Source organism: Genypterus blacodes, unplaced genomic scaffold, assembly GCF_046128005.1.
Source record: "Genypterus blacodes isolate CSIRO-AG114 ecotype Tasmania unplaced genomic scaffold, CSIRO-AGI_Gbla_v1 ptg000044l_1, whole genome shotgun sequence".
NCBI classification, from domain to species: domain Eukaryota; kingdom Metazoa; phylum Chordata; class Actinopteri; order Ophidiiformes; family Ophidiidae; genus Genypterus; species Genypterus blacodes.
In genome coordinates, this window is record NW_027466857.1 from 4,684,317 (window position 1) to 4,756,066 (window position 71,750).

The following is a 71,750-nucleotide window of genomic DNA, read 5'->3' on the forward strand; positions in this document are numbered from 1 at the left end:
TGATTCCAAAATAGGATAAACTCAAGGAACTGAAAATAGATCCAGGTTTGATATAAAGCATTAGGAAGTTGAGAATACTCCCAGTTCATCCTCCCTCGGTCTCCATGGCAATTACATTGAAATGTTTGACCCGTCCTGACTTGACTGTCTGCTATTATCGTTTCCATTCGCTCTTTTCTAGGCTCGTCTCTCTGTAGTATTTTCTCAGGTCTTCAGTGGAGGGAGAGCAAACAGTAGCATGGGAGACTCATATCTCTCTTTAAATAAGTTGCATTTTCTGATGATGTTTTAATGGGCAAACCTCAATCCCATGAGCTGTGACCCCTTCCAGTGTTTCAGCTAAATGTTTTGTACAGGGCGACTCGACCAAACTGCTCTCTGGTTTCTGCACTGCAAGAAATGTCCAACTGAGAAAGACAACGCTCCTCATTTTTAACATGTAATACAGCAGAAAGTGTGAGCTGTACATTGATCCAAAACAAACCACCACACTTTTGTATTCAGTGCAATATTTAACGACCTTAAGGCAGATATTTCTTTGCAGTGGATGTCGACCTCCGTTGTTGATCTTTATTCCCAGATCGGGGTCCACTTCCAGTCCAAACAGAGAGTCTGTCCTCAAAGGGGCCAACACAGTTTAGTTTTTTTTCAATGTTTTTGTCCTGGGAAGAACCTGGTGGAAAAGCAAGTCCAGAAAGAGGATGGGAAACTTTTGGAAAAAAAAGAGAGAAAAAAACAGAGGATGTCATCAGACAGAAGGAATGAGCAGGAGGAAAAGAATGAGACTAAGTAACTCAACTCAATATGTGTTCAACTCCCCCGTTTTCATTTGGTGGCTGAAACTAATGAATTTTGTGCGGGGAGAGGAAATGCTTTAGGAATAGGTATATTTTCATCAAACACCGGATGTGTGCTCTTGATTAGTAATTCAGACCAAAGCTAACTGCGGTAAGACAATATTACAAGAGGGCTCAAGGAAATGGCTAATGAGCAGCTAAGCTAAATTTATCTTCTTCCAGTGCATACAGTCATCTGATTCTCAAGGCATCCAAACCTAATTGGATGGTGCCGAAGTAAAGAGGACAAAGATCATTTATCTTACGCAATTATCAGGAATTCATAACTTCGGCAAATTTGCTAACTTGCATTACCATTTGATTGAATTAACTATTGATGAGCAGTAGAAACCAATATCATTTCAATCTCCCGACCCTGATAGATGATTCTGATTATGGATATTCGAAAGCTTTAAAGCCTTTTTGTGATTTTGGAGCGTCATCTCTTTTTCATCTTCCAGTCCCATCTTTCATTCCTCAGTCTGATTCTTGTCTTTTCCCCGTCTCCACACCTGTCTTCCATTAGGGTTCGGTGACCAGCTCTTGACTCAAAGTGCACGGGAAGCAAAGATGTGCGCGACAGGCTCGAGACGCCGAGGGTGCGGCCCCGACAGAGATGTAAAGTAATATCCCAGAGGGGCATGAGGTCAGTCAGAACATTTTTACAGACTCACATGAAATGAAGTTCGAGAGTCGGTCACGAGACAGGGTTGGGTCCCTAATATGCCCTAATGTGTGATGTAATGAGATCATACTGCACGCATTCACACTGGGTGGTGAAAAGGTTTCATAAGGCCATGAAGTGAAAGAGTTTGACTGTAAAGGAGAGATCTGTGATTGAAATGTAAACCACAGGCTGTATCAACAAATGGAAGATTACTGTCATTCTCAAATTGGTTGAAACTAACAGTCGACAACAACTAAATCATTATGACTCAATGGTAAACAAGACATGGTGACGTTTCATTGTTGAGACATGGAATGAAGTGAAAACATTAAATATTGAGAGTTTAAAATGTGAAAAACCACAGAGGCAAGTTTTCCACCGGTTTGTATGTAAAGCTTCCAGTAAAGAACACTTTGGACACTGTGCAGATGTTTTGTCTGTCTCAGAGTAGCAGGTTTGAGCCGACTCTCGTCCGTTTACGTGCGCAGGTTTGGGTGCCAATCATCCCCAGATGGGTGGAATCACACGCACGAGAGGTGACGTGAGGTGATTAGCCATCGGTTTGTCATTATATCCCACAATGCAAGCCGACGGTGAGGATTTCAGGAGCGAGGGTGGGGACGGGGGTGGGGGCCTTGGGAGTTGGTGTTCAGGCCTCTTCTCTGAATCACACAGGCCTAGCGTGCGATCGGCACACTGCCCTCCTCTTGACTCCCTCCTAAGCTCTGTTACAATAACACACTTGCCTTTCGCTCCGGCCCCCCCCCCCCACCCCAACCCCTCAAACACTCCCTGTGCCGCTCCCCCTGCCTCCACTAACACTCCACTTCTCTGAAAAACAGAAGATGGGAAAAAAAAAAAAAAAAAAGCAGCAAAACAGTCCCGGATCTCCAGTTTTCTGTAAGATAAAAGCTGGAGGGTTATTTATTTTGCCCCGCCGGCATCCTTCAATGCTCCAATACTGTTAGCATAACTGTGATGACAAAGATAATCTCTGTTATTATTTTTATTATCATCCCCAACTTTAATTAGTTTCTCCCAGAGGGGCTCAGCACGCTAACGAGGAGCAGACATCCACTGTTTCTTCCCAACTCTGCAGAGTCCCCGGGCCAAGTTCAAGTCAAGGTTAACAGTGCCATCTACAGTAGAGAGGAAACTAGTCCATCACGTCCTCCGCTGACATGATCGGACAGACGTGGACCAGTCTGATTTACTGTTATAACCATAGATATTTACTGTGTCAAGGAATTACAACTCAATACCTCGTTCCATAACTGATACTGCCATTTGTAGGAACAGCAACTTGATATTTCATATTTTATTGCATAGCTGTGTCAGATGAAGAATTCCATTGACATATGGTATGTGGCCTTCATGTGTACACGTCTCATAGGACAATACCTGACTGTCCTTCGTCTGATATCCTAATTCATTCTTTCTTAATTCATAATATTGACACAAAAATCATTTTTTTCATACTTCATATTATCAAGTCATTTTTGTGTTATTGAACATGTGTGTGTGTGTGTGTGTGTGTGTGTGTGTGTGTGTGTGTGTGTGTGTGTGTGTGTGTGTGTGTGTGTGTGTGTGTGTGTGTGTGACATTACGCCTCAGAAGTGTTTCCACCTTTGGGACTCAATAACCAGTCTAATTGATTGTTTATCCATTTATCATTTAAGCAAGTACTAATCTAGTGAGGGACAGGAGCTAATTCACATCTGACTAATTTAGCACATGTGTGTCATAGACTTACATACAGGGGATTCAGTGATTTAACCATTCAGCCTTGACAAGGGATGAAAAAAAAGCTAAAGACAGAGCATTACTGTTTATCCTCTGCCTTATCACTTCTGGCGATTGGCTTGTAAATATTATCCCATTCTCCTTAATCCACTGCACAACGCCGCGCTCACCCACTTACCGGAAACTCCGACATTTACCTCAGGATTTGCCAGGCTTGGGCTAGAGTGGCTGCGAGTGGGAAAGTGCTAATCTACAAGGCACATTCAGGATTAGTGCGGTGAGCCAGGTGACCTCAGGGCCTGAGATCTTATTGGCTGGAGGAGGGAGGAGCAGGCTTGTGGTCAGCGGCGTGGGTGGACTGACAAAAGGAAGCCAGGAGGGCATGAGAGTCCTTCTCCCCGTCTCGCCTTTCTCCTTTTTTTTCCTCCTTCCTTTTCTTTCAGTTTTTTCCTCCCCTTTCTCTCTCCTGCTCTCTCTCTCCCTCTCGCTCTCTCTCAAGGAGCCCTGATGAGAATTCCACTAATCAGCTGAGGATTAACAGGGACTCAGACAACACTACATCTAATTCCCCCTTCACCGCCACTGGGGCAACAAGAGGCCCCACACAGCACAACAGCACCAGCACAGAACAGATTATTATGCATGTAAACAACACTATTCCTATCAGGCTCAGATATGAGAGAAATACTGAATCATTAATCAAAGTGATCAGTATCACCCGAATATGCGTCTTATGTCACACCGGCATGTATAATAATTGTTGAGTTATGTGTGACACCTGTTTCTTTTAAGTCTTGCTTGTGATTATAGTAGTGTATTAACTCATTGTTTTCTTTTTTTTTTCTGTGTTTACCATGCAGCCATGTCACGTTTCCTGCTGTCAGAAGGCAGAGCTCACTAGAATTTACAGTAAACAAAGTCATCTGGTGCTGAGGACTGTGTGATTCAGGTAATAGACTAGGGAAATGTTTACAAAAAGAAGGAAAGAAATTGTGATTTGAATGAAATAAATATAGAGTATACTGTATAAATACACACCAGCCAAAGGGGTTTTCAATTGTATATTATTATTCTTATTGATAATAAATCATGAATGACGTACTAACCATAAAGAAAGCAACAAATTACAACATTGAAGCATTTTCTTAATTAAGCCTTTATCAGTGCCACAATGGACTTCTTCCCCAAAATGATTTTGAATGCCATGTCATGTTACTGAATGAACAATGGAGCTGCAGCGTTTGCATGTTTTCCTTTTTCGTGTCTCTGAGATGAGTCCGTCCCAGTAAAGGGCAGTTTGGATGACATCAGGATGATCAGGTTGATGGTGGCATCAGGAACTCATTCATTTTAATCTGGAGGCTCATTCACTTAATCCATGCTGGGCCACCCACAGAGCAAAACTACTTCTAAAATAGTTGTAGCTACCTTAATTCAGAGTGTAGTTTCACTTCATCTGCTTGATAATAATGCTTGGAGCCGTACGTTAAACCCAATGCACCATTCATGATAATATATTAGAGGCACAGAGGGTAAGTGGGTTGCATTTTCAGCCTGGTTAAGTATGTTTTGGCAGGAGTCCCGGGCTATTTAGGAGACAGGTTGGTTTCCCAGCCTCCCACAGTTTTGCAGTAATGAAGGAGCTGCCTTACCCAAACAAACAGGCTCTCAGGAGATGTACCTCCACTACCTCCTTAATCCAGGAAGTCTCTCTTATCTCCCCACAAATGGCCCCGTAGCGAGGCGCAGCACACTACAGTGTCATTCATCAGTGAAGCCCCCAGTGCGATGATCAGGTACCATTGCTTTATGTGCAGAAAGTGAAAAGTGTCAGCACACATCGCCACTCTGAGCTCCGCCCATTTGAAAAAAGAATCTTCACAAGTTTTGTCAAACTGACGTCAATCGATGCGTCTCAGTTCTCAATCCAAATGGAATGATGTGCCTTTGTTTTGTATTGGCTGAGCAGAAATGATTGTATTGCTCCAGTCCCCTCAGTGTGGTGGTCAGCTGGGATTTAAAGCTTATTCTACTGTGGCATTTTGTCATAAATCACTCCAGACAAGAGAATCTCTGAAACGATTAAGATCTTATTGTAACATGCTGTTGTCTAAGACACTCATAATAAGACTTTTCTACAGCCAAAAGTCACGTTTGGGTAATGTAATTTCATGTTGCTAGTTTGAACAGGTGGAATTCATATTCTGTTGTGTTGTTATTGTCTTCACCTTATTTGTATTTGTAGTTTTCTATGAGATTACTTAATGATATAAGCAATTACATAAAACACAAAGACAATGAGAATTCACATCTAACATCTTTTCAGTCTAACTGATCTTTGTCAGACAAATGAATCAAACGCAGCGTCATAGCAATTCGTCTTTGCTTTGATCCCTGCCCCTTTTATTGATGAAGCTATAATATTTTATCTCTGAGCTGTTTGGTTCTTTCCCCACAGAGTGCTTTTGTCTAACATCATCCAACTTTGCCTTAAAGAAAAAGCCCTCGCCGTCAAAATTCTCCATCGTGCCGTAATGACAGTTTACAAAATGGAAAGTGTTCAATGTCCGATAAAGATGTACGCAGTGGTGCAAAAGATCGACAAGGAGAAAATAAGGGCAGGATGGTGTGTGTGTGTGTGTGTGTGTGTGTGTGGGGGGGTGAGGGGCTGGCAGCTGAGAAAAGTAATTTGTGGAGGAGTGGTGACGCTTGGCGCCACTCATTAGACAACTTCACAGAGAGCTAAAAGCTTTGGTTCTCCCACTGAGCTCTCCCACACAAACCTGACAGGGCCGTCAGCCGCAGAGCCGTCACACAGGGAACGCCGATCTGGAGGAGAAAACCTGCCAGAACTGGGAAAAAAGAATGTTTATGCTTTGTGCATGTGGAGCACGTTTGACATTATGCAATAAGGTTTTCTTATTTTAATCCCTAACCCTAAGAACCATGAGACAAAGTTAGAAGAACACAGTTGTGCGGCACACACACACACACACACACACACACACACACACACACACAAACACACGTTATCGGATGTTATCTCTCTTTTGCTCAAATCCACACTGTATTACACAATTCTAAATAATTGATTTTGCTTTTAATGATCTAATTGTACTAATTGTGTAATTTTTCATTCAAATATTGAATGTCAGTATCTAATGTGTCACTTTTTTGGATTACTCATAAATTAATACATTTTTCTCTTTACATTTGGCATTATAGAATAAGAATTACCCAGACCTGAAATATTATAGAAATATTACATTTATCCTATTATATAGAACACTATCATAATTTTAAAATATATCATGCAAAATTTATTTGGGCACTTCCAATTACATAACTTATTGAATATGCAGAGTGAAACACAAAATATATTTTTATCACATTTTTCATTAACAAGTCTCTCTAATTTTTCACTTCATCATTTTTAATTGGAAGATTCTGACGTTTGCACATCTGCTTATCACTTTGTAATGATTGTGGAAATTTAAACTTCCTTTAATGCTGCACACGGTAACATTGACCACATCTTTTGTGTTTGTGTGTTGTTTATAATGATGGAATACATATAACCATATTACCTTAGACATGAAAGCAATTAATGTGCATTTATAAATGAATGCCAAACTAACATTATCATTAATTGAATTTCATATTCAACATGAATTACTCAACATGCATGTTTGAGTTTGCAATTTATTTCTGTAGTTAAAATCTATAGTACAAAGAAAAGTATAAATTCAATAAAATAATGAAATAGCCGTTTTCAGGTGGTCCAGCTTTATTCCAGAGTTATTTTATCCTTTCATGTGTTAGTAGGTGTGTGTGTGTTAAAAATCCAAGCAGTTTCCCATTGCTATCAGTTACCCTGAAACAGGTTTGGGGCCAGTTGCTGAGCGCTTTCATCCAGCCGTGTTGATCGTTAATAGTGACCTGAACATTTTTTCCACCTAAAGGCTGTTATAAAGAGCTAAGACTATAAGACTGTGTTTGCGAGTTTAGCGACTACGCCAACAAGGCAACAAGGAGCTGGAGAAAATTGGAATCCGAGTGCGCAGCCGGTTCAGAAAGCTGAAAACAGCTGTGTTTTTACAACCGCTGAAACACAACGCGAGAAAGGCCTTTTTTTTTTTCTTCCCCACCAGCTACCCATACTGCACCTGCCATTTCCATCACAGCCATGTGGTCACAAAGGGAGCAGTATATCTGTCAACGGGATCAAGTCCTCAATAGACCTTGCAAGCTACTCAATCCGTCAAGACACTCCCTCCACTGCCTCTAACAAAGCCCTCAAAACCCTTCAACCTGGCCATATCAGCCATATTCCTTCAGGATATCCTCCTGTTTCTGTAAGGAAGATACAACCTGTCACCTGTCCAGGAGCTGCACTATGTCGACGAAGAGGACAAATCACCACCTGTCATGCTTAAATTGATGTACAGATCTGATTTGGACCTGAACATCTTCTTTATTGTACAGCTTTAAAGATGAATGTCGCTCTACATGTGCCAGATTGTCACCACATATAATAACAACACTGAGACGTATCATCTCAAGGACATGGGATATGAAAAAAAACGCAGTGACCCTCGTAAAAAACAACAACTTGTAATCGCGGCTCAGCTCTGAACTCAGTGTCGGCATTAAATAGTCAAGGCTTTGTGGTGATCCCCGAGTCAAACATGGGTGTCAGTATGGGGTAGGAACCCTCCCAGGTTAAAAAACCCAAAAGAAGAGGTAAGGAAACAGAGAGACTGGGTCGACCCGCTGGGGATTAAGGAGGGGTCACAGTGGATCAGCTGGGTCTTCCTCTCCCACTGAGGAGGGAAAACAAATATTAATCACCTCTAGCACTTCACACACAAAGGGCCCGGAGACTGGAGGGCAGGAGAGCCGGCAGAGAAGATGACACAGGCCTTCAACCACTAATGAAAAGCCCCCTGCAGGGACTGTGGTGGGGCCGACGCTCTCAGGATATGTCAGTGTGTGAATATGTTTGGAAACAAGTGCCTTTTCATTTGCACTTATACATGCAGTTGTTGGTGAGTGGATATGAGGGCTTTCATCTGATTAAGTTAAGTAATTATTCTACGTCAAGCCCGTGTTTACCTTCATGAATTGTACCAGTGAAGTGTTTGTGTTCACACTTTGTTTACGCCTTGTGACGATCAAATTTATATGAAAATATTAACACTGTATCGGGAAAAAATTTAATAACAAGACTAAACTTATATAAAAAAAATAGAACAAGAAACTTGAATAAAAATAAAAAATTAAGAATAGTGGGATAAAATTATAAAAATCCTCAGAATAACAAAATTGGCGATACAATGCTGTGAGTTAAATGAAAAGAAAACTTTTATTACCAGATTTTGGGGATTTTTGTGTGTGCAAGATATTAGATGGGATACGCTCTGCTCACGAGTAAAATCTGGAAAATAACTTGTAATCACATACATTTAGTAGATTTAAAAAGTACTAATATGACACCCCTTATAATGTGTTTGAGTCAATATAAAGTATTAAAAAATGGAGATACCAAGTAAAGTACAAGAACCTGAACACACTTGTAAACGTTTACTTCCCACGTCTGATGAGAGAAAGAGCGAATGTGTGTTTATTTACTCTCTGTGTACGCTCTGTCCACACTCGTCTTGCTTGGACTCCCCGCTCTGCTCCTCACCCACAGCATCATCCACCCATGAGGCAGCCCACGAGTGGCAACAACCAACCCCACCTGGCGTACTGGTGACAGCGCCATCTGGTCCCGGCCAAGGCTCACCATCGGGCCCGCAGTCGGTGCCCAGAGTGCCAGTGTGGCGTTGTTTAATGAGCGCATATGAGCAAACATTCAACTGCCAGGTGGTGTTGCCGCCAGACCATGCCGACCAGGCGGGGTTCTGCCACTGCCGTTCAAAACCGGGGGCATCAAAGGGGGGCCTTGGATTTCTAAAGTAACCAAGCCGTAATCCACCCCCTTATTGGTCCCATTCATATTGAAATACATGATCAGAGGAGCTGCAGAGGCCCTAATCTTGCCAATGAGCGGTCCGGCACAGCTGCAGGGATCAAGTCAGAGTATGAGACCACCAATATATTAGAAAAACTCAGGCCTTGCTGATTGGATTAGGGGAAATGAGGGAGGGGGGGCCACGGGGGTGAGGAAATGCCATCTTCTTGCGTTGTGTGTGGCTTGGTGAATCTCAGTGTTGGCGACCAAGGAACAGGAGGTGGGGCAGACACACTTTGTCCCGGGTTTCGATGACTCACAAAAGGGAAATTGGAGGGGGCGAGATGAAGAATGGTGACAACAAAATGGAAAGCAAAGGCAAAGAGCGAGTGTGTGGAGTCGGGCCTCGATAGCACCTCCCAGCCTCCCAGCCTCCCAGCGTGAGCTCGTCTGGTATTAAGTTGTAGTTTTAAGGCAAAAAGAAAGAGGGAGAGAGAGGGGAATAAAACGGGCATTAGCTGTCGACTTAAAGGTTTTTGCTGGTTCCTCTGGTAGGAAGAGCCGCCTCGTTTAAGTGTGATTGAACGTGGCTTAGATGGGGATCAATGGTTATCCTCTCAAATGTTTTGTTTTGAAGTTTCTTTTCAGTATTTACTGTGAGGAGAAAGAGAAGCCATTTTGTTTCACAAAGCAGGCGCCAAATATTCCCATAGTTGTGTGACTGCCTGGCACTGTCAACACAACATATCCGTTTCTCCCTCTTGCACCCTTAATTCCTCTGTTTTCATATTTAAGAATTGTTAGTTATGTGCCTTTTAATTCAATTGTCCTATTTTGTGTGTGTATGTCGTATGTTGTTGGTGTGTCTTTTGAAATTCCGGGTTTAAAAAGGATATATTTTGCATATTTCCATGTTTGTATTTCATTTAGAGCTCTTTCTGAAACCTATTGATCCATTTCTTCTCTCCCTTTGCTACAGCACCGCCATTCATACTGAGTGAGGACATTTTCGGCACTGAAACTCTCTATCTAGCCTCATTGCTGTGTCAATCGGATGTGTAGATGTAATGGAATTCAAATGTTCTGTGTTGACATTAACATGTTGCTTGAGTTAGGTTAAGTAAAAGACTTATCAAAAGCTTTCAGGGCAGCTCAGGACTTGATAGACCAAGTCTTGCAACATAACCAACACATACTACAGACTATGTTACTCTATAGAAATGAGCCAAAACCAAACAGCACAAAGTGGGATGTGGAGGATGGCTTACTTTGTATGCAATTGCATATTTAACAAAATTCTTCATTCTTTTAGGTTATTTTGGAATATCTGTTGGGCTGATGATGGATTCTTGGCTCTTAGTCCACCTATCCAAGCTGTTTACTTTAGACTGACATTAAACCTGCAGATGAGAAGAGATTTAACATTCCTTTACCATTATCTTTCTGCACTGTATTTGAACATGTCAAATAATGAGACATTTTCAATGATAATTTGTCCAAGATATAACTATAATTCAAATCATTAATCATCAGTGTTATGATTAAAATTTCAAACTATACACACTCAAACTGCTTTCTACTATAAATGATGGTCATTTCGTTTTACAGGCTGTAACAAATTATTTAAAATGTACATGTATGGACCCACGTACATGCCTGTACACACACACACATAACGAAACACACACACGCGCCTCACAGGTGGAAAGCCTCATCTCAAGCATTCTGAGTTTGTAGAGAGCAGACTTTCATGGAATCCCTCTGCAAACGGATCCAGCCGTGCTGGAAAAACATCATCACTTCTGAGTTTGACTGTGGAGATGGTTTGTTTAGCACATTTCTCAGTTATGTGGTAAAAGATCAAATTTGGATCCTGGAAAACAACATCTTAACAGACCTAAATAGAAGTTTTTGTTTCAGAGGAATCAAGGTACTTTGTATCATTAGACCTGGTTTGAGAGCATCTTTTGATTTGGCAGGTCTTAGCTTTTAACTCCCTCTACCCCAATTACCCACAATGCCCCAACTCCAAGTCCCGAACTGATCAAAAGAGGCTGTTTGGGACTCTCTGTGACCTCTGACCTCCCCATGGACAACCTTATACACACATGCCACAGCCATGTAATATACTGTACATTAATTCTAACTATGTGCAGTATGTGTCATGGAGGAAATGAAGTATACTACAAAGCATATTAGTAATCTAAATGTTATTGTGTTGTTAATGGATATCATTATGTGAATGAGAAACAACTGAAATGAATCAGCCACTCACAGTTGCAAAGTCATGTTGCAGTTCTAGCTGATTCTAATTCTGTTATTTCAGCTTAAGAGCTTGCTACCAGTATGCATATGATAATGAGCGTGTGGCAAATTAAGTCTTAAATCTCTAATTTAACTAGTTGTTTGTCATGTCCGTATATACAATTTCCAGTAGTATATATAGTTCCATTTGATTGCCTTCTGATGTAACACCACTTGTATCTTACTGGTGGGACAAAATTGTAAAGTCTTGTATAGTAACTACCAAATTAGTGCAACTGTCTACATCTGAATTCTTCTGAAAGGTTCATACAATTGAAACCAATTCCAGATATTTTAAATTTATTCTTCCTTTTAATGTAACATAGAACCATTAATTATCCTGCTAGACCTGAACTGACCTCTTTCATAAACTTTTCCACCTTACCAAAAACTATAACCTATTAAAAGCTCCAAAACATCCATCTGTCCATCTGTGTTGCCGTATGGGCCTTCAAAAGCATAAGTCAAAGCCTTGTAATGACCTGCAGTATCCATCATGTCATGTTGTGCTATGGGGGGGTCACATAAAAGCCACACTAAACGTCTACACGGGTCCCAGTGGGTACAGTGGCAGCTCAGCAATGCTATTGTTCCTCTGAGGGATCTACGGTTGATTAAGTGCCTTGCTGAGAGACGGGAGCAGTTGTTGAACACTAAAGCGTCCCGAGCAATAAAGGTCGGTCACGTGCCAAAGCTCGTTATCGATTCGCCCAGGAATATTACGTTTACAATATGAACGTTAACATTTACGGCGATCGTTTTGCATGACATGCATCAGTTGAGTCCGCTCGAAATTCCACATCATCAATTTTACAATCAAAGATGGAGCTGTGTGGTCCGGAGAGTAGCTGTAATAAACTCACTGTAACGTGCCGAAGGAAATGGAAGGATCGATGTTCATGGGCGGTATCATTAACATGTTTTAGAGAATTATGTTCACTGATCGTATTTATGTGAATATGAAGACAGTATAGACAGAAGAGAAACAGTTTGGTGTCTTTTTGCATGTCACTGTTTGATGACAGATAGTGATGCAGACAGCTTATGGTGTCAAGAGCACTGTCATTAACCCCCATTATTGTTGACTTAATAATAGCCAGATGTACAGTACCTCCCCTCTGTGACCTCCCTCTGCCATTTGATCTAACAGGATGTCTGTGCCAATACGGTAAACTTGCAAATCTCCAGCCCCTGTGCACCCTGGGAGTTGGGTGACAGTAAGCATCAGCTGTGTCTTTTACCTGTCGTCAAGGAGCGGCAGCCATCCTTCTTCCTCTGTCCTCGTCTCCTCAGGGGTCCTCTTCGCCCCCCGGCCAGTTATAGAAAGCTGCTGGCTGGGCGTCACGTCTCCGTAACGCTGAAGAGGCTCACGGCTATTTATCTCAATCTCTGCACCAATTGGAATTAGCAACGTCCCATTACGCTGGCGATCCTTCAGTCAGCAGCTGAGTATATCACGGTGCTATAGCTGTGACCGATGTGTATTCTTACATTCTGAAATAGCAGCAGGTGTGAGTGAGTGAGTGTTGAAGTTTTCAGTGTGTCACCATGTTTTAGCTGTGAGGCCCACGCGAGTAAACAGCTCATCTTCTGCTTCTTTCTACCACAAATGTCACTAATCTTTATAGGCTCTCCAGGCCTGGGGATGATTTGGAAAATTCTGAATCGTTTTGAAGTCTTGCTATCACTGATTTTGATCATTCTGATTAACTTATACATCTAGGTGGCAGCTATTCACTGGAGTCATCATCTCTCTGCCAGGCAAAGGCATTTTTAAATACGCCTGGATAAAGCTCGTCAATTACACATCATACACCACCATATTGCCCAATCCCTATTATTTGAAGTGTGTGTTTTAAAAAGCTTTGGATGAGTAAGAAATTACATTGTGTAAATTTTGTTTGATTGTTTGTTGACTCAGTAGCTGCCACCATATCACAGGGAAAAGACTGAAAAGGATCATTCTAACTGTTACCCTCCAGATTAGCCTAATTATACACAGTAATAGGTGGAATCCTTTGAGGGTTAATCCTCGCAGGTCTTCATGAAACCACACGCTGCAGCACAAGGGCGGCGGAAAGTCCCTGAAACTGTGTGAACATGTACAATTTATACTGTGTTCGGGTGGTGTTGGAAATTGGGGAATACCAGTCTTGATTGATTGCTTTACTACCAATGTGCGTAAAAAATCAAAACAAGAATATAAAGTAACAAAAGCAGTATCCACCTCCATGTTTCAGTCCATACTGTCTGCATGTTGTGGTTGATTCTTCAGAGAATGGGCTGAAGTTGTATGTGCCTTTTGACCATTTGACCACCTTCTGATGAGCACCTGAACGCACCAATACTCATTGCATACAGCCTGTGTGATATACAGTATGCTTTATGTGCAAGTGTCTCTCAGTGATTTCCCCATTTACACTCAGTTTAATGAATAAAGGAATATATAGATTCCGTAGATATTTTTGTAAATATGAATATATTGTTGATGTATAAAGTTTCCTGATTGAGACATTGTATGTGATATTGTGCTTTACAAATAAAATTGACATGACTTGACTTGATAAAGGCAATGTGATGTTAAACTGTGTAAGGATGCGGTTGGAAATCAGCTTTTGTAGAGTATTTCTGATATGTTTGTGCAATTATAAATCAATATGTCCAGTGGGTATGGATTTTGATGCAAGATGTAAAAAATATGTGTGTCTTCCTTTTAGATCAACATCAATTTAGTGTTGCTTTGCACTACATTGAACAACTGCAGTCCAACAAGTTCATAAGACGTTGTATTGTAAGACTTTTTATCTCAGTCTTGTTTACTTTAATGATGTGACGTTTGACATCACGAACAGGGTTTTTAGTACGAAGGTGGTGAAGTTCCTTAACTTAAGCCTTGTAAACATCCAGTTGATCTGAAAGCATAAATATCCAAAGAGGAAACACAGGGCCAGATTTTATTAAGGGTTTTGCAGGGCTTTTACAGAAGGTAACCAGACAAATATCATCCACATTTACTAACGTGAGTGTTTTCTTTTGTCCATCTAGCAATATCACGATCAGATTTCTTCTCTCAGTTTCATATTGTATATGAATAGTCATTTGAACAGCGTTGGAAAGGTTAATCATCCCTTACAAGTACTCATGACTCATCTACTTGAAAAAGGCAAGATGGGGTGAAACTCGAAGTCAGTCCAATGATCTTTGGCATTAGTCAACATGGCATCACCCATGGCATCACATTTTTAAAAAAAGTTCGATCAAAATGAACACTTATTGCCTGATATTCATTTAAAACACATAATTATAGATGTTATTGTGATGTACACTGATGTAAGATAAAAAAAGATCAATCAATTTCGACGAGAGAGAGAGAGAGAGAGAGAGAGAGAGAGAGAGAGAGAGAGAGAGAGAGAGAGAGAGAGAGAGAAAGAGATTCGAATGAAATTGAATCCACATCTAAATTTTGAATGTTATTTTTTTCAATATTAAAAGTTTAATGATTAGTATCTTGTATCTCCAACAATTGGCGATACAAGTGTATGGAGTTATAGTTTTGATACTGGAGTAAATGTAATTTTTTTTCACGATTATATCACTTTTACTTTTTTTCCTATTGTGATATTAGGACTTGGTTGACTGAATAATTCGAGTGCTTCTTTCCTTGCTGAATACAAAGTTTAGTGCTTTTTACTACAGTATTGTTGAGCCTCTCTTGTAAATGAGAAAGAGTGCAATAATTGTCTCACATGCACACACGCACACTTTGACCAGTGGTGTGAAATACTTTCAAATCTTTGCTTTCAAAGATCACTTTCTCTGAATGTTAACCCCTGAAGTTCCTCTGTGATGGCCTTTATTAACGACTCATATCCGCTGAACCCTCTTCGTCCGCATGGGGGAACCCAACAGCTGAATTCTTCTCTTTAGAGTTTATTGTAGATAAACATTTAGTATTTAGAGTGAACGAGCACACCTGCTGAGAGGTCAGACATCTTTATTGAGGCCTCCTCGACCTGACAGAAGGATCATAGGGTCCACCAATGGCTTCTGAAAAGGAGATCAAAGATTTATTGTTCATTCCTTGCACCCACACTGTGATGTCATAAAATTTTATGATGCGTTTTCCACTGAATACTTTTTATTAAGCACATCTTTACCAGACAGCCAGACATAATTCACCTGCGGTCGTAACTTAATCATGACAGCCTCTATAGGATTAATATGAACCTGCTTCAGCTGGGTGCTGTTACACACATGCAAAGGCAGATCTGCAGTTATTATCATAACTGTGGCGCACTCTAGTTCCCTATAGGTACTGCACAAAACTGTGACTTGCTGCTGGTCACGGGCCTGTATCATCAGGCTGTTATTGGGTTTTTGTAAATATTATATCACAAAGTGCTTTTATATCATACTTTTGCTCATCAGTGCAATCAGTGATGGTAATTAACTTAAGCTACATTTAGCTATAAACTTTACAAACGTGCATGTTGATATCACCCATATTGTCTAAACCACTCTGGAATAGAACACAAAGGTAAACAATGAAATATGTATATGTGAGGGCTGATTATGCTTTATTTAGATTGAGCTTTAACCAATAGTTTTTCCATAGTTGTGCATATACAATTTTAGAATTCAGTGAGCTGTTAAAATGTCTGTTTGCCTTATTGTATATCAGCGATAATACAAATAAAAATATCTGTGGATTCCTAATATGTAAAAAAAAAAGTAATCTTCAATTATGTCACATTGAAATAATAACTTTATTCAATAGAATACAGAATAGACATATACACATAAATGATGATGATGATGATGATTTAAAGAATGTTTATTTGTTAAGGTTAAATTGAATATTATGGATGAAAAGGAATCTTAGGAAATTATTGTTTTTAACTCAGTGAGTAGTTGTACGTGATTTCAGGGGTTCAAATGAAAACAAAATGTTCAAGCAGGCTAAAACGCCTGTTACATGCATGATAATGGCAAAAATGCACATGTGTACTCATGTGAACGCACAAAGACACACAGTCTTGTCATGAATAAAGCATTACGTAGGAGCCCACAATTTCTTCAAGTTAATCAAGATAAATGGCGTCTACTGTAGCAAACTGAACAGACTGAGTTTAATGCTGCTCTAATTTCCATTTCTTATCTAAAGCATAAACATGCTATTAAAACAAATTGTGAACATAAAAGTTTGGATACCAGTTAAAGGCTTGAATGTGGCTACATGATTAATGTGGTTACAGTTGGCAGATAAGAGAGAGAGACTAACCGCTCTAAAAGGCTCCTATTTTACAGCATCCTGACAGGCTGCCGTCTCTCAGCAGTGTCGAAATCTGCTCGACAGACAAACACATACATTATCTAAAAAAATATTTCATTACATTTCATTCTAAAAATGACATGTTCAACCTCAAACAAATGTGATTCTTTCTGATAAAATACATATAAAGTATTAAAATGTCATAAATGCATTGATAGTCGTCAAAATCTGATTTGAAATAACAGTTTGTCATAAAAAAATTTATTCATTTTTAAAATAGGGACTTACTAAGAACTCACATTTGATGGAATTTACTTTATTTTATTTATTTCCCCATGAAAAGCCAACAATCATGCTGATTTTATTTATCATATTTCATGTTGTATTGTAATATGGGAGAAGCCCACCAAGCTACAACTCTGCTGTATCTATTTCATTATTCCATACAAGTCGAGCTAAATAATAATTCACATTGCTCATTCTAATAATGTTTAAGCTACAAAATTAAAATTACATGAAGATAACGCTTATAAGAGATTTAATTGCCTCATAAATCTCAAATAATCCATTTATATTTTATTTTTTTTAATCTGATCTTGACTGGTGGGGCAGCAGTTTATGAAATTTATTCCAAAGAAGTTTTTTTTTAGTGTGGTAATACCTTTATATTTATTGCTCTTCTCAGTATAAGTCATCAAAGTGCCTCATATGATTGCAGTTTACATCATCTTTGCCTCAGACATTCTTTGTCTCTGACATTCACGCCATGATTTAGTTGATTTTGTGCGACACTGCGCCCCCTGGTGGAGCTATGTCTATACTGCGTCAAGAAGAAAACAAGAACTTGATACTGCTTCTTCTGAAACGCATTTATGCAACACTTCACTTAATGATGCTTTAAACACACTGGCAGGCTTTGACTCGATTCATCAGATCAGGTAAACCTCTGTCACAATTCAAAGAGCAATGCTGCAACTGATCATGAAGCAACATTTTCCACTTCATGCTTACCTTCAAACAGACCAATTAGTGGTTAGAGTGCTGATCCCTCTGTGCTCTTTAGCTACTAAACCTGCTGTCTTAATGAGCCGAGAGATGAGACCTCGTCTGTGCACCAACACGAACAAACAGAGGCAATCAAATCAGGAAGCTTCCCCAACCTTTATACATACAGTATGTTTCTCTTTTACGCTGACAATTGATGCTATCACCCACATCTGCTCTACTTGTATCACATTCAGAGCTACTTTGTATGATCATTAATTCCAGGACTCATTAACCCATGTTTACTGGGATCTTTCCTGTCACTGACAAACCTTGCATCATCATTACTCATTAACTTTTTCTTTAGTGGGACTTTGAATGCAGGACTTGTAAAACTAATGGAGTATTTTTCCATTATTACTCAATCGTCTTGAGTGCTTCTTCCACTCCTGGCATGGAAGCTTATGCTGCTGTTGTGGTCTCTGTGCGTCACTTTGAAGAGGCTAAATGCCTAAAACGCATGCAGAATTGGAGGCTGTGTGTGTTCCAGGGCCCCCGCAGTACACTAACCTGTCAGGGCAGGACAGAGCTCTGGGGTGGGTAAAGCTGCCTCCAGTGCCCTGGGGATGAGGGATTACTCTGGGCTATTTGGCTGGGTCCAAACAGGTGAGGAGCCAGGTTAGACATGACAGACGTTGTTGGGGTGTCCAAGGCTTAGAGGATATTACTTTAAAAGCAGCTCAGTGGGTGTTCCCCCTCATCTGTCTCCGTCTTTCCTTGGTTGTTTGTTTGTCAGTCATTAAAGATGAAGCATTTTGTGTGGGTAGGACTTCTTAATCCCAACGGCAGTGATTACAGGGCAGAGTTGCAGGTTAATAGGTGCTAATGTTAGAACTGCAGAGTTAAGCACACACACGTATCGTCAACACACCACATAAAAACAACATAAAATATTTTTTGATGCAAATAAAATCACTTGTGACCACTCTGGGTAGTAGGACTGCTTTGCTTCAACAAGCATTGTTATTAGGGGCACTCCTCAAACATAAACCCTATCTAGCCTGGGGACTCAGTGTGCCTAATAAAGTCCTAATCACTGGCAAGCATTGTTTATTTTCTGTTTTCTGTTTGAGTTTGTGTGGCCCCGGGGCCACACAAACTCAAACCCTCTGGCACACGGGCTCTCCCTCAAAGCCTCACATATCCGCTAAATACCATCAGAGACTTGCCCTCCATGCATCTCTCTCTTCAATATCGGCGCTGACCTGATGCAGCCTTTCTGACACCAGTTTAATTTATATAGACTGTCAGCTGTGGTTCATATATGATGCTGGTCATTGTGTAGGGAAGAGGATGTGCCTCACCTGTGATGAAGATGCTCTGGACCCCAGTATTAGTCGCTTTACAATGTCAGAATTCCATCTTGTCTTACTCACTATACTTTTACTGTTTTACTGCTTAAAGAACTTTGGTTTAATCCTGGAAAAATCCAAATGCATATCTGGAGAGTGTAAATTTAAAGGTAGAATTCTGTCAAAATGGGAAATACATAAGTAAATGAATGGCAGACAAAGTATAGTTTTGAACAGCAAACTTAATTCAAGTCAACACTGCAATCTGCTCTCTATTGTTGAACTAACTCTTTAAAAACACTTTGCAGTGGCAAACAAATGCTTTAAAAAGATTTGATGTGAGTATTCAGCATTTACCATGGGGATGTGTGGATCTAGATTGTTGTGGATATAATATCACCACCTAGTGGATAATATTGATCATGCAGCCACACTGCCACATCGCTGCCTGGGTAAGGGACAGACAACAAAGGTCAATATAGAATAATTTCAAAATAACATCAATAATATCAGGCCGGTATTTCATTTTATGTGGTGTCTGCAAGCTGGACATCTTAATAAGAAGCAAAAACATCCCGTCCCAATTATCATTGACTGTCACTGGCATTCATATCAGGGACAGATTTCCCCCATGTTTGCTCAGGGAACATCCCATTCAAGCAAATGTGTTTGCTCATACTCTCAAGACATGTGGGCTGAAGACTGAAATATCAAACAGGACAACTGTTAAATGGGATGCACACACACACACACACACACACACACACACACACACACACACACACACACACACACACACACACACACACAGACAAATGCACAGAGTTATGCATGTAGTCAAGGACACATACACACACACACATGCTGCATTTCTCAAACCAAAACAAGTTGATCTGTGAGCATACACACGCACACGGACACACACTGCGACACTCTATACCTCAATTACCTAAAGTCATAATTAATCCTGCATCACGCCTGAAGAACGATGAATGGCAGCTGTAGTTTTAAATTAATAATTTGAAAAGGAGAGCGATACAGAGTGAGAGAAGAGGGAGATGTGTCCTGTTTTGTTATGGGACAGGGGAAGGCAAGATTACCCATGTGCCAAGGGAATCTAATGCAATTACGAGTGTTTGCTTACACCATGTGTCCCCTTCCGTCTGCGCAGCAGCATTGGGACTGCACCCGTCACCATCCTCCCATTCAGCACTCTTGTTTGTTTTCAGTATTTACACCCCCCCCCTCCCCTCCTCTCCCCCCGCCACCACCACCACCACCCATCCTCATTTGCCCCTGCCTTCAATATCACTAATTAAAGTAAACCAATAAGGTTCGGGGGGTTGGGGAGGGGGAATACGATGTGTTTGAAGACCAGATTGAACTCTAGCGGCAACTCAGAAGTCAAAAGAGACATTGGAGGGTTTTGTGTGTGTGTGTGTGTGTGTGTGTGTGTGTGTGTGTGTGTGTGTGTGTGTGTGTGTGTGTGTGTTTGTTGGGGTGGGGTTGGGGGGGTAACTGGCAAAATATACATTATTTATAATGCAAGAAAGAAAGCCACATTGGGAGCGAGGAGGTTTGTTTAAGAGCTTAGCGATGGCCTGCTTATTAGCTTTAGCTGTCATTCCCAGTCATTTGTCTATTCTTCAACACTCCCAATGCTGTGGACAAAGATTATTGATTAGAATCCATTTTTAATCTTATTATGGCTCAAAGTGAATGCATCTGTCAGTACGACACAGAGTGGAAATCATAATTAGAAGAAGAAACAGATAGATAGATAGATAGATAGATAGATAGATAGATAGATAGATAGATAGATAGATGGCAGCTCTGGTTTGACTTTCTTATTTGGACGCTACCCTGGGACATGAATGACATTTCATTTTGTGTATTTAGTGCCATGGATGATATTAAACTAATCTGTCCATGCTCCTGTTTGCTCTTAGGGATTTGGGAAGTAAAGGCAAACACAGAGCACACCGAGACTTCTGCTAAGTTGAGGGGTGACGGAGGCTTTTGGTAAAGCAATGTAGCTGAGGCGGCAGCAGCGAGCTGTTGGCTCTCTCAGTGTGTGGTTGTGAGAATATTGTCATGTCCAAACCTCCTCGGTTAGGATTACATATTTGATGTTAAATCCATTTGTAAAGTTGAAATGTGTGTGTTTAACTGGTAGTTATGTTGACCTTTGAAAAACCTTAAAAACTAACTTCCCAAAGGCCTTCAGGATTTCTGCTCCTCTGCAAATCTTGAACATTAAGTCTGAACATCTTGCTTGTAATGAAACTGTCTATCACAACATGACAAATAATACTTTCTTGGTTTTGGTACATGTGTCATAGAAGAATGCAACAAAAGTTAATAACAGCAGACGTGCAGGGTGGCCGTGTGATAAAAAAGGATCCTGTTCTCATGTATTATGATTAACATCTCACCATTGATCCATTCGTTTCTATTTTCTGAGAAATATGAAGACAGTTCGTGCTGGCGGGCTGATTTTCATTGCTTTCATTCTCTGTTCACTATAATCTCATTAAAAGAGAACACTTTTTTGCTTTATTAAAAATACACTGTGTATAGACACACCTGTTCCATACAATGCAATGTAACACCTCTACCTGTGTGAAGGTGTTTCAGGCCTTTAAATACAGTGCAGTGTGGTGAAACAGCACCACCAAATAACCACTGACCACCATCTCTGCCTTTCTGTCAACCAAAACCCAACACTATCATTATAAAGGGTTGGATTTAATCATACAGGCGTCCCTAATAAAGTGGCCACTGAGCATATGTGTGTATTTTATAGAAGAGCTTACATTTAAAACCATTTGTATGATATACAATTAAACATTTCTTAAGCCATAGGTCAGATTTCTATAACAAATCAGAAAACAATAAATCCCTTTATTTGTTGCTTTAGTTGTCATTAAATTTGGTATTGATAGAAGGTTTGAATCCTGCGTTTAGCTTTAAGGCAACGGGGCAACGCTGATAGTTTACTTTCGGATTACAGATTCTACCTCTAAGATCACAAATGCTGCCTATTTACGTTCATCCTTGGGGTCAATGGGGTCAATAATTGAAATGAATTGAAATTCAATCAGCCTATGTGTTACTGTGTAGCTATACTACACACCAAACAATGACACTTAATGAATATTTGATTTACTGGATCACTCAAGAGGTTTTTATTCTTTATTTTTCAAATATACAAAAATGTAAATTCAGCATTACTCACTCCTGTCCTGCTGGCCAGAGTATAATTGAATGTTTGGGACTGAGTAATGACACCAGGAGCCTATAATGGATCGTTTCTTTTCTTTTACCAGCCAAAGAAAAATAACATTTCTACTGTAATTCAGTTAGGAGTGTATTTTTTGGGATGTGACCAATGCTTTCGTGGCCTGGCACAGAGCCACGGTGCATTGAATCTGGAACCTCATCCTTGGATAACAGCGGGTTATTGGGAGAAGAAGGAGAAAAGAGAATGATGTGCGTCACTGCGAATGTACAACAAGGTAGAAATGACTCACTGCACACTCAGTTTGATTTGTCGCGTCCCACCGCAACCTTGAGACTCATCTGTGGTAAAGCAGAGCGATGGATCATGCAAGACAGAAATATAACCAACCAAAACAGAAGGAATCATCGGAGCCAGAATCTGAATCACCCTGATCACCAAACAAAACAAGTGCAACACCGAAGGCAGAAAAATTAAAGATTATTTTTACATCGTACAAGTTATTTTACATTTTATACAAAGAGCATAACAGATCTTCGTGTCATGCTGATGTAAAACTGCAGTATTAACAAAGAGTGAGTGACGTGTCTTTGCCTCTGGTGTCACCTCCAACCTGGAAACGAAAACAATTAGAAGCAAATGTGAATTTGTTTTTTGTCTGTTCTTTTGCACAAAATTACACAAAATACAGGTCAATGTAAATCCCTCGATTAATTTTGTAGATTGCTTTCCAGGTATTTATAAAGTATCAGCACCATATTTCATCATATCTTCATTTCCTCTTTGCTGAGCTTTAGTTTATCTCAGTTTCTGTAATCGTCGTGTCTTATCTTACAGCGAGGCTTCTTCTACCACGTGACCCCTTATCTTGTCTCATTTCAGGCTTGTTTGGTTGGGTTGAGCTTATCTTATCTTGTTCTATCATGTTTTCTATTATTTGTATGCTTGCGTTACACTTTGGCTTATCTTAGTTTAGTTTATCTTTTTCTGTCTTTCCTTTGCATGTAGTTTCATCATATTTCCATTGAATACACGTGCAAAAAATGCTGTGTGTTTTATCATAAATGATGTTGAGGATGATGATGATGATCGTGGTTGTTATTTGATACCTAAAAGGAAAATAACAGTACAAGACCGGTGCTGTAATACATGTACATTTTTACATTTAGCCATTTGTATAGAATATTTCTGGTTGTTCTTTAAAACACAACCAGCAATTTCACGACCAATTATATTCTTACAATCACAGAAAATAGCTCCACAAACATTCCCAGAAATGATCCCAGCCCCGTATGCCTGGAAAGCAGGAGCAGGAGCTAAACAGAGCAGGTTTGAGGAGGCTTCTAAAGCTCCCAGTACTTTCCCCACGCTTGTGAACTTCTTCTCTTGGATTAGGAGGTAAACACACTGGGTCTGGGAGAAAAAATATCTCCCCCTACCTCCATCCCATAACCACATGAAATGACTTTGTTAACTCGGGGTTGACATGTGAAAGAAGCGTGCGGTGGAGGAGACAGGGTGGGGAGGGGGGTTGTCTTTGTTCTGTCAAGCACACAAGTGAAATTGTCTGCATAGGAGATGAAGTTATTGAAGCTTCAGTAGTTGTGTGCATTATGACTGATTTTCATTTTTCCATTTTCATTGTGTACAATGGCTGAAGTCATGCGTATGTAAGCAAATTTAGACATGTAAATCAGTTTCTAACGGGTGTTCTCGCTGATTTCATTGTCCGTGCTGTATTTCTGTCTTTCTAATTAGATTTATTACAATTAAAATTACACTTTAAACTGTACATCTCAGCGTAGGACTCCTTCCCATGCATGCCAGTAATATGACCAATGAGGTAGAGACCAAACAAAGGAGTGCCATGATAGCACCTTAGAACTAATCTCTCAATTACTACTTGCTGCTGCTGTCAGACGAAACACAACAAAAGCTTAGAGCTGTCACGCATACAGCTTTGTGTGTGTGTGTGTGTGTGTGTGTGTGTGTGTGTGTGTGTGTGTGTGTGTGTGTGTGTGTGTGTGTGTGTGTGTGTGCGTGCGCGTGCGTGTGTGCGCGTGTGTGCCGCCCCTGTGTGCGTGTGTGTGTGTGTGTGTGTGCGCGCCTTTGGTAATAGCATGTGTGGTCTCTGTAATCTCGTTCTTTGTCTATTTCTGTTGCAACTGAACTATAAAACAGTGACACAGTATGAATGACAGTTACAAAATGCTAAACATATGGCGTCGCACGGCACAATGATTATCCATTAGTTTTGCATCTCACCATATAACCACACTAATTTAAATCCATTATCTTAAAGGCACCGTAGCGTACAGTGTCTCAGGCTCAAATGCAAATTTAAAGTAATCATGTCATAGTTCATGTCTCACTACTTGTGCAAGTAACAGTGATGGACCAGCTACAAGTTTAGGTTGGGTACAGAGTCAGCACTTTATTTTTGGATTTTTGGAACAGGCTGTACTAATACTGGTTATGAAGGATGTTAACATCACAATGATTTACTTGACTGCACATTGTTGTTTGATGATCTTGCAAGTAGACTTTTGAAGAGTAATTTCAGCTGTGAATTATGTTAAAACAGACCAGTATTGCTCTGCAGAAATGAGGTAACTTCAATATTGGCTTTGAGGTAAAAATTCAAAATGCATTATCTAAACTAGAATGTGAGTTTTGTCAGCTGTCAACATCAATATCAACACCTAAATAATCTACAATCCAAAGATTCTCACAAAGCACAAGTTGATTACAAAATGTGTAATATTCTGATAAAACATTATTGTCATTAAGTGTCATTATTGGTATTTTAAAGGCTTGCATACAATAACAGCAGGTATGGGACTGACCCTAATGAGACAAGATGAATTTTAAAAAATGAAAGAAAAATATTCTTAATTTGATGATTTACTAAAAAATGAATGTCAATGTAAAAAAGAAAATCAAATTAATCAAAAATACACACAAATAGACACATTTACGTTGAAAAAAGGCGAAGCGGTGAGCTATGGTTGGATGCTGGTATTGGTTGGCCACCTACTGAAGCTGAGTTTATTCCACTGACACAGAAGTTAAAGCTGACCGTGTCAGGGAAAGACTGGGGATGTCACAGCCAATGCCTGGCATTAGCCGTATAATGGCCAGGATTTGCTGATAAAACAGGGCCTCACATTGGCAGTCTTTAGTGACTTAAGTGGGCCGTTCTTCCATAGCCGTTGGGGCTGTACAGCATGGCCATCCCTCTATATCTCTTTCAGACAGGCTCTCCCTCCTTCACAGGTTCATACAGTAGCGTCTCCGCTGACTAATGTAGTTTTGCGTTCACGTGACCCTCTGTTAAGCAAACACTCCTCCTCATATCGCACACGTAAAACCCTGAGGGATGCTTAAGGTTGAAGTATGACGCATGTAGACCAATAAGTGTGCCACACATTCCTTTATTTCATTGTACACGTGTGCAGAATGGAAGGTTTGTAAAGGAAACCCTGTGATTGGATCAGAATATTTCTGGATCTTGTTGTGTCATCAGGTAGAATTATGCCATTTGCTATAAGATAACTGGAAATGGATCCATATTTAAATAATATTAGTACTTTTACGTGACATTAGACTTATGAATGTTCTTTCTAAAGGTGTGAATCTTACTGTTATGTTGAATTTGTTTCTCCTGTCTGGTCGAAAACATTAATTGTGGCCAAAGAAACACATTAAGTACATACTCTATTCAGTGAACAGATTATTCTGACGCTTATGAAACGTCTCTTTCTGCTTAGCTGTGGAATCACATCTGTTTTGTTTTTGTTTTTTTTACAAGAACAGATGTTTTCACCTCCAGTCAACATGACTAACACCAACAGGTAAAACTAAACAAACAGAAAACAGATGTAAGAAGCCATTTAGGCGGTAATGTGGCGCTGGAGTGCACAAATGTATCTGCTTCATCTCATTTTGTGCACAGAAATAAAGACATTACTGGCAAATTACGCTAAGATATCAAATACAGATGTTTGTCGTGCACTTACTCACACACACACAAGTCAACATACTGATAAACTGATGCTTGGATGCAAGGTTTTCTTCTTTTTGACCACAAAACAGCATCATCTATTTCTTTTAATGTTCCAGTCTTCTTTATTGTAGCTAATGTGTGTGTGTGTGTGTATGTGTGTGTGTGTGTGTGTGTGTGTGTGTGTGTGTGTCTGTGTGCGTGTCTGTGTGTGTGTCTGTGTGTAAATGCACACAGGGATGCTGCTTAATAAAAAGCCTAGATCTCCTGATCCCAATCTAAATACTTTGGAAGACAAGGCAGCACTTTGACATTTTTTTTCCAGATATTCCTTTATTTGTGAGGTGATATTTACTTGCTCTGGCATTTCAGTTGTTTGTCAATTATTTCATCAAGTCTCCTGTCTAAATGTTATTTAGCAGTGAGTGAATGACTAAAAGCTCTATATACAATCCATATGATTTCCTCTTTAGAAATGGTCGCCATCTATATCACTGTTCCAGCTTCATGCCACAGATAGTTTGATTCTAAATTCCTCACCCCTGAGATATTTGCAGGGAAGCTGCGCACGAATATAAAGCGCAGGACAGTTAAGACTTTCAAAAATGTGCACGATGTCATTGAGTAATTCAGATGTGCATGTCCTTGGTGTATCAGTTGCACAGTGCTGTGACAATCCAGGAGGTTGTGGAGTTCAAACAGAGGGAGAAAGAAAGGCAGGAGAGACTTATGGACGTCACTTTGGATAGTTTTTCCATAGATGCAGGAGACATTCAGACACATGTCCCCAAGAAAGCCTTATAAATCTGTGAGCATGTCCAACATTTATAGATGAGGTGCCCAGACGCATAACCACCTGTCAAAACTCGTCTCCCTCTTTTTCTTTTGATCTCTCCCTCCCTCTCTCCTTTCTCTCTCTCTCTCTGCTTTATGATAACTTTCTTATGATTCAAGACTCGGTTGGAGGAGGAAGAGGTGAATCTAAACTTTCTAATCTTTGATTGATAACATAAAGAGAGCAGAGAGAGACACAAGGTGAGAGTCGCTTTAATTTTCCATATTAAATAAAGATGGAAAGTGGGGGGAAACTGCCAAGGGTGTTCATCTGATCTGAATGGAACTTCAATAAAGCAAATTCCTTCGACAGCTATTTCAGTTCATCACAGAGAGGCATTCCCCAAACAACCTTTTGTCTTGCGTTCTGACAGCCCATGACTGTTATTTTAGCCCCTCTCCTTGACTCCCTATTAAATCAATATATAACATTACCAAGGACAAAATTTGGTGAGTCTGACCACATGAAGCAAACACTTCTGTGTGGTTGGTGACTATTTGGTTGATGTCTTTTATATCATCTTCTGTATAAAGATAATATATCTTATCACAACCTGAATCAGTATTACTTATGTACGGAGAGTGTGTTTTGATGATGGGTTATGTATGTAATGATAACATTCTGTACCACGTTATACACGTGTGTGGACATTCTGTGTAGTTTCAGTCATGATAACAATTGTGGAAATTATAGCAAAACTATTATTTAATGCAGAATGTGATAGAAAACCGTTGTACAGTCATCGGGGGGGGGGGGGGGGGGGGGGGGGGGGGGGGAGGAGGAGGAGGAGGAGAAGCTTTACATGACATTCTACTGCCATCTAGTGGACAAAGCAATAATAAAAGCTAAGCCAAACAACAATTACATGGAGTGCTTTTCTCCAAAGTGCTTTACAATGACCTCACATTCACCCATTCATACACTGATCCTGAGCCACGCAGCCCCTAATTAAACAGAATCTTTACTTCACAAATAATAATTACATTCATGCAGTCTTTTTATAGCAAAAGAGCACATGTATCAAAACTGTGTTCTATTGAAACTGCGTCACATTTGGCTTCTTCTTACCACAGACTGATTACAGTGCGGATGCTAGAAGAGAGAAAAAACATGAATGAAACAATTGAATAACATTTAAGTTGAAGAGTTCCAAAGTAACACAGTGGCAGCAGATATAAATTCAGAGCTGTTACCTTTTCTCATTTTTGGAAAGCTGAAGGGCCTCATTGATCTGATACAGTGACAGGTTGCCAGTTACAAACTCATCCAGCTTCAGCTTCTTGTTCATGTAGTCCTCCACCAGTAATGGCACACAATCCACACTCTTCCACCCTGTGGGAAGAAACCTTTTTTTAAGTCACAGAAAAAAACAAAACACTGATGCAGATGAAACACTAAAGCCTGGATTGACCACATTGACTCACACCTTCTACCAATTAACCTTTGCGCAAGGGTTTTAACCTCAACACTCTTCCAATCTTTGAGAGAATATAGTTTCAGCCTATCGACAGTTAGTCAAGTTCTGATAACGACATCCCTTCTTGCTTCCTTTGGTTAGACTGTAGCATAAATGAGGTACACTCTAAAGCATACTGATGTAAAGAATAATGCAATATGGTAAAGGAAATGACACAAGACTACGCTGAAAGAGTGTACATCCAGTCTGTAGCTGCCCTCTCTACACCAATGCAGGAGAAAGTGACGGCAATAACAAGAAAAACACGGAAATGGTGTGAAGGACGGTGCAAGCAGTGCGAGAGAGATGAACAAAAAGTTTATTTTCCAATTGAACCTGTCTGTGGTACAGCTAAAGCCCCAAATCTGCTTTAGAAGCACATTTTAAGGACTTTTTTTTAAAACTCTCATCTTAGCTATCAAGACAGACATCATCCCAGTCGCAACGCTAGAAAAAAAATCAACTTTAATTAAAACATCTGATCACTCTTGTTGTCGCACTCTTCTCCAAAATCCCATCTCCCTTATATTCAAATAACTTCTGATGCATTAATGCTTATATAATGCTGCATTTAAATAAATGTGGCTGTGTGCATGTGCTATAGTGAAACAACTTTAATGTGTATGTGTCAGAGATACTATATCTATGACATCTCTCTACACTGCATGATAGTGGACCAAAGCTTCTCTGTAATCAAACTGGTTCTTTGAATTTCTCTCTGTGCAGCAACTTTGCATCACCATGTTATCTGTGGTCGGATATATTATGTAGATAAGGAAAAGCATGTGAAACGCAAGTGTCAACACTGGATGTCTTCCAGATAACGCATCTCAGCAACAAGCAATAATTATGTTTGTTGCCGAGGGACGCTTTGGTGTGATGCTTATATTTGTTTATAGCTGATGAATTCACCTCCAAAATATGCCCCCTTCAGTGTGCGGCCCATCAGGAGGTCGTTGACTCCGATTGTCATTGCCGTTTCTGTGCCCTTAGTGATGACACAGGTGCCACAGCCCTCTCTGGTAGACTCCAGGGCTGCGGTCTAAGACAAGACAAAGCCTCAGGTGATTTACAATAATGCAGAATAACATTAAAAGTCACTACATGCCCACAACCTGACAAGATTGTGCCACTGCCACTTCATTTATCTAAAAGTATGCAGTCAAACATCCTACCAGACTTGAGTCACCCACCATATCATCTGCCTTTCTGACACACACCACAGCGTAGTCCACCCCTCCATTGGTCATCTCATGAAGAACCTCTTGGATGGACTCCCTGTGGTCATTGGGGTTCACAACATCAGTGGCTCCAAGCTCTTTTGCCTTCTCATGTTTGCAAGAGTTGATGTCAACGCCAATGATCCTCGTTGCTCCAGCAGCCTTGCAGCCCATAATAGCAGCCAATCCAACAGCTCCGAGCCCAATCACGGCGCACAAGGAGCCTCTTTTAACCTGGATACACAGGATTTGATAGTCAGATGGAGGCAGAGGTGTCAGTATAGATGACTGCACTGTTTTAACTTAATACATTACAATACAATCAATGTGAACAAACAGGGTCTTAGGTAAGATAAGTTGTTTTAACATGTCTTGCTTTTTCTGCATTCATTTGTTGGGAGACATTACTAACTTTTACTACATGAGAGCCTATTCACTTCTATATGTTTGAAGACTTTTCAAACAATGTATATTACCAAAATAATTCAATTGTATTTGCAATGCATGTTTTAATTTTCAATGATTTCTCTTTGTTTATCAGGGGCTTGGCTGTGGAAACCTGATTTGAACGTTGCTTAATTTCACTTTACACCTAACTGTATTCATTTAACCCTTAACTGGATTTCCTAGCTTTGTGGCACTTCCTCTTGTTGTTCTCTCCTAACTGGATCCTTGCTTGTGTTGCATTTAAATCTCTATGTACCTCGCTTTGGATAAAACCCTCTGACAAATGAGGAAATGGAAATTGAATGGCTTGTGCTATTTGCTGCCATCTAGTGTGGGATACAAGTATACACTCTGATCACATAAACATTATCATAACACTGGTTTATGTTTTTGCATATTCTAATTGAAGCAATGCGGGCAGCTGTCTTACCTTGGCTGTGTAGCGAGCTGCACTATAGCCAGTGGAGACAGCATAGCCTAATAAACACACTTTATCAAATGGGGCGTCATCTCTTATCTTTGCAAGTGAGATGTCAGAAACCACTGTGTACTGGGAGAAAGCACTGATGCCCATGAACTGGTAAATCTGCTGCCCGTTGTAAGATATCCTGCTTGTGCCATCAGCTAAGACTCCGATTTCTCTATTTTCCCTACAAACAAACACAGAGGAAAGGAGTCTGATGAAATCGGCAGCAATTTAAAACAATCTGAGCACATGATTGCAAATGTGTGACAGGATGTTAACTCAACATCACATGTACCAGTTCTTCTTGCAGACATTATGTTTAGTACTGCAGCACTGGTCACATTCTCCAAACTGCGGTAGAAAAAGAGGAATAACTCGATCGCCTGTGAAGACATATAAAGCTGTCTGTCAGAGCAAATGCACTAAACCTACGGCCTTTACGTTGAGTCACCGAAGTCAACTGCATTATAAGATTCTTTGATTCACCTACTTAGGGAGTGTGGTGATGCTGATTTGTTACCTGGTAAGAACTTGATGACTCCTGGACCAACACTCTCTACCACCCCTGCGGCTTCACAGCCTAAAATGAATGGAAACGGCTGCACCCTAGTCTCTATCCCAGGCTTGTACAGGAAGGCCCAGTCTGTGCTGGACACAGCTGTTGCCACAACCTTCAGAAACAAAAACCCCAAAACACAAAGGAAGCAAATTAGTAACAAAAGCATAACAGTTGGATGGTTTCAATTCCCCCTTCCATTTGCTGCTGTGGTATTGAGGAGCCATGGCAACGCAAACTGGAAAATGCTCTAGTTTACATTGAAATCAAACACATAACTGATTAACTCAATAATGAAAAATAATAGAAATAATAATTGATATATAATTAATACTAAATCATTCAGATGTTTTGATGTTTATTACCTTAATACGGACTTCATGGGCCTTAGGTGGGGCCACTTCCACTTCTTCAACGGAGAGAGGCTTACCTGGCTCCCAGGCGACAGCTGCCCTGCATCGGATCACCTGATCGATAAGAAAAATATCTCCACGTGGTTAAAATATTAGTTAAGTATTGATTGATAAAACTTTTAGGAGTGCTTACCTCGCCCGTTGTTGACATCACTTCTGGAGAGATTTCTATGCTGACCTGTTACATGTAACGGCGCACCATGTACTTTATACCTTTATACTTTATAGGGAGGCAGTGGCTCAGTGGGTAGTGCTTCCGCTCGGGAACCGGAGGGTCGCCGGTTCGAAGGGTGGTAATGTAATGTAAGTCGCTTTGGATAAAAGCGTCTGCCAAATGATCGTAATGTAATGTAATGTATACCGACTGGTGGGCGGAGCCGTTGTTGGGCGGAGCCGTTGTTGGGCGGAGTCTCGTCACGTGATTCACGGAGAGAGCCGAGTCAAGAATGAAATTACTCAAAATGAAATCCACCCATCTATTGATATCTCATCGTTTATCGGGAGTCTTTCTCAGTTTTTCATCTCAAGATTGCTGTTCTCGGTAGGTTTTTAATTATATCAGTATTTGATACTTGAGAGTAGTTGTTTTTCAATGTGTCTGACACTATTCTCACTTTTACAGCTAAATGCTCAACGTGTTCAGAACCGTGGGTAGTATTTTGTGTTACACTGTAACTTAATGAAACTGTTTTAGATACAATAATGTAAGATTTGTTTCCTTTGTATTATTCCCTTCTTTAATTTCGGCCGAAAGCTCCTGTTCACACTCCTGTCCAGTTGGTGGCGGTACTGCACCTACTAAGCTTCGTCAACCGCCAATACTCTCGAAAGAAGAAGAAAACGAAGCAGAAGCCACACGTGTGGACATCGCATGAAAGTTGTCCGGAGTAAATAGCTTCAGCTAACCGGGGAACCTGTGAGTAAATACACCGAACTGCACATCGATAATGTTCTAAAGAAATCGAAATATGTATTCTGAAGTCTATGCAATAATAACGTGTTTGTTTGAGTTAGAACATACAGTCGAATACCGTAGTTTGAATGGCTGGGTTAGCATAGCGTGCTACCAGCATAGCTGCATGCTTCGTTTTGCTGAAGCTACACTGTAGCTGCGTGCCAATTCTATATCAAAACTTCATTATGCAGTTATGCTGTAACGAACGCACGTTATTAATAAACGATCTGTAACTTTTCACTGCCATTAAACTGCGCCATTGGGGAGCTACTATTCGGTTACCAAGGTTATTAAAAAGTTTTCCTGGGACTTAATAGTCCAGATGTTCTTGAAGATTCTCCCCACTGTCCTGAATTCATGTGATTCATCAGCAGTACATCAAAACAAACCGATTACAATCGGTTGGGATATCTGAAAGAAGTACTTAATGTTCTACGTTTCTCAGTAAAACCGTGCTTAATATCATAACATGATTGGATTTGCTATGTTGAGTTGAATTTCACATTTGGTGTTTTGTGCAGTATTTTTAATGAACATGCCCTTCTTTGTTTCTGACAGAAGTATTGAAGAAAATGTCTTTTAGAGGAGGAGGAGGAGGCTTTAACCGAGGAGGCAGAGGTGGTGGAGGAGGCGGATTCGGTCGTGGAGGTGGAGGCGGATTCGGTCGTGGAGGTGGTGGCGGATTCGGTCGTGGAGGTGGCGGCGGATTCGGTCGTGGAGGAGGCAGAGGCGGTTTCAATAAATATCAAGACTACGGCCCTCCAGACCATGTTGTTGGTAAGATCATACAACACGCATACTGATTCTAACATCATAACAACAGAAGTTGATAAAGCAATGTCTGTTTTGGAATTGTGTACCCAGAGATTATGGTGGTGCTGATTATTGGTATATTATTGAATCCAAATTTGCTCCATGAGAAATTAACTAAACTGAAATTGAGTAGAAATGCATTAGAACAATTCAGATGTGCATTAACCTATTGGACGATGTGATAACGTGATGAGTTTTCTTCTTCTTTGTGACTGAGCTTTCCTCACAAGTACTTTCACTTAAATAAATCATTAATCAATACCATTCACTGTGCATTGAAATTGCAAAATAAAAGCATTTAAGTGAACAATGCTCTCAATAATGTGGGAAATGAATGCATCAGCTTGTGTCTAAAATTGAGGGGGAAATAGCTGGTGAATGTTGAAGTCTTGATGACGTTCAATAAGCTACATCTGTTTGTATCTCTTTTTGTTTCCTTCTGCCCTGCAGCCGTGGGGGAGTTCATGCATCCCTGTGAGGACGAGATTGTGTGTAAGTGCACAACAGACGAAAACAAAGTTCCCTACTTCAACGCGCCTGTATACTTGGAAAACAAGGAGCAGATAGGGAAGGTGGATGAGATATTCGGCCAGCTGCGCGACTTTGTATCCTTTTAGTTGCTCTCGTTCCCGGAATTCTGCCTCATCCTGCTTTAAAAATGTATTTGTGTTAATAGCAATGTCTTTGAATGCAACATTGTTTTTGGTGCTGAGAAACATTGTTTCCTTGACAGCTTCTTGCAGTATTTTTCAGTCAAACTCTCTGATAATATGAAGGCATCTTCTTTCAAGAAATTGCAAAAGGTACAAAAACCCAACAAAACATCCAACTCCTGTGTATCCATGATGTGCTGCTCAAACTGCACTTCATCATCTTGATGTCCAGAGATGCATGACACATTACACATCTTCTCCTTCAGTTCTACATAGATCCAATGAAGCTCCTCCCACTACAGCGGTTCCTCCCCAGGCCACCAGGAGAAAAGGGTCCACCAAGAGGGGGTAGAGGAGGAAGAGGTGGCGGTCGTGGAGGTAGTGTGTTCTTACTTGAATAATTTTTTTGTTTTGTTTTCTTTAACCTGTGATCTATCCACTGCTTTGGAAAATGTCTGGTCACTCCACATCCTAAAGCGTGAAGATCTAGAATTGGCCTGTTGGCGACGCCTGGTTAAGAGTGCCTGATGAAGTTATGCTTTGCTACCATCTTGGTTTCAGGTGGATTTCGCGGCGGCAGGGGCGGAGGTGGCCGTGGTGGAGGATTTGGAGGTGGTGGACGAGGCGGAGGATTTGGAGGTGGTGGACGAGGTGGAGGTGGGCGGGGATTCAGAGGTGGCGGCGGCGGACGGGGATTCAGAGGTGAGCTGGTTTTATATACTCAGACATTTCGGTGGTATTAACTGAAGTGCAGGTACCAATATGTTGACAGTCTTTGCTTGTAACTGCAGCATTTTAAATCTTTGTCCGTGTGTAGGTGGGAGATGATGAGACAGCCTGGAGTCACCGTTGCGTCCCAGGTCCCTTCTACTTCAAGACGGAGCCACGGCCTTGCTCATTGACTCGAGTATCACAACAGGGACATCGCCTCGTTTTGTACTACTTGACCGAAGTTTCTCATTTTGTTTTATTTTTGTACCTGTTCTTAACAATTGATGAATCTTAATGACTTTTATTTAAAAGATTCATATGCGTGCTTTTGTGCAACGAAAAGATGACGGAAGTGTTGACAGAGCGTTATGGGGTCAAACAGGCATGTCATTATCCTGTGCTGATTGTGTCATTCAGCTAAGACAATTCCATTGATATTTCCAGCACGCAAGTTGGGGGCTTCATATATTTTCCACAGATATGTAGAAATGTCTGACTTGTACTCAGTGAGTTAAACATATTCACGCCCAGAATGTGTTCAACAAGAGCCGAATTGTGTAATTTTTTGTCAAGTCCTTTATTAAAAGGTGCTTTACTATGTCCTTTATGAATTTTTCGAATTTTGGGCTGTGTGCACATTTTTGTGGGTGGGTATAGGTTTGTCATCTAATTGGGATGGTGAACAGTAGGAAAGTACCTGGACATGCAGTGGGTCTTCAAGGCCATTTGGTGAACTTAATCAACACAGGTAAACTAAATCAAAACAATTCCTATAATTTGTCTACTTTACCCAAATTAATTAACTTTTCCACATGTAAACTGTTAAATGTACAGAAGCCAATGTAAGAATTGTTTCTCAGGTGTTGCAATCTTTTTATAGTTATAGGGGGACGATATTAAACCCGGCACAAGTTTTGTGCGCGCGGGTGCCGTGAACGTCACGGACAACACGTTTTTGCTTTTAGATTATTTCCGGCCATCGGGACCACCGTCCGAAACCACCAGTGTGTCAGGCGCCCCCTGTAACCTCACCTGAAACCTCTGGTTACAGGGGAGTTACAAAAAACGTATCGATAAAAGGGGGGCGCGAAAGAAGAAGTTTGAGAACCACTGGTGTAAAGTGTTGACGTGACTGTCACATCCTGCACCCGGCTCACGCGCGCCCCCGCCCCTCATCCGTTCCTGTGATTGGCCCAGACGAGAGCTCGTCACAGCCGCGCGCACGCTGCCCAGCCCCTCGTGCCACAAGAACCAACATGGAGACAGCTGGTAAAGTAAGTAGTTTTTCCTCCTAAATGCGCCATTACTACTCTCATTGCATTCGTTTGTTATTTATGTGTTGTTGCGTTAGCGGCAGTAACGTCTCTTGTCGCGTAAAACGTGACCGTTGTCCCATGTAGCGTGCATTGTGTGTGTGTTCAGTGAACACGTACAAAGAAACACTGCTCCGTCGGCATTACTTAACCAGGATATTTGGACAGCTGCATTTGCAAGAGACAAACAAGTATACTACAATTATTGAAAAAAGGTGATTAAGTCGATTTTAGCTGAAATGTCAATTAAAGTGAATACTTAATCATGCAGCAATCTGGTGGCGTGTATAGTCTTACATAAGTTTGAATGAAGTCCAAAGGCTGCACCATGTCCCCTCTCTCTCACTCACTCACACTATTGCTCCACTTAAAACCTAGTGTTGGATTACATATTGTAACTACAGACTTGACACTTTTTGACCATTGGCTTTTTGCATTCAGGTCATCAAGTGCAAGGCTGCTGTTGCCTGGGAAGCTGGCAAGCCTCTGTCCATTGAGGAGGTAGAGGTTGCGCCGCCTAAGGCCCATGAAGTGCGCATCAAGGTAAACTACATTTTTTTCATGCCAGAACAATCTGGCTTGGCCCGGCATGAACTTGAATGAAGCGGTTGCGTTGTAAACATTGAGTCAGAAGTAGGAGTAGATGTATCTGCCACTACAGGACTGAAAGACAGAAGATGTAGACACATTTCCAAGTCTGAGCAACAGAATAGTTAAGATACTTTTTGCAAAATGGCTTTTGATAAAGTAATGCATTGGAACAATGATCATCTCATTAAGCAGACAGTATGGAAATGTTTACAGTATGTAAGCAGAGAAGATTAGTGTATTAAAAGGCTTTATTGATTAATCAGTTGCTAGACTTCATTTCACAGGCCAGTAGTTCCGTTAAGTGTCAAATTGTTCATTGTTTACTGTCACAGGAACAATTTTAATTAAAGAATACCAAGGACCAAAGAGAACAGACCAGCTGTGAGGAAGCTCTGTTAGGGGAGCTGCTCTGATTTTGTTTTGGGATTGGGTTTTATGAGAAAAAACATATTGCTCCCCACATTTTATGCTGTAAAAGCACATGAACCTGTCTCACATGAACACAACAATGTTTACCTCAGGTCTTTGCTACTGGGGTCTGTCATACAGATGCCTACACTCTGAGTGGCAGTGACCCAGAGGGGCTTTTCCCAGTGATCTTAGGCCATGAGGGTGCTGGGACAGTTGAGAGTGTGGGTGAGGGTGTCACCAAATTCAAGACAGGTGAGGAGATGTCGCACAAAACACTAAAACATACGTGAAAAGTTATGAATTCATAATCCTTGTATAACTTTTTAAAATGATCAATTCATTCCTCCTCCCTAGGTGATACTGTTATCCCACTGTACGTACCGCAATGTGGGGAGTGCAAGTTCTGTAAAAATCCCAAGACCAACCTTTGCCAGAAAATCAGGTAATATTGAGTAATTTACACATTCTTGAACACAATGAGACAGTATTAAATAATTTCTTCGTGTGAGAAATTGCATCAGCAGTTGATCTTGCAGCCTGAGGTGCATTACTCCAGGGCAATCATCATCTCTTCAGATTTCCATGCAAGTGAGTTTCATCATACTCGCATGAAAAGAACCAAGCCTCCCCTGTGCTTCCTCTCTGCAGAGTAACCCAGGGCCAGGGTCTGCTCCCTGACAATACCTCGCGCTTCACCTGCAAGGGAAAGCAGGTGTTTCACTTCATGGGAACCAGCACCTTCACCGAGTACACCGTGGTGGCTGACATCTCTCTGGCCAAAGTGAACGAGAAGGCTCCTCTGGATAAAGTGTGCCTCCTCGGGTGTGGCATTTCCACAGGATACGGTGCAGCGATTAACACTGCCAAGGTGGGTGATACAGGCTGTCGCCTATGCGGTTAGGGTGCCTTTGTGACCCTTATAGTGTTTTAATAGTATCATTAATGGGGATCACCACTGGGATCCTGTTGTAATGTGCTTGCAAGATTTTGTCATCTTTCTGTCTCCGGTGACTCAATGCACATAAAGCTATCAAATAAAGAATAATATAATGAATGTGTGTCACAAGAAAAGGCGATGACTAGATGATATAAGCCAAAACAACTTACAGGTTCAGACATGAGTTATGACTGTAGAGTAGTTATTGTAAAACAGTTTGAAAACTACTCTGCTTATCCTGTTCTTCCTGCACTCAGGTTGAGGCGGGGTCAACCGTTGCTGTGTTCGGCCTTGGGGCTGTTGGCTTGGCTGTGATTATGGGCTGCCAGGTGGCCGGAGCAACCAGGATCATTGGCGTGGACATCAACCCTGCAAAGTTTGAGAAAGCCAAGGAGTTTGGAGCCACTGAGTTTGTGAACCCCAAGGACCACAGCAGGCCCATCCAGGAGGTTCTGGTGGAGATGACCGATGGAGGGGTTGACTACTCCTTTGAGTGCATTGGAAATGTGTCAATCATGGTGAGCCCAAACTCATGTTCACACTATTTATGTCACTGCCAATCACAGGGACGGACAGGTCACTGGACAGCTGTTGAGGTGTAACCTATATCGGTTCTATAGCATTACAAAGGTTTAAGCTCTCGTCAGCATTCTACAGCAACTCCATACGGAAGCAAAACAACTGTTACTGAGCCATTTTTCACATTTTATTGAACGATGAAAAGAATTGAGGAGGGGGAGAGCAAAAGGCTAATTTTGTTTTGGTGAGCCAGTAAGTGTTACTGCAATATACTCCACTAGAGGGCGCACTTCTAAAGCACAAGTTATTAAGGAATGTCTTATATTGCCATGTGTAAGGCTTTGAATTTTAGCATGGAGGTCCTAACCCATTACAGGGTTTTAGTGTTTGAAGTGCCTTATAATAACAAAATGGCTTATATTACACAGTTTAGAGTTTTCAGAAGCTGGTTGGACACGGAAGACCTTATATAGATTTGATCTGTAACAATAGTCAACACTTTGCGATGGAACAGCCAGGCAGCAGATAACATCCATTATGCATGATAGTTTGCAGTTTGAAGTACATGAAATCCCATTCTCAACGCCTCAGCAGAGGGAGAAACCGTCAGAATGACCAACGATAATGATTTCAGAGATCTGCACTGGAGGCCTGCCACAAAGGTTGGGGCGAGAGTGTCATCATCGGTGTAGCCGGAGCTGGGCAGGAGATTTCCACCAGACCGTTCCAGCTGGTCACAGGCCGCGTGTGGAGAGGCACAGCCTTTGGAGGTCAGTGACTGAGCTATGTAAATGCAGTTCCCGTTTCTGTATGATCAAAGCCACTTTATGAAATTGTGTTTGAGATGGTAGGAAGTTTCGGATTACTGTGAAATTGGTGGAGGATATCTCGCCAATACATTATTTACAGACAAGGCTGAAAGTGTTGGTACTGTTCCAATACAAAAATAAATCCCCACAACTTTCTCTGAAATATGTTGAAACTGATAATATTTGCGATCCATCATTCTTGAGTCCTCATTTAATGGAACTGAGACGTTGCTTTTGCTATTTTAAATAATAAAAAATGAGAATGTGCTGGACAAATGTATTGCCAGACATAACTTCATATTTTCTAGTACATCATTCTGAGGCAGGCACAGCAATCAAGCTCTTTGTGTCGCTCTGAATGAGACTTCTACACTTAGCTTGTAGTTTGTTCCCCTCTCAGGGTCTTTTATCGTGTCGGAGGAAACCTGATGTGAGACAGAGACGGAGCTTTCTGACACTGGGCAGTATGTTCGGCTCCAGAATGCCTGGATCATTTTCTGATGTCATTGTTCCCCACACGGATTCGAGACGCAGCAGCATGTTTCACAGTAGGGACAGTGTTGTTTTCTTCCTTTCATAGAGCTAATGTGACTAACCAGAAAGCTCTGATTTCATCTGTTCAAAACACATCCTCCCTGAAACACTGGGTTTGTAAACATGCATTTTTATCAAACTCCCTGTGCCTTTTTTTGATGCTTCCCTTTTGTAAAGTGGGACTTTAGTCTCCTTCCCTGCAGCCCACTTTCATTCAGAAAGCGACTGATGGCACTGTGACACCATTGCACTTCGGAGGTCAACTTGTATCCGCTTTGAAGTTCTCCTCGATTCTTTTTCCACCATTGGAACTATCCTCCTGTTCAATCTCGGAGTCAATTTTCCTCTTGCGGCCATATCCAGGCAGGTTGGCTACGGTCCAATGGACCTTAAACTTCCTGATAATATTAGCAGCCGTGGTCACAGGAACGTCAAGCTCCTTGGAGATGCTCTTGTAGCCTTTACCTTCGCCATTCCGGGCAATTATTTTCTCCCTTATCTTCTCAGACAACTCTCTTCTTTTCTTCCTCTTGTCCGTGTTCAGTGTGGTGCACGATGATAGCAAACAGCACAGGGAGAACTATTGTCCATTTAAAAAGGCTGAATGACCGATTATGAGATTGGATACGCCATTCATACCAATTGAAGCAAATAGTCGACTTTAAATATCACTACAATCCAATTATTTATAATCACTTCCAAGGATATACATTTCCCAGGCCTTTTTGTAAATTATATACAATATGTTGCATTGAAAATCAAAAACTGTTGGTTCTTTTTTTAATACGGAATAGAGAATGGTGGAAGTCGGTTGCTTTTGTCAGTTTCAATGCATCTCAGATTTGTGTGTGTGCGTGTGTTGGGGAGGGGGATAAGATATAAAATTGCTTTGTAATTAAAAGATCTTAAGCTTGATGGGACAAATTAATAGTTTTGGTCATGGACGTTTGGTTCCTTAAGATGGTTTTGATCTTCCCCCACCAGGCTGGAAGAGTGTGGAGAGTGTTCCCAAACTGGTAGAGGAGTACATGAATAAGAAGCTGAAGGTGGATGAGTTTGTGACACACACCTTGCCCTTCGAGAAGATCAATGAGGCGTTTGACCTCATGCATGCTGGAAAGAGGTTTGAAATTAAATTAGTTCAGAATTACTAAACTTAAAATCTAATACTTACGTTTGATATCTTTTACCCATTTTTGCCGTTATCAATGGTTTTGCCTGTTCTGTTTTACCTTTGCAGTATCCGCGCAGTGCTGAAGTTCTGAAGTGCCGAAAATATTGACGTTCATCACAGCCAACGTTTAAACCATCTTCTCTCATAGCCTTAGACTAAAACTCTGCACTTACTGTAAATGACATAAACTTTCAGTATTGATTCTTTTTTTCATTGAAGAGTTTTTGAAAATGCATTTTTTTTTGCTATTGTGCCGTTTTCTTTACATTTTTGTAGGGATGTCTTAGTTACATGTCTTCTCTGAAACCCTTTGAGACAGTTTGTTGTGATCAAGTCAAAATAAACTCGGCTCGCCTTGTTGACTGTTACAAATATTGCACCTGTGATCTTTCTTGTAAAATATGATTGGTATTGTTATGCATCCAGCAAGCCCCATAACTTTCCCAACAGTACTCTTAGACTTAGACAATGACATACTCAGAATCAGCTGGGGGGGGGGTTTACTGACCTTTCATCTGACATTTTATTCATCACTTTAGTGCTGTGTTGGATCTAAACATGCAATAGAACCGCAAAAAGGAGTTCGGTCCATCTGTTGCAGTTAATCCAGATTATACAACATGTGCAATGCAATCCAACATTGAATCTTAAATTTATTAGTATTGTGTTTGATTGCATCATAATATATGTGTCTCCTGCTGTGTCCACTCCTATATAAGTAACAGGGATGGGATTGTGGACAAACCTCAGAGGAAATATCAAACATGACCTCAAATCGCTGAATTGTTGAATCAATACCTTTTTATGACGGTGTAAATATTTTAACATTGGCTGACAAATTTGGGATTTATTGCAGGAGTGTTGCATAAGATTACATTGGTTTGTGCTAGTGTTCCTGACTAAGTGGCCATTTCAGTGTTATTCAACATGGTCATAGCTACGTATGGCTCAATCACACTAAAGGTGAGGACACATTTCTATCCCCCAACTTAATTATAAAATTGAAGTACAGACTAAAATAGTTTGGTGTTTGCTCAGTTAAAGGTGGAATGGTGTTTTGCTTTGAGCTTTGGTATTGCTATGTGTGTCAGGAGGAGGTAATTAAATGCCATAAATGTAAACATAATATTGAGTAGGTGGTTGAAAGGAACATCATGATGACTGAGGATTGACAGATAAGTTCTGAGCCCACCATAGATGATATCTATGGTCCAATATCTAGTGACGTGAGAAAAATCAGCATAAGAAAACTTAGATTTCCACACAGTTCCAATGAAGGACGAATGCTATTTCACTGTCAGTGTACATTATAAAAATGAGAAGATGATTACTGAGTTGATCTTTGGCTCAACTTTTGTTTTGGGCCATTAACCAAATTAGTGTATAATTTGTTGGGTTCGTGCGCATGCGCGGTGTCGTGCACCAGATGGTCCAATCAGCTATTTTAACAGCGCTAAATTGTGAATGTTGATTCCCAGAAGATGGCGACTGCTGTCGTGGTGAGTAAACAGCGAAACAACGAGTAAATCAATAAGTCTGGTTCTGAACCTGTAAGTTATAATTTCAGGTACACGTCGGTAAGAAAACATAACAAAGGTGAAGTCAAAAAAGGGGAAATATATGGAATTGGTTTGACTTTGTCGTTATCCCCAATGTAAGTCTGTGTACTACTGAGAAGTCTGAGCTCGCGACAGGTAACTGAAGAAGTCGTTAGCCATACATTAGCATTTGATGGACGAGTGATTCGTGATTCGTAGGATAATTGTATTAGTGTTAACGCAATAAAGTTGTGTTATTTATAGTTGTTCGTGTCACTAAATCACTACGTCTCTGTCGCTCCCATGACATGAAGTCTGATGCTCGGATGAGTGACCACAGGTGTCGGCCCTTCGTCAGCTGTGTCGCATTTCCCCTCGTTAGCCTCTCTGACCTGGCAACGCTTCACTCTCTGCTCCTAAAACGGAAAAATAACCTGAACACGCGTAAAGATGGAATGTTTCATGTAGTTTGTAGCTGATGCGTGACACCAACGTGCCTCTGTTCATTTGTCCACCGGTTTATGAAAAAAAAAAAAAGCATTATTTTGAAAATGATGCACAGAACTTATCAATCAAGTCGTTATTTTATACTCTATATTATAAACAGCAGGGAAGAAAACATTCATTAATTTTTAAATGACAAAACAATGTCACTAGAGACTCCAAATGATATCAGTTTCTAGTATGATGATATCATAGGCACAGCTTTTTACAGGATGACATCATTCTACTGTACCAGCAGTTGCAAATCTCAATATGGGCTGTGGCAAGAGAAGAAAGGGGGGAGACAAGGGTGATGCTTTTGATGGAAGTAATCGCAGTGTTACGTATACCCCTCTATACTAGGCTCAGAACTTATCAATCAACTGTAGCAGTATTGTAAAGGTGATCTGTTTACTCATGTCCTCTGCAATGTGTGTGTCTGATTATTACTGTCACTATTAAGTCTGATCATTAAGGGCTACAGTTATTTTGAATTGTATTTCAAAGCACTTTCTCAGGTACACCAGTGCAAAACTCTCCTGCAAAAAATCCTGCTAAGCTTTCCAAAAGGGTTGTTTTGTTACTACTGATGGAGAGGTGTTGGTTAAACGTATTACTGTTATTTAGCGGCTCAATACCTCTCTGATACTTTGTAACTGCACACAAACGGGAGGCTGTGATGCAGCTCTGTTGCACTGGATTGCGTTTGACATATCGCCGCACTTAATAATGTGGCTGCCCGGTGTATTTCCCAGACCTGCTTGAACCTGGAAAGGAAAACACGACTTTGTGCTATTCTGTTTATTTTGTTTTAGATACCAACTTCAATTCTTTCGCATCCTGAAAAGGAAAATTGTGAAACGACCATTCCAAAGGTTGTAGGTCCTGAAGCGTACATGAAGCACCCTTTGCAAAACAAGTAAGAGCAGAGTGAATGTTTTTCGCCAACAGAAGAAGAGTCCCTGTTTTAGGGGCATGCACTGTAAATAATTGGTTTAATGTCGATCAATCCAACTTCATTTTTTAGCTCAGTCATTGTTTGTGGTTGTTTTGTTCTGTTGTCACAATTTCAGAATCTGCAAACATGGCACAGTGTTGTTTCTGCACTCTGCTGTACAGTGTATTACTTATTACAATTTCATGGATTTTTGCAGTCAGCTAGATCGATATAAACCGCTGTCTGCACTACATGACTTGTCTTTTTTTTAATTGCAGGTGGGCCCTTTGGTTTTTCAAGAATGACAAAAGCAAAACGTGGCAAGCAAACCTTCGTCTCATCTCCAAGTTTGACACTGTGGAAGACTACTGGGCGTAAGCATGCAATTGTGTAACTGACTGGACTTGTAAGGATTCATCCCCAAACTGTGTTCCGTCATATTAGGGCTGTGGGGAGGGACTGAAATCGAGTTCCTTGTTGTTGAAACGCTCGCACGTACTGCCTGCTCTCTCTCACTTGTAGACGATTAAATCAACATCAGGCAGTGGTTTTTTTTCCCCCTCACAAATAGAAATATAACGTTTGTCGTCGTCCTTTGCAATGTTCAGTACTCTAATGAATTGTCACTGAGATACATTATGGGCTAAATGAAGTTGTTAGGAATGTCATTGCACTTCATCGTCCCAGCGTTTGGACAGGATTACATACTGTTTAGGTTTTGTCTTGACCTGGCTGAACTGTCTAGCCTTTCCTCTTTCACAGGAAAAGGCCTTTCCTCTTTGTGGTGGAGGATTTTAAACGGATCGAATTAGTGGCGTTAAAGATGGTTTTTCACCCAATATAGGCCAATGTAGTTCTCAGTATCTTGTTTTTTTGACAACTGGATGAGTAGGAAGTGCTGTAATTTGGTTTAAAGGTCTGTGAAAAGCTTCGGTGTTGCACTATACTGAAATGCATTTAACAACTTCTCTTCCCCAGTTTATACAATCATATTCAGCTATCAAGTAACCTGATGTCTGGCTGCGACTACTCGCTGTTTAAGGTAACCGTGTTTTGCTCACAGTTGTTCCTGTACCCGCATTGATCCGAGTGAGTGAGTGTGTGTGTGAGGTGTCGGAGCTCCAACTGTTGCAGAGCACTTAGCAATTACCAGGTAGTTTGCTCAGAAGTCGGGACGTGACTGTGAGCGACGGTCACGTCCCGCAACTAAACGTTTACTTTGTAAACCTGTGCTGTTCCTCCGTCATTCAGCGATCGATAAGCTCAGTGATAAGTGAGAGTTTGACCCCAGCCTGAATCTATAACCCCATCATGCTGTGACAGATTTGTTCCTGAGTTCCTCCTGGATTGCCACAGCAGCAGCATCGTAACACCACAACATTTTGGCCGACATGAGCCCATCCAGACTTCAAACTTTGTCTCTTCAAAATTGGTTAACGGAATCAATATTTACCTTATATCAGTTCCAGTTCAGTCAAGCTAAAGATTTGATTTCACAAACATAATTCGTCAAGATCTACCACCAACATCCTGTAAGGTTTAGTCTTTATTGTTTGACAGAAAAGCGACTTGGCCTCATCAACCCGTCCCACGTCCTTAGGTCTTCACTTAATCCTTCCTTTACTCAGTAGACGCACTCGCCAAGATTGTCATGTAGGACTAGAATGGAGTTGAAGTGATTTCCTTTTGTCAATGTTGGCTCATCCAGCAGGTAATGAGTTCTTTCTTTATGGAAAATTAAACGGTAATTGCATTGTACCATTTTGTGTGGGACAAATAACGCGCAGCGTTAAATACCCACATTAAAATGTTGTTCTGGGCAGCCAGTTCGTCCTGAAATGAATCACTTTTGATTACACGTCTAATAGGAACCATGTAAGCCAATCTGTACTGATCTGTTTGTGCGGGATGTAGAGATTTATTTTATTTCAGGTTTTTGGAACATTGCCTTCGGATTGGCTTAAAATTGGAGATTTGTTTCCCTACTTTCAAACTTCTCGTCACTTCCATGCATGCATTATCAGGTTTTAGCCCTCGAGCGGTTTGCTTGTCTCAAAATCCAAATTTTCTGCTGTCATGAGTCTGGCTGAAATGCAAAGAGACACCCTGGCAAAGTCCTGTCTTTAGGCGGGAGCTTGTCGTCCAATACCCGCGTACTTAACTACTGTCTACCAGTGACATTTCTTTGGAAACAGGATGGGATTGAGCCCATGTGGGAGGACGAGCAAAACAGACGAGGTGGCCGCTGGCTGATCACGCTGTCCAAGCAGCAGCGCAGAGCCGACCTGGACCGGTTCTGGCTGGAGACGGTATGTTAATTCTGTCAAGTAGCAATATGATATGATTAGTTTTTTCTTAATTGTCTGTGAAGAACTGATGTCAATGTTTCCCGCAGCTATTGTGTCTCGTGGGCGAAGCTTTTGAAAACTACAGCGACGACGTGTGCGGCGCGGTAATTAACGTCCGAGCCAAAGGGGATAAAATAGCAATATGGACCACCGACTATGAAAACAAAGAGGCCATCACACACATAGGGTGAGTTGGAGATGAATTACTAACGCAACATTTAAAGGAATCAAATCAACGTTTTCAACGCCTCTTCAGGAAATCTCGCAGATGTGTGAGGCACAATATACTTTAACCATTCGACCCAAGTTAACTGTCTTCTATAATTTCTCCACACTATATTCATTGATAATACAGCTGGACATTTATTTCTCAAACATCTACACTGATCAGAATGCTGTTTTGAATTGTGTTTAGAGATGGAGGCTGAGCTCCCTTATCAGTTTCACTTCATTTATATTGTCTTCATTTAGATTTCGGTTGTCTGGGAAACAATGTGGTTTACTAAAGGCAACAACTGAAACACAAACGACTTAATCGCGCGTGTTTTGAATTGTGCTCTTTGCTGGCAATTTATAATGAAATGTTTTGGTGACTTTGCTTGTGGATGGAGAATCAACTCTAAATACTGTATTTAATAGTGCTAAAATGAAATCAAAAGGGAAGGCATTAATATTCCGGTGCCAATAAAATTCCTGGAATGATTATTCTTTGTAGGAAGTCAACTGTTCCTCGTGCGACCACGTTTCAAAATTGTAGACAAAAACTTCCAACACTAAATAAAGATAAGTCTGTTTAAAAGACTAATTGATGTGAGTCCATAGCTCTCATGCGTAGGTATCTTTCATAACTGTCAGTTGAAATAACCGAGGTGTTTGTTACTTGACTGCATTCTGGCTGTCTGCATCGCTTTGACATCTGAGCCAATCAAGGCCTGAGCCCGTTCACATGCGTACAGCACGCGTCCTATCAGATCAGTCTTTCCAGTCGCACATGCAAATATTTAGGCGAAGGTGGCGCAATTATCTAGAAAATGAGAAGGCATGTTGACGCAAGGTGTAAATGTGCCGTGAAGAGAGGCGGCAGCACCGAAGTGACGGCGCCTCATGTGTGAGCGGAGGCTCCTTATACACAGTTACATAGGCGACGGCAAGTGTTCACACTCTCTTCAATGCTCTGAAATCAAATCTGTCTTCATAAAAGAAGCACATTGTCCCCTTCTCTAATGTGTGTTCCGTGTTTGTCTTCAGGCGAGTGTATAAAGAGAGATTAGGCGTTCCACCAAAAGTGATCATTGGATACCAGTCGCACGCAGACACAGCTACAAAGAGCAGCTCCACAACTAAGAACAAGTTTGTTGCCTGAGGATCATTACGCAGAGTCATCAAGCATGACTTCTTTCCTTATTTGTTTACACTGCTGCCAGACATGTTTCCTTAATTGTAACCGACATGTTTACCCATGTTTATTTACTGTGTAGCCAAAGAGTTCTAATGACAAGAGTTGCCGTTAAGATGCAGCACTTGATGCAATACTTTTCTTTTATTTTATAGTTTTTTTTTGTGGTGGTGGCCTAAAATAAAGTGAAGGCTTGTTTTTGTTTTCAACTGAAGCTGCACATCTGCACAGTTTATTTACACTTTTCTTATTTATGCCAGTGTTTTCCTCGTTAGTTGAGATTCAAAATGCTAAACACAAATGCTTTACATTTATTTTGGTTTAAGCTTTCCCTGTCAACAATGCTGTGATTACAATTCATACAGCCGTTTGGGTTTATTGCATATTTTGTTGCACTTTGACGTTGGTTTGCTACATTATTTGATTTTAAAATAATGGCAGGATATGTAGGCACCCTGTTTTACTGTACGAACTGCTTCAAACACACTAAATATTGTTTTGACTTAAGGATTGTGGGGGTTTTCACCAGGGTGATGGGTGATGCATTACATTTTAGAGTTAATATTGCAGATAGGAGGCATATTTAAAGTTTAATTCTCTGCATCGTGTGAAAATTAAAGTGCGATTTCTCAGTTTTCATTAGTGGTAAATGCTTCTTGAGGTCAACTCATTTACTGCTCATGTGAAGTACAAATCGGAATTCTATCATTCCATCTGCTGTGTTACCTTAAATGTTTCACTTGAACACATAAGTGTGCTGTAATATTCTCAAACATGTTGGGAATTTTGCATTTATGTAAAGAAAGAAGGCATTTATCATGTATCTCTCCAAGTGTTTATTTGTTTGTCACTTCCCCGTGTTCATTGTAAGCACCATGTATTTCATTATCTACATAGTTGATCTACAGTTTTCAGTATATAATAAATTTGTTTCAAGTTTACATCAGTCCTTTCAGTTTGATCTTTGATGAAATAAAAGGATCTCTGCTGTTCAGTCAGGGTGACTGCATGTGCATTGCATATAGATTCAAAGACTATCATATGCACAGGCAAACAAGTTCCACTGCATAATGAAATGTTTACTTTACAGCCATGTCAATAATACAGAAATCAAGTCTAAGCATAGTACTAAGATCTGAATATGTTGATGGTAAAAGAATGCAAATGCAAACAAGTCTGTCTGTAGATGTGTTGCAATGTTTTGGTGCAAAATTGTGACGGAGAGGTACAGCAGCATGCATAGTTATGAGGTCAGTCTGAAGAGTGATGCGTGTTGTGCGGCCGGGCAGGTGGGGGCGCAGGAATAACAGTGAGGCTGTTCAGGAGTCTTACAGCCTGGGGATAAAAACTCATAGCCCGGAGGTGCAGCATCTGACACTTCCAGATGGCATGGGTGTGAAAAGTCCATGCTGGGTGATGGGTGGGGTCCTCCATGTTCTGGGCCCACCTGTGGACTCTGCTGGTAGATGTCCCCTAGGGAAGAGAGTGATGTCTGTGACCCTTTGGGCTGTTTTCGTCACCTGCTGTAGGGACTCTTGGTCCTGGGCTGTACTGCTGTTGCCATGCCACGCTGCCATACTGCCTGTGAGAACGCTCTCAATGATGCTTTTGTAGTTGCAGAGGATGCGGGGCGGCGTGTTGAACTTCTCCACTCTCCTGAGGAATATCCAGCTGCTGCTGTGCCATCCTGACTGTGGGAGGTGTCGAGTGTCCATGTGAGGTCATTACTGATGTGGGTGCAGACGAATTTGAATTCTCTCCACCTCGGTCCTGTTGATGTGGAGGGGCTGGTGTTGCCGATGTCCCTTGATCCTCCTCCTGAAGTCCGTGACCATCTCCTTGATTTTGCTGACATTGAGCAGAAGGTAGACAAACGCACTGCAACATAATTATGTAAACAGTAAATGTAGAGTGTAATATAAAGATAGTGGGTATCTTCCCCCACCAATTCAAATATGCATTATTCTCAGACAGGGTTCACACTCATGGCATTGTAAATTATATATGAGTTGAAATATTGCAACTACCACCAATGTGTAGCTGGGCTGGTGCTGAATCACTAATATGAAGGGGTTTGAATATTTGGACGTTTCTTACAAGTATGAATGTAGATGCAGAAGATTTCCTGTGCTGATCAGTGAATTTGCAAAATACATGTTTTTGCATGTCTGAGCTATAATTCAAGGTAATGACATCAGAATTACAACATAGATTTGACAACACAAGCAAAATCAGGTTGAATCCTCCTCCCCGAATGTATAGCAGTTGAACCATAAGACCTTAAATTCAGTTTTGTGGACTTTTGATACCAATTTGATCAGCATTTTGCTCTTCATCCCTTTTGTTCCCTTATCAAGTCAGAACCAAGCTTGGCATGCTTTCATAAAGATGAATCCCAAACGATCAACAAACAATTAGCCTATTTTTCCTTTGGCCTTGTTACACCGACACATAGTATGTTTTGTGTGTGTCCCGTTTGCTCTTGTTGGAGTGGGTGTGTTTCCTTCTGCCAACTATTAAATGCTAACTGTGCCCAAGGAATCAATAAAGGCTTTTTTTCATTGTGTAAAGGTGATTAGGGGACTTCTGGAGTGTAGCTAATTTATGTTTCAGTTCCTCTTCACTGTCATTAAGTTGTACAATCTGAGGTAGTGAAAGGGGCATTTAGTAATCTATGACTCATGGACTAGTGTGGAGGCCAGTAATAACACCGAGGGGCCTGTGATGACACGCACACCGGCACGGCCCATCCTGTCCCTTTGAGATAACACAGCCTGTATTTGACACAGTCCATCAAGTCACATTTCCACACGAGAGACGAGTAATTAGAATAGAGATCCATAGTAAGTGTGTCATCGAGAGGTCAGAGGTTAGCTTCACAATGCAGAAACGGCTGACCTGTGCTGGAAGCTGATTGGCTGAAATGTACAATATATCATCCACCGCTATAAAACAATACGCATGTGAGCAGTCGTTTGTGGAAGCAGAGGGGAGTTTATGCTGTTGTGCAAAGAATCTCAATGAAATAAGATTTTAAGGGTTTTATCTAAGAATATCTAATGTATTTTTACTTTTGAAAATATGACTATTGTCGACAAATAAATTTTCAGCTAAATCTTGTATAATTCCCTTCTACAAACACACATTTCTTTTCCTATTTGGACTTTCTAAACCAAGGTGTACCTAATCAATCCCCCTGTGGTATTTGGCTTCCTGGCTCGCCGGCACGTCTTGATACAACAGCCGTAATCAGTGTTATTGGTTACACCTGTGCTCCATCCAAGGCATTCAATAACTAATTCATGTTCAAACAGATCCATCATCAGGGTAACTAAAGCAACCTCTTAAAACTCGGTAATGTAAGTATATAATTGTGTAACCTCCAGAAAACCAAACCAAGCACACAGAATACAATGAACATAGCAACCATTAGGGTGTTGAATGAGTGTGGTATAGTGTTGTTGGTCTGGTAGAGTTTAGTTCAGTGTTCATCAATTTGTGCTAATTTAAATATGATTACGGTGTTTTATTGATTTAGTTTGAATTAATTGCGGTATAACTGGAAGTTTAATGTTTGTGTAAATGCACCTAAACTGGAAATCACGTGGGACCGACCCTCCAATAAGTGCAGTGGTGCACTGACAAACTGCTCCCAAGGTTGTCATCCTTACACATGTCAACGATTTCATTCTTCTCCTGCTGTCCATGTTCTTTGTTTGGTCCAGGTTTTTGTTTCTCGTTTGGTTTCTGCCAGTTCCCAATTCCACGCTTAGCTCGAGGCCATATCCCTGAGAAAACTGAGTTGAAAGAGATTCGCTGTTCGCTGCGTATATCCAGTAAATGTGATGTTGAATTTCCGAGCTGTGATTCTTTTGTGTGTAATACTTAAGAGTGCAGTGTTTATTTGCAATTATCACCAATGGTTCTTGTACTCTCAGCTGGATCAAGGGCATGAATGGACCACATAATTAGTATGGTCGGGGCCTTTCCTTTCTTGTTGTATTGTGTTTTTGATAGAAATAATCTTTATCTTTTGTAATTCATGTGTATTTCTGGCAAATAACACATCTGGGAAAATCTGAACATAACCAAAATTAAGATTAAGATCTGCCTTGGAACAAATCTTTCCTGCTCCAAATGAATGGGTAAGGCTATGGATATCAATGTTATTGGTAAATATGCAGTGTTTTATATTATTTGAGAATTTCTGGCAATATTAAGTGTGAACTGACTGTTTTCCAGTTGCATTGTAGTTTTTCTCTTCCTTTCCCACCTACCCTCTTTGTCTTCTGACTTCTGTCTTCCTGCCTGATCATGATCATCTATTGGCAGTGACACCCAGTATTGATTAACACAAAACCCATTTCCCTCACGTGGCCTTTGTTCACACACATTTAGTCTCAACAGGGGCAGGGCCTGACACGCGGGGGCATGTGGGTTTGATGCCCCTGATGTCCTGACTGATGGAGGTGCTAATGCAAGCCAACGCCTGTAATGATCGTGGCATTCAAATAGGATCTATCTCTCTTAAGCTTACAAAAGATGACAGAAGCAGAGGCAAGAAGGTAGGTAGGTAGGTGTGTGTGTGTGTGTGTGTGTGTGTGTGTGTGTGTGTGTGTGTGTGTGTGTGTGTGTGTGTGTGTGTGTGTGTGTGTGTGTGTGTGTGTGTGTGTGTGTGTGTGTGTGTGTGTGTGTGTGTGTGTGTGTGTGTGTGTGTGTGTGTGTGTGTGTGTGTGTGTGTGTGTGTGTGTGTGTGTGTGTGTGTGTGTGTGTGTGTGTGTGTGTGTGTGTGTGTGTGTGTGTGTGTGTGTGTGTGTGTGTCGGGTGCAGCAGATGGGAGGGAATGTTCTGGGGGATTCCATCCACTTCACAACCTTACAGAGTGCTACTTTAAGTGCTTCCCTTTGAGAGAAGTGGTTATACTTAAACAAATCTGTAAAAGGGTGGCGCTACTTCTAACTATTTAAATATCATTACGCTTACTGTTTATTCTACACTCCCAACAAATGGATTGTACTTGAGAGCAGTTAAGATTGTTGTTATTTCTAACGCTTCCTCTCTGAGTTTACCTAAAGCTGTCATTGAAAGTGACTAACAGTGAGTAAAATGTGTCTCAGTGCCTTGCTAAAGGGCACTTGGATGACACAGATGTCTGTTGACGGTTTTGTGGATAAAGCTCTGTCCCTCAGACGCAATCTGAAGATGTTGCTCTATAAATAAATGTTTGTGCTCTACACATTGCCACTGAGAAAGGTGTCACGTTTGCTGTGAGTAATGACTGACTGCTACCTGAAATAACTCCTTCAAGTATTTGCTCTTCTAATACGCAGACCGTAAATGAAGCGTTCAAGCCTTCAGCTGCAATCAAACTGTTGTCAGGTTGTCTTTTTGAAGCGATAAATAGAGACAGTATTCCACCTACAGATAATATGCCAGCATATCTATTCGTCTGCCTGTCTGTCTGTCTGTCTGTCTGTCACCAAACTACTATCCACAACTTGTTTCTCAAAGTTGGAGACATTTGTGCATACTTAGTTTGGACACTGTGGACAAAAAGTGAGCTGTGCGCTTGGTTGAATTTTCATTCCGTTCCACTGGGAGGCAGTATAGCTACACTCTAGACCAGACCCTCGCCTCTTCAAGTTCTCCACAAGCACTTACGGAGCAGAACAAAAAATTCCACCGAGTCCACCTAGAGTGTGTCTCTGTAACACACTCTAGGGATACAAGTAAGATATCTGCAAATAGCAGCTGGGTGTCTTACGTACAACCCCACCGCCCCTTCCCAAAATCCACGTTACAATCTCCCCACTAACACCCAAGGCAACTGTCAACCTCCTGCTCACCAGCCACTGTTCGGTGCACAAAAGGAGACAGGGGGAGTCAAACCGTGAAGCCTGTGCGTGACTGATGTTTTTGTACCTCCTACTATGCACAAGTGCAGGAGTTCTAAACCCCAGTGACACGACGCCACTCAGGACAGGGCTGCAGCGTAAGAGGTTGTAGATAGTTCCTTGCATCCACAGGAGGTTGCCGAGCCCCTCTGTGTTATCTGACAGACGTGTCACTGAACTATTTCTCCTTTGCAGTAGCTCACCAGTGGCGCCTTCTCTGGCCACTAAGCTGGCCGCTGTAGGTAGGTAGGTAGATAGGTAGGTAGGTTATTATCTGCTGTGCTACGGTTTATAATAAGCTTGTCACTTTTTCGAGCCAGAGGGAGGAATCCACTCGTTTGCCATTTATGATGTTGGTCGCTCGAACACATGCAGGTCCTGGTTTTTCGCCTTACATGTGACACACACACATGACGGTTTCAACGGCCAGCAAAAAGCAGCATGAAGTTCCTTTTTCAGGTCCATTCGTGAGAAGTACAGCAACCTCAAGGCTAAAATCTGATGTTCTGCTTCGTAACAGATCAACTTTAAGGCAAAAATTGATGACAGTATTCATATGAAGGTGATGAGAGGTTTCACTTTTTCTCGTTAAGTTTTGCAAGGATTTCATATAAATTTGGGAAAGTAATCCGTCTCCAGCTTTCCATGTTTTGTTTCTACAACATCTGGATTCATGCGTCTGGTGACCTTTGACATGTGACTCTGACAAATCCCAAACTAAATCTTTCATTTACATGTTAATAAGCCAAAATAGTGAGCGGAAATCAATGTGTTTTAAGTTGTTATGATTGCTTAGATTACAAAATTGCTGCAATTAAGATCATCAAAAGCTTTTCATAACATTTTAAATAGTCATGATTTGCTTAAATTACCTCTGCCAAGTAGGTTATGTTTGAAACCGCGTGTGTCAGTGGGTTTGTTTGTAAGCAAGGTTTCTAAAGAAGTTATACACCCATTTTGAAGAGAGACAGTGAAAGACTGGGATTCGGAGCGGGACTTGGCCCGGAGAAGAACCCAGTCAGTTTTAATGCTGATCTGAATCAAGGTGCACATCCCATGACAGGCCATCAATAGGTCCAATAGATGAGGATAAAGGTCTGGAGAACTAAACATCCTTAATGGAATTTGTGTAGAAGAACAAATGAGGCTCAAACCACTAATGGGAAGCTGCCATGATCATGATTCAGTTGCATTTTTAATAATCAGTGAGATTGATACAGATTGTTTTGTCATCATTGTTGTTGTTTCTCTCTCTTTAGGCGAGTATATTTATAGATTATTAGACACTTTTAGTCTCGATTTGTTCAGCCTTGGCGAAGGCCCTTGTATCTTGTAATTAGACAACACTCATTCAGTAGGGCGCACATCAGTATACATGGATTTTGCACAAGGTATGTTAATGTAAGTTGAAGTCATACTTTGACCCTTTTTGCGATAATACAAACAAATCCAGCTTGATTTGTGTTAGAGACATTATGTATACCTAAGCTGAAGAGTTTCTTTCCCAAGTTGTCTGTTGTTTTAATCTATGTTGATGCTTCCTTCTGCAAACCTCTTTGATAGACAAGCTTTGCAAATAATTTTAACATCACTTGACTCATTGAAAATGGAAAGGCTGAAGGGCTAAAAGCAGCTGGCGCTGCGTCATGTTTACACTTATAATTGCTTCAAACAAAACCATGTTCAAGCATGCAGATGGCATTTTGCAACCCAAACAAACCTGGACTCTTTGTGATGTAGTCAACATTGCCCATGTCTAATGCACCGAAATTCCAATTTGTACTAATTTACTGATCATTGTTACACATCATTTGCATCCTGGTTATCAGCAGGATATCACTGAAATCTAAGAACAGATTCCAGTACTGCAACCAACCATATAATTATTACCATTATAGCCTTTATACCAAACAAAATGGCCACGGAATAGATTAAAACCAATCCCAAACCGTCTTTTACTGTGTTCTAATCGAATGAGACCCTGTATTCCTCATTTGTTATGAAACTAACCATGCTGTTTCTGTCTCCTCTAATATCTTTGTAGTGCTCCGTAGAGATGAGCCGCATGTATCTGTGTTTGCAAAGGGACGTTGCTCAATGAAGTGAACAACCAGTGTAAGCTAATTCATTTACCAGTTCACTGATTTGTACTGTGAGAGTACAGTGTGTTTGTCCTCCATGTCCGCCATCGTTTAATATGGAGATGTAATCCACACACACACACACACACAAACAACTGCAACCTTGTGTATTTGTTCTTCATTGAGCAGAAATGATGAATGATCATTACACGCTCACAACCTGCTGGAAATGGATTCATGAATATGTGAGAATGTTGAGATTTCTTGTCTTTCTCTGTCAAAGCAGTGAATACAGAGACGAGAATGTTGTGCAACTACAGAGAAGATTAGATCGTAAATACTTAAATTATTCTCAAGGTGAGGATATAGCTGTGTGTGTGTGTGTGTGTGTGTGTGTGTGGGCAGGGGTATTAATGTGCTATTTATACTTAATGTATTGGAATTCTTGGTGTAGCTGGTCATTAAACACATAAAACATATTCTATGCGCTTCATTGCAAAAATTAACTTCTGCATCCAAACATCATTTTGGACTGAGATTCACTGGTGCATTATAACTGTCTCAGGCTATGAGCTACTGGGAAGATCTTCCATTGCGCCATAAAATTTAAAAATATTATAGATCATTAGATTGTTATGTTTGGTTAAAGAGCTTCATCAGTTACCCAGTGTTTACTGTATATTACATTATTCTCCATGACAGCTGCATCAATCCATCTCAGTCTCTCAAGAGACCTGGTGCAGAAAGTCATATGCTAATCAACTTACACTGCAGACCGACAATGCTTTACTACATATATGAAATAATAAATGAAATATTTCATTCTATGCATGTTTAAAATCCCCAAAATCCAAATATGTGTCTTCAAACTGCAGCCTGGCAACATAGAGGGCAGAGTCTAAATACAAGGAGAGATGGCTGTTTAGTTTAGCCAAGATCTAATAAATACTTTTGTAAATATTAAAAACACCATGGAGGAACTATGAGTCATGCTTGAGAATAACAAGTCCAGATAAAATCAGGTCTATATTTGATCACGTTCCCAACAATGCTCCCCTGCATGCTGGTTTGTCCTTGAGCGAGCCAGTGAACTCTTACCTGCTCCTGGCAGCTTTGCGCTCTGACACATCTGGTGAACCAGCAATCTGTGTGTGTGTGTGTGGATAGCATAGACAGTAGCTGCTTTAATTAGCTCTTCGTCCCCTCGGTTTTAACACAGACTTCCATTGTTTCAGTTAGGGATCCACTGGTAGTGACTTAGTTAAATGAGCTCTTCCCTCCTGTTGTTTCAGCAATGATAAGCGGTATCACAGCTCCAGTCTGTGTTCAATTTTTTCCCCAAAGCTTAAGGTGTCAAATTTCTTCAAACTTCCTCTCCTGGACAATCCAGATGAAAGGCTCCAGATGTGTTTTTTTCCATGTCCAACACATTTTCATCAGATATAATGGGGGCGGGATGTGTTGCTGGAGTGTTCTTTTTATGCAGAGTTTGATCTTGACCCTGACATCACCTCATCATGCTTCAATGGTGTTTCCCGGGCAACATATTCCATACATGAAAAGCTGATGAACTCAGTAAAGAGAGTGGAGTGGAAATCTCTATTTGAGTGTTCACCGGCAGCCAAAGCCTATGATGAGGAGGAGGACTTCAGAGGCCTGATATGTTAGAGTTAGACGAATGTCGGGCACAATTACCTCATCACATATTAGCAATCAAGGCTAATATGTACACATACGACCAGAGGGGTAAAAGAGGAAACACATTATTATTGTTATTATTATTATTAGAAATCCTACAAAACTGTACATACTTAAATTATCATTGTTACGAACGTTCTGTCCAGTGTTGGTGAGTTTAGAATGAAATACAGAACATTCTGGAAGGAAGCTCCTGGTATCAAGTCTCTGATCTCTTTCCCTTTCTAAAACTCTTGAGATAATGTCAGAAGTGTATTGTGCTATGGAGTGAAACATGGCTTCTGTATCATATAAGCTTACCTGTAGTCAAATACAACGGTGTCGTATTTTCTTTAACAATGTGTTGGAGTAGGAAGGAAAGAAAGAAAGAAAGGTACAGTACAGTACTTGTAAATGTAATTGTGGCTGTTTTCCACTATGATGCTGAATTATCTCAAGCCAGTCTGAGCCAACTGGCGGCTTCTGTGTTACACCGCCGGCTGACCCGATCTGAGCTATGATGAGTTGAGCCATCAGAAATCTGGCCGCGCTTCAAAGTGGACCAGAAGTACCCTGATGGTCGGGGCCCTCGTCTGGCAGGGGGATAGAGGACGGCGGCACCATATTTAAATGAGTTGAGAATTTCTGGCAAACTGACACAGATCATCGCCGTTTCTGACTTTATCCTTTTGACTAGGCGACGATCGAATCCATAACAAAGGCACATAACAAGATATTGTCAAAGCGTTCCTGAGAGAAGACTGAAAAACAGTGTAAAAGAATAAACGGCCATGCCCCAGAGGTGGACCAGAGAGGAAGACATTGCTTTCCTTTTTAGCAGAAACAAAACTTCAGCACAAATATGCCTGGTTAGGTAAGGGATCAATAATACAGTTGAAGTACGACTGAAACAAAGCAAAGGGGAGAAAAATCCCTCTTTCTTGACTGTCAGACATGGACAATTTGTTATTCGCTGTTTTCTAAATCAACCATCCAAAAAAAGACAAAGAAATCAAACATTTGCCAGGTGATTTACTTCTCATTTTCGAGCATCTGGAGCAGATTGAAAGCTCTTAGCAATCAAACCTGTGACCTTCCAGGCAAAGTAAGGTCTCCGTAACAACGGCGTATTCTGCTGCCAGCGTAACAGATGTAAAGAGCCTCGTAATGCGCCGGCATTAAAACTTCAGAAGAAAATTATGTTTGTATGAGGATCCATTCGGTCACAGCACACTGCCTCCTTCTGTTCTGCTCTAAATACTCGGAGTGCATCAGATATTGATATGCCATTACATTTAGAGCAATTACATTTTGTGGCGGATAATGGAGGCACAACATTGTTTGTTAAATAAACACTGATTCAGAGTGATTCATTTGCTCAGTCATCCTGTTCTTCGGGAGGGAGGTTAATGCAACAAAATCCTGCATGTTCGACATTTGTAACTATACAAAACTGCCTCTAATCCACGTCTCCAGTGTTTAGGGCAGTGTGTGTGTGTGCGTGTGTGTTTTCTCTGTGTGTGCATCGATTTGTTAGCTGTGTAATCCTCGATCGTGACAATGGTCAGCGAAATTAGGGGCTGGAGCCACAGCGTCTGCCCTTTTAGGCGCGTAATGGCCAAAAAAGTGTGTTAATTGCTCTTGACTGTTGAAAGTAAATTAATTATTGATCGCTCTCTCGACTCCTCTTCTGTACTTACATAGCCTTACAAATCCTTTTATCTCCTTCTCCGAGTGAGAACATTTCCTCTTTTTCCCATCATTATGCAGACTGGCGAGCAGGAGGACGACATCGCCAGCCTCTTCAACCCAAGGTCTCACATTTGTTGTAGTATAATTGTTGAGGTCTGGCAGAATATCTCGCCTCAGTCCACCCTTCCCCTTCATCTCTGCTCCGCCCGGCTTCCTCCTCTCATTTTCCAGTTGTTTCTCTCTCTCTTTGTTGCCGTTTTTCGCCGTCTTCCCCCCGCACATGCCGCTGTAACAAACATGTGAGCAGATGAATAAACCGGTGCTGAGGTCTAAAGGCGATGTCATAAACTGATGGCAGCGAGCGTGAAGGCGCAGCGGCAGAAGAGACGGTAACAGCATCATTATTCTGCCTATTGATTTTCTCTCTCTGCCTCTAAAAGCATAATGCCACCTTGTATTTGAAATGAGCTATAAACAAGACATGACATAACTGTATATTTGTTTTTGCAACCACAGATGTCAAAACTGTTTAGATTAAAGCTTTGCTTTGAATAAAGGGTTTGTTGCAGCTCCAGTATCTGTGTGCATAAAAAAGAGTATGCAAGCATGAGAGAATGACACAGGCATTCTTTATAGCTAAATAATTCCCTCGTTTTCACTCGGTGTGCACAGTAAATGCACTGACTGCAAATATCGCTGATTTGCGTTGTTTTGTTCATTAAAGCGCCCGGTTCATAGATTTTGCGTAGCGGTGGAGGACTTCAGCGTGTTTAATAGTTTTTCAAAAGTTAACAACTGTAGCTGTAATTATCTGAGTCATAAGTTTGTGATGTCACATCTTTTATAGTGTTCCTTGAACTCGCCTGGTCTAATTCTATTTCAGTCAACAATAGCCTGGATTTCTCAGAATATACTTAGACAAGCCCCGGAGAACTTGTTGCATTAAGCTGTGACTTTCCCACAGGTGAAGATACCAATTTTAATGGTTCAGCTACGAATCATTACTTTTTGTCCAAATATGCACATATTGCCCATGAGATCAGACACAATTTTTACTGCCTGGTTATAGTCAGAGCTTCATCAACTGAGGAAATTGAGTTTTGTGTGTGTCAGGCGAGGTTACTGTTGTTGAGCGGCCTCTTTCTACTCTTCAAAAATTTGCTGGAACTCTGTCGGCTATGAATCATTGAAAGTAGCTCAATGTGATGTTGTGTCATGGCAGGTGCAGAAGTACAAACGCAAATTTGTTGCCGTTTTGTTTTTGTATTTGTCCTTATATTTGATTTGTTTGGACTAATGTGTGTATTCTGCACTATCCCTCAGAATTAAACAAAGATTCTGTTACAGGTTACAGTTCATTCCTGCACCAATGTCACTGAGAAAACTGAATTCACACCCACTGCAGTTTGGTATCTGAGCAATTCTTATTATGAAATCTTCATCATCTGAAGACCTTGGAGCCTCATGTAGTGTTGCTTTATTATAATTAAGCAAGAGATTTACTCTGATCTCAGGCTTTTCAGTGTCCTTGGCGTTGGCGCTCACAGGTGTTGGTCCCTCTGATGCCGGGAGCTTTATGATGAACAGACATCCAGCCCAGTTGGTCAGTTGAATTATATATCTTCACTCTGAACAAGAGAGCAATTTATTTTTGTATAGGTTAATGCCATGAACCATTTCACTGGTGCGCCCGGAAGATGGTTGGAAGCAGAACTTTATCCTCTATACTTGTAATGACCGAATCAGTTGTTTGCTATTTCCATAATAAGCCAAATGTATCTACAGCATGCTTTTAGCAAATCAGTGTAAAGTGGAGAGATAATGTAACTAAAATCCATAACATCATTGCAATATCTAAAAATTACCTCTGGAACAATAGCACAGCATTAGAGTTTTATGAATAACTGAATAATTGCAGCTTTCATTCTCTTAAAGACTTAAATATACATATACATAACCATATTTAACAATTTACAGTCAATGCATTTGCACTTTTTTAACCGCTGTAAATCTCCCAATTTCATCTGCAATCTCTTGTGTGAAAAAGACACGGTCTGTTTCTTAAAGAGGATCAATCAGATTGGCATATTTTAGATTACATGTTGGGTTTATCTGCAAAAATACAGATGTGAAGCTTCACAGTACATGACGTGATACAGAGCAGCTGGCACAATCTGAACGTTATCAGCCTGTGAGGGAAATTTTAAGGAGATAAAACAAGACACAGATATTATAAACATGTAGTACTTTTTGGATTGGATTTGCAATGTTGTTTGTGTGTGTGTGTGTGTGTGTGTGTGTGTAGCTGTATTATACTAGTTTAATCTGAAAACCTTACTAACGTAAACCCGGTCTTTCTTTCTTTCTTTCTTTTGGAAAAGCACCTTATTGTCTGGACATCAGCATCGTATTTGATGTCATAAGGCTGTAATCATAAATGTGATGTGATGAGATGCTTTTCCCTCCTGGCAGCTCTGATCCCAATCACACCAACGTGTGTTTTTGGGTGTAAGAGGCATCTCGCTGTTACTAGGCAACATGTAATCGGCTGCCAATCACTTGTGTACTGGCGAGCTACACACAAATAATGAACAGTAGCTACGTTCAGGGAATCAAAAGCTAGAAAGTAACAGCTGATATTAATCTTGAAACCAAACTGAAACTCCCAAGAGCCTCATTACATCCAGACTCCGGCGTTTTTCATTTTTCTCATGGTCATTTCTGTGTGTTGGAACAAACGGCTTTGGACGGTCAGCAGTATCTTTTTTTCTTTTATACATTTCAGTTGGGAAAGCCTGCTCCTCTGATTCTGATTGGACCATATTTTTGAACTTGAACAGGACTTGAAGCAGAGTCCTCCAAAAATAACAGTTGTGCCTGGTGGATAAAACTCCAGCCTTGAGTGCAAAACGCGCCAAATCCTTGTTCAAACGCCAAAACAGCCTCCTGCAACTGCTGCTGAGCAGGAGAAGAAGGCTGAAACAAACCCATGATGCAGTAAATGGACTTTGGTTTGCTGTATTTTAATGGTGATTTCAATTTTACATTATGTGACGTGATTTATAGTGTTGTGATTTCCAAGCAGATCAGCTCCATTCTCTCTCTCTCTCTCTCTCTCTCTCTCTCTCCCCGTCTGTTGCTCTCTCTCGCTCTCTCTCTCTCTCTTGCTCTCTCTATCGCTCTCTCTCTCTCTCCCTCTCGCTCTGTCTTTTTTTTGCTATTTGTTTTTATTGAGGCAAACATTTTACATGACATTGTGCATACAATTGTAGGATATTTTGGAGATCTCTCTCGCCGTCTGTCGCTCTGTCTCGCTCTCTGTCTCTCTCGCTCTCTCTCTCTGTCTCGCTCTGTCTCTGTCTCTCTCTCTCAACGTGTGTGTGTGTTTATTTGTGAGGATGGGTTGAAACTACCATAATCCAGGTCAAAAGGTAAATACCTGGTGGCGTTTTAAGTTGTTTAGCCTGTTGTAATGAAGAGGTGAGGCGTGTGTGTGTGTGTGTGTCTTTCTTATAAGCACAATTCACAATCATACAGAGATATGGCACAAAGTTTCAGTTTAGAGGAGGAAACGACCTGTGTATTTTTGTAATCTTCACATGATTTCAGATGGGGATGTAAAAAGTATAACTGCACACCTTCACTTTCGCTCCTCCCCGATTCAACTGAGAGTTTTCCACCTTCTAGCTCTTCAAAGAACGTGTCAGATGAAGCATTCTGTCCCCTTTTGTTCCAACCTTTTTCCGATCCTGTTTCCATCAGTGTTGGCCGTGTGTGTGTGTGTGTGTGTGTTATTGTGTATTATGGAGACGGAATATGAGAGAGAAGGATTGAATTTGCCATCTTTGTTAACAAGACCGTTTTGTCTTATCTTCTAAAGTCCGATTCAGCAAACTGCCACAAGATTAGGAAGTAATCATATACGAGTCAAAAGCCTTGTTGGTACTAAATGACATCTGTCCACTGAATCCTAGAGTTCTATGGACGTTGGACTGAGAGAAGGGCTCCATCTGTCGGCCTTTCCTCAATACTTTTCCATTACGTGACCCATGAATGATTCAGAAGCGAATGTGTTTGTTGCAAACACTCATTCATTTTTTATGGCAGTTTTATCTTGAAAACCTTCTCCCGTTCCGTGCGGCCCTGCTGAATCACCCTTGGATTTTCATCACGGGGGTGGATGAAGTGCCATGTTGGCATTTTTTCCTGACCTACCCAGATGCATGAATTCATAAATTGTGGATGCAAGACTGATGGACTCCTTGTTTTCCTTGATGACATTCTCCCCACACGCTTCGCTGTGGAAAATGTCCTTTCTGCTCACGGGGCATCACAACATCACCTCCTAATGTAAATAAAAGGCTGGAGGTATTTCACCACTGCTTTACATGTCTGCTGCAGCCATATTTCAGATAACACGCAGCAGCACAATACAACACAACACAAATGTATGTGCATCTCTAATCCATGCAAGACGACAGGTGACAGCCGGCTTTAATTAGACTATTAATTGCGATGATAACTTTTGGCTGTGAAATAGTAATAACTTTTGGCGCAGCGTGGGCGCGACATCTTGGCTGCACCTGATCCGAGTGCAGGTTTGCTCTCCATCTGTTCCAGGAAGAAAATCAATGAGATCCTCCAGCTCAGAAAACGTGCAACAAGCGAGCCGTTGCCTCCACTGTGCATTTCCATTATCTTTGGACATTGCTAGTTTCCGATACAACAAAATAGCCTCACACAATGTCCTGAAGACCCATTTCCTTTTAATAAGTCACAGTCGCGACTTATTTTCCTTGTTTCTACGCATTAATAGCTTGTGGCCATGCATTATTTCCGTCACACAGGATGCCGCCTCTCCTCTCCTGCGCTAATTGACCAGACATGCCTGTCCCTCCTGCAAACGTCTGAGTCAGCTTCATCTGACACCACTTCCTGTTTAGTTCCTCTGGATAAGTAGCCATTTACTATAGCTCCAAAATATTGAGAGATATAAATGCTTTATGTAATAAGTGCTGTGTTAGAGAGAGAAAACAATCATCTAAGCTGATCCTCAAACCCCCTAAGCTGTTAGTCAAGATGTAATGTAACCACACACACAGCTTTCATGGCTTGGGCTATTCACAAAATAAACAGGATAATGAATTGAAGTATTGTGATCCAGCTGTTGACCTCAGGAATAGATACAGAGCTGAGTGAATCAGCCAACTGAGCTGTTAGAAAATAGGCTTTTACCTATTTTCACTACGAGGGACGCATCCGATTTCAGCCCCACATGGCCATAACCTTTCAGAAATATCCATTTACAGTGTTAAAGTTTGCAGAGAAATACTGAGAATAAACTCTCTGCTATTTTCCTGTTTTTTGAAATAACCTTCAATTGTTTTGGAAAAGAATGAATTAATGAATTCCACATGGTGCAATGTAGCACATGATTTATGGGTACATGCAAATATGTATATATCCTGTATACACCGGTGTGTGTGTGTGTGTGTGTGTGTGTGTGTGTGTGTGTGTGTGTGTGTGTGTGTGTGTGTGTGTGTGTGTGTGTGTGTGTGTGTGTGTGTGTGTGTGTGTGTGTGTGTGTGTGTGTGTGTGTGTGTGTGTGTGTGTGTGTGTGTGTGTGTGTGTGTGTGTGTGTGTGTGTGTGTGTGGGGGACCCTGGCTGCAGAGATTTCCTGATTCTGAGTGTTGAGTGTTCCAGCTTGAAAAAGCCGAGCTATCCTGTCCTCTGCTCCCATGCCCCCCCCCCCCCCCACCCCCTGCTCCATTCATTCACTCTTCCATTCTCTCTATTCTCTCTCTGTCCCTCTCTCTCTCTCCACACCTCGAGATTAATAATGCTGCATAACTGACCCCCCCGCCCCCTCCTTATTTTATCTTCGCCCTATGGTGCTCAACCAGCACAAGCTAATTTTAGAGGATGACACTGCTGCCTGTTCGCGATAAGCTCCTCACAATGAGTGTGACATCATTTGGTCTCTCTCTCTCTCTCTCTCTGTTGCTCTCTCTCTCTCTCTCTCAGGTGGATATCACTGTAAACAAAGGGTGTCCCAGATCAGGTCGATTGCAGAAATTGCACAGGATACTTTGCATCATTAGTCTAATTTTAGCAGTGTGCATCTGGCCTACATTTACATTTAACAACGCTTCTCTATTGTGTTTAAAGGTGCAGCTATGAAGGTATCACAGTGACACCGCTCTTACTCAGACCTCGCACTCTGCAGCTGTGTGCGTTTGAGAAAAAGAATTCTAATAGATACAGTTCTTTCATTCACAAAGTTTCCCCAAAAAGCAGCTGCATTCATTCTTATATTTTAGGTGCCTCACATTCCTTTTAGACGCTGTATTCTTAACATGTATTTACAGATGAGTGTAACAGCAGGGGTCCCCATATGCTCACTCAGCACAGCAGCCATGCTTGGAGGGCGGTGTGCTTGTGTTTATCGCTTAAAAATGTATTATTAATTTCCAACCCCTTAGAAATATTGACCTCAGTATTTTGTCAACCCAAATCATCTTTATTTTATCTGGCCTGTAGCGTGTAAATCATGCTAAATCAGCTTTAATTACGCCGGAGTGGAGTTTGTCCGCAGTTGTGCTAGCAGAGATTAGATCCACGGACAGGATTATTTTATTGCTATCGCTGGATTTTTCGTTGCCTTCTGCTTTGTGTATGTTTGTGTGCTGACGTGGGTGTATGTGCGTGTGTGAGCTTATCTGATTGAGGGAGATAATTGGAATTTATAGGAGGTAACGGATAACAAGGAGCAACATCCAGCCAAAGTGACAACAGAGGGAGCAGTAATAAATATCCTATCATGACCATTCCTTTTCCATGAGTGGTTTAAAATAGGAAGCCTGTGGCCGGATGATACAGTGGTGTGTGTGTGTGTGTGTGTGTGTAGACTGCAGCCAGGCTTTCTTCCTTCTGTTTTTAGCGCTGGTGAACTGGATGCAAGAGGCTGTTGTTTGTGACCTGGAGGTTTTATGCAGCACATTATCTCCTATAAAGTCGTTTTCTGACTGCGAGGACATTTTACTGGATGTTATCTGTTCTCTCATCTCTCTGGTTCTTGTTCTTTCACCTAAGGGATTACAGATTATGATATGTTCAATTAAGTAGCACTTTAGAAATACAGTGTCATCATAATAAACATTAGAGACATTATAATCCAGCAATATTACATCGGTAATAGCTATTTAACAATGGCTGTTTTACCATTTACAATGGCTTTAATATTTTCATATCCTGATTGTCTGGTCCGTGTTCTTCCTTTTTCTCTCTTCCATGCCCAAACTGCCAACAACATGGATTTAACTCTCAAATTTAATGACATAGTCCTGATGTAAACCATGAAAGCACCATTTGTTCTGATGCTTGAGATGCTTCACCGTTCTACTCCTTAGTGATTTATTCATTGTATGACTCTTATAGTGCAGTATGCAGTCTAGCAGGGAGTGTGTTGAACATTTTCGCTTTGTAAATTGGTAAAGCTTGAAGTTTAAACCTGTTGAAACGCATCCGTAGAGACAAACGCATCCGTCCTGAACTGCTCTCAATGCTTTATTTTTCATGGTTTCCTCTGGAACATGATCATGCAGACACAGCTGGAAAGCTGCAGCATAGAAGGAGAGACATGGATCAATGTGTTTTTGCAAAGATTTCCGAATAGACCCGTGATTAAAATAAGTGCATGAAAATCTTTCTAAAATGGATTCTAAAACTGTATTCATTGATTTTGTTTGGCAGAAAATAATATCAAAATAGTCCTGATGTAACATCAATGTAACACATCGAAAGAATTGAACTCCAATTCTTACAAGTAAGAACGGGAATTCTCACTCGAAAAGTAAAGTATAAATTGAGTTATGACTTTGCGTGTCACAACTCTGTGCATGGTAACAATTGCACACCAGGAGGCAAGACTGACAGTTCGGGTAATGAGTCGCCCCTTGTGGAAAATTGGTGTTATTACAAGGGCTTTTTTTGCGCTGTAGAGACAGATATTTTTCACAAATCAATTTATACATTTCTATTGCTATGACGTGATTCTGATTTTCACAAACTGTATAAAAACTCTGTTTTTTAAATGTTTCATACTGTGGCTTTATGATCGATACTGCAGCATTTCACGGTGGACTTCTAAAGTACATTCAGCTTATCAAAGCCTCTTTCCTGCTGCAGGCTTTATTTCGGTGAAAGCTGTTGTTAGGCAACTATACAGTGCATTTTCAGGCAGGGATACAGAAGGCTCCATGTAGGTGTGTGTGTGTGTGTGTGTGTGTGTGTGTGTGTGTGTGTGTGTGTGTGTGTGTGTGTGTGTGTGTGTGTGTGTGTGTGTGTGTGTGTGTGTGTGTGTGTGTGTGTGTGTGTGTGTGTGTGTGTGTGTGTGTGTGTGTGTGTGTGTGTGTGTGTGCGCGTGCGCGCGTGCGCGCGTGCGTGTGCGTGCGTGCGTTGTATTGTTCACTGTGTGTTTGTCAGTACCAGCACTCCTTTCACACTAAACAGAGGCATTGATTTATTGTAACTATCAGAAATACTTTTTATTCCCCTATATGCAGATTTGCATTAGTTGTTGGGAGAAATAGATTTTACACATATGTCTTTGTCGGTCTAAAAGGTTAGTGGCATGTATGCGGATTCTCCTGAATACTTGACAAATGAGTTTCCCCTGAAGACATATGATATGTTATTAGCATTTTATTATAACTAATGATGTGGGTGATCAGGATTATGTAGAGCAGATAAATCATTTCCCCTGGCTTCATTTAGAGAATGACATTACTTTATGGCTCTTGGATGGGTAGTAGACCTGGGTCAGACATTATATCTTCTTCTATTAAAAATTTCAAGGGATATTCTGAACGTGGACTTTATTTCATTGGTTCTGCAATTATGACAATGGATTAGATTCAGAATTTCATCACATACTTCTCTGTGGTTGCTCTAGCAGCTCTCTCCGAAAATTCCCAACAGTTAAATTTAAAAGGTGATTAAAGCACACTACGTCCTGGGTGTGCACGTAATTACTTATACAATAGCAGTCAACCACAAGAGGAACCCCGCATCTACGTATATCACATTAATATTATAGCAGGGAGCATGGCGCAAGTCCCAGCACCTCCGTCTGAATTGCATTTATTCAGTAGTGATAACGGCTGTCCAAATCCCCCGGCCTACATCCATATTGCATTAATACTATAATGATAGCAAAGGTAGAGGTCCCTCACAATGCATCTATCTTACATTCAGGAGCTTCTTCTTTTCTGAATGTGATGAAGCGGAATAGTAGACCTCGCAGTATACGCCGACATCGACCTCATACCTCAAATAACTCGACGTTCAAATGTTTCCCTTTATCTTCTGACAGCCAAAAAAAGGCCGCATTTGAATTATTTGACCAGTTCTTTGCAGGGCAGAGCAACAATATAAAGGTAGTGCTGTAAAAAAAAAAAGAAGGTTTGTGTGACAGTGAGGGCCTTGGTGAGTTTTATAGGGCTGGCCAGGGGACAGACTAATAAACATATAATACCAGTCAGAAAGACACTGTGAATACACACAGCGCTCTATCATTCGTAGCTCTTGGCAGTGTGTGCTATCCTGGCTGTCCCAAGGCTTCATCCTGGGAGTTGTGTATGCAGGACTAATGTCCTCCTCGCTGACGCACTGACAGGCTTTTCAGGTTAAGAGGGCTGGCTGCACAGGCACACACTGGCCTCTGTTTGGGGATTTTGATCTGCATTCTAGACTCTGCTCGCCTCCCACAAGCACTGTCTGTTTTTTCGACTCAGAGTTCACTGACAGATTGGAGCTCAAAGACTGGCTTCATTTATGAAAAATCAATGGTTCTCTTGTTTTATTTGCATGTATTGAAGCATTTCTTTCCCTGGTCATTACCAAAAATACTCAAAGCCTGAATCATTGTTATATCTTACAGGCTATAAGGAGTATTTGTGTCAATGTATTCAGCTCAGACTGTGAGAGGTTTGCTGTTAGATTGAAGATGCTTTTGCAATTTGTGTGTGTGTGTGTGTGTGTGTGTGTGTGTGTGTGGGCCTGCATTGTCAGCTAAAGCGAGTGATTCCCCGAGATAACGCCAGGCTTCAGTAGCTTTGATCACATATATGTTTATGCAACAAATCAAATATAAGAAGTTTGTACGCTTTCGTAGGTAGATAAATGTGTTTAATAGCCATTTCTAGCACCATTACACAAGCTGCTGCAATTCTTCTTCATGCATTTATGGCGTAAATAAACTACAAAGAGATTTCACAAACGTACGCCACACTCTATCCTGATGTTCTCATGCAAATCTAAGCGTCTAGCATTAGTTATATCAGAGACTCATCGGTGACATCACTCATGTACCTGCTCCTCCAATCAGTCATCCCTCTCTGCTAGTAGGCTACGTCACACACACATTCATTACTTTCCCCAATCGGGTCAGCCGGGTTAACTGTCCAATCACATGCACGCTCCCCTTTTTTTAAGTGCCGTCCATTAAGGTCGGTCCCTGCTGCTTTCAGTGTGCCGACTGACGTATTTCCATCAACTCCGCCACCAGCTCGGTCCCTTTCCTGCCGTCTGGGCGTAGCCTCCTGGCCCCCACGTCTACGCTGGCAGGATCTGTGGAGGCGTTAAGGATTTGCAAAAAGCCTAAGAGACTCTTTTCTTTTCATTCACATATGTTCCCCTCAATAATTTCAAGCGCATCTAAGTCTCTGAGTCTCCATGGTAGCACTTTGCACAGAGGTCATATTGCCGGAGTTTTATTGCAACATGGCTAATAGAAACTCGGTCTCATTTGCATTTTCCTTTTGCAGCAGTTTAAAATATTTGCTAGGGTTTGAGTCCAAACTTGGATGAAAGCCCTGACAGTGTTGCTCCATCTACAGCATGTCCCACTGTACTGGTTATCAGTGGATGTAACGAACAACATACCATACATGACTTTCAGTCCTGGCACCCAAACATTCCTTTACGTTTATTTCATGTGTTTACTGGAAACATTTTTCTATCTTTGAGCACAGAGCAACAGATGAGCGCAGTGATGGATGGAAAAGGTCACGACAGCTCTCCTTTCAACACTGGACAGACAGGCTGCCATCCAGACCTCTAGAGCTGGTTGTGTACGGGGCTAAGCCCCCAAGCAAATCCTGCCAGCTGCTAAAATTCACAGCCACACAGCGGTGTAAACAAAAGTGCCCCGTACCTGAACTCAAACACATCTTATTTTATTTATTTCCCTTGAATACAGAACATTATTATCCAGACTGTGACATCATCATAAAAACGAATATGACAAGAATCATAAGTGTAGGATTACTGCGTGGAGTTGGGGGGTTGCGGTGGGGGTTGTATCTATTTGAAAGTCACCCAAAATTTGCCCCAGAATCCAGAATGATTAAGCACTGTTCCTGCAAATTAATGAGCCTATTACGTTCCTTCACAAGCTTAATGATGTTAAGCTGAAAGCTGCCTTTACTCAGGGTTCAGATGGAGATGAGCAGGCGTTTGAGAGATAAATTGAGAACACTGACTGCTCATTTGTTCCCCTAATAATACTCTCAAGATGTTCATTTTGTCACGCAGCATTATCCGGAAAAAACATCCTTTTCAAATAGGTCAAAACATCAAAAGATGAAATCTCAATACAATAGCTGAACCAACTGAGCTGTGTGAGTTTAAGATCATCATCTTCTTGTGATATCGGCTTGTTGAACGGATGAACAACAGTTGGTCCTCACAATCAGACTTCCAGATCCAGAGTCGGCATTAAAAAGATTTTATAGTGCAGATTCATCAGCAATCCCATCGCTGCTCGATCAAGCATTATGTCTGACTGCTCCACAATCAGAAAGTGCAGACACAGTGGTTTTCCCCCCATTGATGTGGAAAACCATTGCTCGTGGGGTTAAAGAGTGCTGCCATTCCATCACAGTGACACCCAAGCACATAATCCACATAGGACATTTTAATTGTGCATTGGCGAGGTGCTGAGGTGTGTTTTCCACTTTCCTCTGTGGTGTCCAGTCTCTGTGAGCCACAATCTAGCAGTCCAACCCTGTGATGGAGCTGAATGTCACCGCTCCTCCAGTGATTGGATCAAATAAAGGGGATTGCCTGATTGTGAGCGTGTGTGTGCGCGAGTGTGTGTGTGTAGCATGTCTATTATGTTGTGAAGAATGGAAAATGTACACTATGCTACACTCCTTCATGTCTGCCTAGTATCTTTATGAATTCCTCCACAACCAAATGGACAGTTTGACAGCAGAACACATGCTTGACTTTCACAGTAATCAGGGTGACAGATGAACAGAAATGAACAGAAATGCACTGTAGGATTCTAAAGTACATTAACAGAATTATGCAAATCTGACCACACATGAAAATATTAGCATAACTTCTGAAAGGGCCATTTGAGAGAGGTTGATGTGGTCATGTCAGTCTATTAAGCATATGAGAATGTCTTGGCTGAAGGAGTGTCCCACATCACCTTAAGTGCATCCCTTAGCGTCCAGCAGATGAC

General features: G+C 41.1%; 4 protein-coding genes and 1 long non-coding RNA gene across 7 annotated transcripts; 3 read left to right on the forward strand and 2 right to left on the reverse strand.

The window, feature by feature from the left end:
• Positions 1-15,467: 15,467 nt before the first annotated feature.
• On the reverse strand, positions 15,468-18,496 carry LOC142999388 (uncharacterized). Its single transcript, XR_012963313.1, has 3 exons — positions 18,333-18,496; positions 16,788-16,851; positions 15,468-15,553 (listed from the first exon to the last, which is right to left on the reverse strand). It is a non-coding gene; the product is annotated as an uncharacterized LOC142999388 (long non-coding RNA).
• A 9,645-nt stretch (positions 18,497-28,141) lies between these two features.
• Positions 28,142-32,128, reverse strand: LOC142999469 (alcohol dehydrogenase class-3-like). Its single transcript, XM_076149060.1, has 9 exons — positions 31,885-32,128; positions 31,704-31,805; positions 31,303-31,453; positions 31,078-31,165; positions 30,747-30,966; positions 29,843-30,103; positions 29,562-29,691; positions 28,387-28,525; positions 28,142-28,285 (listed from the first exon to the last, which is right to left on the reverse strand). The coding sequence occupies exons 1-9, from the start codon at positions 31,900-31,902 to the stop codon at positions 28,258-28,260; spliced, it is 1,137 nt and encodes a 378-aa protein (XP_076005175.1). The 5' UTR covers positions 31,903-32,128; the 3' UTR covers positions 28,142-28,257.
• Positions 32,129-32,170: 42 nt separating this feature from the next.
• Positions 32,171-35,490, forward strand: gar1 (GAR1 homolog, ribonucleoprotein). Of its 3 annotated transcripts, XM_076149063.1 has the most exons (9): positions 32,171-32,292; positions 32,506-32,667; positions 33,265-33,348; positions 33,379-33,483; positions 33,970-34,124; positions 34,263-34,322; positions 34,439-34,550; positions 34,734-34,874; positions 34,990-35,490. In XM_076149063.1, exons 3-9 carry the CDS (start codon positions 33,279-33,281, stop codon positions 34,998-35,000), a joined length of 654 nt encoding a protein of 217 aa, XP_076005178.1. In that variant the 5' UTR covers positions 32,171-32,292; positions 32,506-32,667; positions 33,265-33,278; the 3' UTR covers positions 35,001-35,490. The 3 variants fall into 3 exon arrangements, with proteins under 3 accessions (XP_076005178.1, XP_076005176.1, XP_076005177.1); XM_076149061.1 differs by having other exon boundaries at positions 33,265-33,483; XM_076149062.1 differs by having other exon boundaries at positions 33,268-33,483.
• A 591-nt stretch (positions 35,491-36,081) lies between these two features.
• adh5 (alcohol dehydrogenase 5) lies at positions 36,082-41,543 on the forward strand. The gene is made up of 9 exons (XM_076149064.1): positions 36,082-36,157; positions 36,638-36,739; positions 37,309-37,450; positions 37,553-37,640; positions 37,847-38,066; positions 38,393-38,653; positions 39,289-39,424; positions 40,982-41,120; positions 41,238-41,543. Exons 1-9 carry the CDS (start codon positions 36,140-36,142, stop codon positions 41,260-41,262), a joined length of 1,131 nt encoding a protein of 376 aa, XP_076005179.1. The 5' UTR covers positions 36,082-36,139; the 3' UTR covers positions 41,263-41,543.
• A 1,033-nt stretch (positions 41,544-42,576) lies between these two features.
• On the forward strand, positions 42,577-48,814 carry LOC142999473 (eukaryotic translation initiation factor 4E-1A-like). The gene is given in 8 exon segments (XM_076149065.1): positions 42,577-42,639; positions 42,641-42,670; positions 44,008-44,111; positions 44,408-44,503; positions 45,108-45,171; positions 46,325-46,438; positions 46,525-46,664; positions 47,726-48,814. Coding segments are annotated over 8 exon segments (726 nt in total). The 3' UTR covers positions 47,841-48,814.
• Positions 48,815-71,750: the final 22,936 nt, after the last annotated feature.

Coding starts and splice junctions, on each gene's coding strand:
- LOC142999469 (XM_076149060.1), bottom strand. Junction 31,454..31,703: donor CCCATGAAGTCCGTATTAAG/GTAATAAACATC, acceptor TTGTTTCTGAAG/GTTGTGGCAACAGCTGTGTC. Junction 31,166..31,302: donor AGTCATCAAGTTCTTACCAG/GTAACAAATCAG, acceptor ATGTCTTCACAG/GCGATCGAGTTATTCCTCTT.
- gar1 (XM_076149061.1), top strand. CDS start 33,279: ATGTCTTTTAGAGGAGGAGGAGGAGGCTTTAACCGAGGAGGCAGAGGT. Junction 33,484..33,969: donor CCCTCCAGACCATGTTGTTG/GTAAGATCATAC, acceptor TCTGCCCTGCAG/CCGTGGGGGAGTTCATGCAT. Junction 34,323..34,438: donor CTTTCAAGAAATTGCAAAAG/GTACAAAAACCC, acceptor CTTCTCCTTCAG/TTCTACATAGATCCAATGAA.
- adh5 (XM_076149064.1), top strand. Junction 36,740..37,308: donor CCCATGAAGTGCGCATCAAG/GTAAACTACATT, acceptor TGTTTACCTCAG/GTCTTTGCTACTGGGGTCTG. Junction 39,425..40,981: donor GAGAGGCACAGCCTTTGGAG/GTCAGTGACTGA, acceptor TTCCCCCACCAG/GCTGGAAGAGTGTGGAGAGT.